This window comes from Juglans microcarpa x Juglans regia, chromosome 6S (genome assembly GCF_004785595.1).
Source record: "Juglans microcarpa x Juglans regia isolate MS1-56 chromosome 6S, Jm3101_v1.0, whole genome shotgun sequence".
Lineage (NCBI taxonomy): Eukaryota > Viridiplantae > Streptophyta > Magnoliopsida > Fagales > Juglandaceae > Juglans > Juglans microcarpa x Juglans regia.
In genome coordinates this window covers 15,788,855-15,849,802 of record NC_054605.1, presented here as the reverse complement: position 1 = coordinate 15,849,802, position 60,948 = coordinate 15,788,855, and the positions used below count along the sequence as shown (strand labels likewise).

Genomic DNA, 60,948 nt, shown 5'->3' with positions numbered 1-60,948 from the left:
TACATTATATTCATTTTCTTAATCAATAAGTAAAAAAAATAAAAATAAAATTAAATATATGAACGATCAAAATGAAGAGATAAAATGATATGACATACTAGCATCATTCTTTATAAAAAAGATAATGAAACATGACAACATCTATCATTCGATCAAAAGAAAATAAAAGAAACACGCACAAACAATATGCTTTTTAAAGGATAAAAATATATGCACAAGACCACAAGAAAAAATCTATTCATCATCTATTTTTTCATCATCATCTCATCATCTCATAATATGGTATTAGATGATAAATTTACAAGTAAAATATAATAAATAGTCTTCAATCATCTAATACCATATCATAGAATAATGAGAAGATGATAAGAATTAAGATGATAATGAACATTACTCGAACCACAAAATGGGACTTATTTTCTTCTCCACATGCTTTTCTTTTGCGACTTGTTCCATAACATGAAAGGAAGAGAACTCATAATTTTTACAAGAAATTCCACTTTAGAGAGTTTGAGAGCTTCCGAGTTCCGAGTTGTAACTCATTCATTTTTATGGTAGATTTTGCACATTCAATCAGCATATAGACATAGGCCTAATTGTCACCAATAATTGTCTCATTTATGTTCTTGTATTCGCCCTCTATTTTCAGTCATTTACAATAAACCTATTTCCGATCGTCCTCAAGTCTATGAGGCATCCAGAATCATTTCCGACGTATATGCTTACACGAATGCCCTGTAAGCTGCCAAGTTGCATGAGCGCCAAGCTTGGGTGTTCAAGTCACCATCAACTTTGGAAAATATCTGTGGTTTCCCATAACTACGAATGGAAAGGGTACCAAAGCTTATGATTTCGTCGTTGAATGGTAATTTGACAGCCACAATCGCACAAATTTTACTGGTTCTTTCTTAATGGCAGCACCACTGAACATAAAGAAGACAGTCAGCTCATCAAGTAAGTTTCTTAGTACTCGCTAACATTCCTACTTGTTTTCATGGCAATTCTTGTCTCCATTGTTGGTCCAAGCTAGCTTCAATCAAGAAGCAACATAAAATAGAAAGGGTGGTGTTTTGTCTTGATGCTGCACTAAAATGCAAGACGTGATAAAGATATATACAAACAGATATTTACCTCATACCCTTTTCATTTCCAGTGTAAATGACTTCAGTTCTTGAGTGGAACTCAGAATCGCAGCTTATCAACAACCTTTCAATATATGCTTCTTGTTGATCAAACATGAGACCTGGTTCAGGAGGATCCTCTTGGCTTTTTCCTTGCAATGCCTTCAACCTTTGAGGCTTTGAGTTAGTTTGCTCTTTACTGGTACAGTGCGCATGTAAGCAAAGACCTTGGTTAGGTAGAATTTTGTGAGATATCCAACTTTAACATTTTTACCTGCAAGAAGCAAGCAACTTCATTCAGTTATAATTTAATAGATATGGATCTTATCATATCGGGAAATAAATCACCTGTCATGTTCCTTTAATTGATCTGAGCGTGTAGATGCACATGCATTGCTCATTTATAAGTGCATGTGTACTTATGCCTGGGAACAAGAAGAATGCAACTTTGATTGTTCAGCATCAACAAAATGACTGAATACACCCCCTCCCCTCGTTCTGTTTAATCTGAAGATTGTGGTTTTTGCCGAGTGAAGACCAGTGGCCTTGGCTGTACTCTAGGATTTCAGCAGCAATATGATAAAGGAATACCATATATAGTTCATGCTTAATCATATTTATCCAATAATGTATTAAGAGAATAAAATAGAAAAATAGAAAATAATTCCAGGTATGTTGATCCAAGAGTAGGGTTTATCATGCAATTACAAAAAAAAAAAAAAAAAAAAAGGAAAGATTTTTTTTTTTTCCCAATGCAAACATAATAAATAAAAAACGTATAAAAGGTGTAAAACAATATGTCTTTTTATAGTGCTATGGCTATTGAAATTATGCTTAATATTTGTCATACTCAAATTGGTAGCTTCAATTATCCAAGAGAGCTTGCTCCTATTTTTTTAAGCATTTTTCTTCCTGAAAGGCAAGTGATAACTTCTTATCTTTTACTCTTACGTATTTTTTAATGTAAACCAATCCTGGGTCAGCATAATTATCTTCAAGAACTTTTTTTTTTTTTTTTTTATGTAAACCAGTAAAATAGTTTGAAAGTCTTAGCTTTTAGATTTAATGGGAGTGAATGGATAATTCAATAATTCACATATATAAATTGGTGTAATGTTGTGAATCTTGAGGAAGTTCAATGACCTAACTTCACAACTATAGTATGGAGGGACGAGATACTACTTGGTGCAAGAACCCTTGGCATTTTCACCACCCCCCAAAATTTTTTCATACATCTAATTCACCTGCCAATTTTTTCAGCAGCCTGAATTTATTTATTTTTTGATCGGTAAACAACAGCCTGAATTTATTACAATTTGTATACAAAGCAACAGCACATCAAACCATTCCAAGAGAAAGAACCATAGTTTTCTGCAAAGAATATAACTTGCACAATCATAGCTCATACGATGATTTGGCTTTCATTTAGCAGAAGAAAAATCCATCCATACTAATGAATCAAAAGCATTTGGTACATCACAATGTTTTGGCCAAATATAAAGCAAAAGTGTAATTCACACATGCGTATTTGGCTTTCAAGATGATATGCAAGTAATTTTTGTCATGCATGCATATTATATATTAAAAAAATAAGCAGATTAATAAGATGAGAAGAAGTAGATGCTTGCAAAAAATAAATTCAAAATTATTAGAAAACTTCTAAATGAGATGGTCTTCCTAGAGTCCTCACCCAATGTGGCTTTTGCAATGTTATTCGACAACATGACCAATCTGATAGTACCCTCATTAAGTGGAATTAACCAGTAATCAATCCGTCTTCAATCACCAAAACAGCTAGAATCATCAGCATTTATCTGTTTCATGATTCTGTGACAGTCAGTGAAAGAAATAGGTTCCACCAGTGTTCATTGGATAACTCTATTTCAAGAACAAGTAAACTACCTAAACAAGTACCGTGAAGGAAACCACAGGCATAAGTGCAGAGATGCTTTGAAACTATGTACTTCATGTTTCTAATTTCAGATTCAACAGTAAGCCCCCCAAATAAAAAAAGTACGGCAAAACAAAAAGTCACAGGTTCCCTTTCTTGGATGTAAATGATATGTCACCAAAATTCTGGATCTTAAGCCAATTGTGCATCTACCAGTATGTGAGCAGAGGAATTGCTTATGGCATATACTATATGTTTTCAAAAATGTAGATGAAGTGATGAAATCGGGATGTAGTAAGCTTCACAAGAAAGCTTTATGTATCAAACCAGTATATAAAGTTGGAAATACCAAACTACATAGAGAAAAGAGATCAGTAGTATACCATCTGGTCCTCATAACTCTATTCCCCAGCTTCCTAGCCTTTGGAAACTGCACCAGCTTTAAGCCCCAGCGCAAAGCAGTATCATCAGGAATAATACCACTTGACTTCATTTCATCAAATAACTCACGTGCTCTCTCAATATTTCCAAGTCTATGGTATCCAATGATGAGAACAGTGTAAGTTACCACATCTGGAGTCACTTTGTTTCTCTTCATTTCATCAACCAACAAGTCGGCCATATCCATGCGGCTCACCTTGCAGAACCCATCAATTAAACAGGTATAAGTAACGACACTGGGCATGTGGCCTTTATTCAACATTTCATTGAGTAATGCCCAAGCCTTGTTCATGTCATTAGTTCTGCTAAATCCAGCTATCAAAGATGTGTAAGAAATCTTATCTGGAACCAAACCATTTTTGATCATTTCCTTGAAAAAATGATATGCTTCATTCATTTTGTTCCTACGGCAATATATGTTAACAAGAATGGTATATGTAACTGTGTTAGGCATGACCCCAATTTTTAGCATTATTGTATACAACGTCAAAGCCTTCTTAAAATCTGACTGCTTGGTAAAACCATCCATCAGCGTACTATAATTAACAACTCCAGGGGGTGCATTTCTCTTAAGCATTTGAGGAAAAAGTTCCCAAGCTTTTTCTGTTTTTCTTTCCTTGCACAGCCTGTTAATAACTGCATTATAGGTGTATGTGTTAAGAAAGATCCCTAGGTCTTGCATTTCAGCCATAAGTTTCAAGGCTTCCTCCAAGTGCCCTTGCTTGCAATACCCATCAATTATAACATTGTAAGTGACAGTATTAGGCAAGACACCATGATGTAGCATGATATTGAAAACCTCCATGGCCTTATCTAAGAACCCTAACTTGCAGAAACCATGAATCAGACTGTGAAAATTGAAAGCATCAGGCACCAAATTATTGCTGATCATCTCCTCCAAAAGTTTATAGGCATAATGCATATCATCTTGCCTACATAATCCATTAATTAATATTTCATAAGCAATATGATCATAACTATAACCCGCATCCCCAAGATTATGGAACATATCTAGTGAGATGTTCGTCAGTCCGCTCTTACATAGACCATAGAAGAGTGAACTATAGGTAACTAGGGATGGTCTCAAATCAGAAAGATGCATTTCCTCAATCAAAGTAAGACCTTTCTCAACATCCCCCTTCTTGCAAAACCCATCAATCAAAATGCTGTAACTGTAAACATCTGGTGGTATTCCATAGCTCTTCATTTCTTCCAAAACCTTCAAAGCTTCATATACATCACCTTTTTGGGAAAATCCATAAATAATAGGATTATAACAATAGTTGTTGAGAGGCTGGTTTCTACATCTCAAATTCCGAGTAAATTCAAAGGCAAACTCAACACAACCAACTTTACAAAGGCCATGGATATAGGTGCTGTATGTCACAACAGTTGGGTTTTCCCCACACCTCTCCATTTCTTCTAGAATCTCAGTTGCTCGTCCAATATTCACATCCTGACCAAGATGTCCTTTACAGTAAAAGCTCATGATAATTGTGTATGTGTAAACATTAGGCGATGGCCCAGATTGTTTTAGATCTTCATAAAAACTTGTAACAAATTCCACTTTATTTGCTTCCACCAAACACTTCAACAAGAAATTACAAGAAAAAATATCTGGTTTAAGCCCAATACTCTTAGTCCGCACATACACATCCACAGCATTCTCAAGCATTGAATTGGCTGCAAATACTTTTATAAGTACATCATATACCACAGCTGATCTCACCACGTGCTGAGATGAATCCAGCAAAGTTGGGAACAACTCAAATACATCACGATCACCTTCTTTATAATATCCAATGATATCTCTAAGCAAAGCATGTACCTCCATCCGCAGCCCAGCTAATGCAAATATATGAATAATAGTTCTGAATGCATTGACTGAATGGGGAAATCCATACTTTCTCACAGCCATTGAAAATCTTATTTCCCTTGTAACCATCCAATTCAAAGACTTGAACACTCTGCCAACTAAAGGAAATAGCTTGCGCCTTTTTTGGATGCTTGAGCTACTTCTCGGAACATTAGCGTTATCAACTGTCTTATTTTCAAATTTAGGACTTTCATCAAACGAATGGTCTTCTAATAACAATGCCGAGGAAGCAGCATAATAAGCCCTAACAAGGCGTTTCAGGCCAAAAATGAGTTCCTTTTGAAGTAAACCAAACTTAGGTATACATATTCTTGGACATGAACACATACCCATTAACAGCCAATGCAAGTTTCTTCAAGCAATACCACGAGCAGCCTCATAACGACTCTTTGGGGTCAGCGAAACCAACAGTATTCCAATCTTGAAACTTCTGAAAAACAAATATTTTTAGTTCAAAACGAAAATTATATACTACCCAGAACACCATTCTCGATGAAGACAACATTATGCTAGAGAAAGACCCAACTGAAAGCAATCTAGATATGAAAAATTTACAGGAAGATACAGCAAAAGTGGCTGGAAATCATAAAAGTACCTCTATTGAGGCTTCTGTAATTATCACAGAGAGAGAGGGAAAAGCAGGAAAATAGATGGGCAGTAGTCTCTCAGAAATTGTCTGTGCCCGAATGTATTATAGAGAAGCATCGCTCTCCATAGCATAGGCTTATGTTTAGAGCATTGGCATCGAATTAGCTAAAAAAATGGCCAAATTTGGCTAACAATGGTCACTGTTTTGACTATGGCTAAGCTATATATCTTACTCTTCACATTGAGTAGCTTCTTTTTGCATTGTACAATTAAAATACTAATTTTTTTCTTTTATGATTTATCTTTACCAACGGCTGTCAAGAGCAAGCCCAGAACCAGAGTTCTTCAACCCTTTGCTCCAGGAAAGCAAAAAATGAAGAAGAATTCAACAATTGAAAAAGAAGCAGCTAACTGCTGGATTTATTTTGTTGGCAACAACGGAGACAAGCGACGGATGGGACAAAAGGAAAGAAGAAGGAGATGCAGATAAAGATGGGGGGCTCTCCGTCTCTGTGGTGCGGGCGAAACAGAGAAGAAAAAAAAGGATAATAATTCAAGCTTGGAATTAAGAAAAGGTAAGTTTTTGAGTGAGAGAGATGGACCTCGACATGGGCAGAGGGCGAGGGTTGGTTGAAATTGTCGGAGAAGGAGGCCATGGCGCACATGAGTACGAAGATGGTCACCACGAAGGTTAGCAAAGCGTTGGCTCTGTACTCAAAGGATGCATTTTGCTTATGTTGCTGTGGGTTTTGGGTCTTTTGAGGTTTCTTTCTCTGTTGGTTCCCGAAAGTTCTTGAAATTGTTTTGAACATATACGGGGCGACGGCGAGGGAGAGGAAGAGGGTTTCGGGAGAGGACTTGTAGGAGGCGTGGGGGAGAGAAAAAGTGAGTGCACATTGACAAAAATTCTATTTTTCATTTCTACGCTTGCATATGATTTTTTATTTTTATTTTTATTTTTTTCTCGATGATTAGTAGAAATTTTTTTTAAATTTAATAAAAATAAAAATAAAAATAAAAATAAAATATGATGTGTGGTGTAAAAATGACTTAATAAAAAAAATATCCAAACCAAAGAGAAAAAATGCAAGAGAATTATCCTTTCCTTCTTCTTCTGTTTCAGAAGAGTGAAAAAGCCCTAAGAGCAGCCAAGGAAACTGTGAATCGAATGGTCTTTTGATGAAAATGCCAAGGAAGCAACATAATAAGCAATGTTTTGAATACCGTACCGGAAGTCGTACCGGTCAAGGCACTGGAACCAAACATTTTGGTACCGGTACCGTTTCGTATACCGTTTTGAGATAGTCGATATATGAATAAATTATATATATAAATTATATTCCAAAATAATAGTCTATATATGAATAAATTATATATATACATATATATATATATAAATTATAAATATCAGTCGATACCGGCCGGTACGAAACGTATAGGGTACCTGTACCAGCCCAGTAGCCAGTACGGAAAATTTTGACTGTACCGACCGGTATGGTACGAAATTCAAAACAGTGATAACAAGGCATTTTGGGCAAAAAATGAGTTTGTTTCGAAGTAAACCAAACTTAGGTATACATATTATTGGGCACCAACGCATACCCATTAACAACCAAAGCAAGTTTCTTCAAGCAATACCACAACTAGCCTCATAGCAACTTTTTGGGGTCAGCGAAACCAATGGTATTCCAATATTGAAACTTCTCAAAAACAAATCTTTTTAGTTCAAAACTTCTCAAGAACACCATTCTCGATGAAGACGAGATTATACCAGAGAAAGACGGTCTCGTTTGCATTCAAAATTCATCTCAACTCATCTCATCTCATCATTACAACTTTCTTAAATTTCCATACAAAATATAATAAACTATTCAACTTTTTCAAATCCCAAAATAATTTTTTCAAATTCCCACACAAAATATAATAAATAATTCAACTTTTATTCTACTATTCACAAATTATCTCAACTCATCTCAATCCATTTCAATTGAAAATAATCTAGATATGAAAAAATTACAGTACATACAACAAAAGTGGTCGAAAATCATAAAAGTACCCCTATGTAAGAATTCTGTCATGTACAGTCGAGTACGTGCAGTCCCCCATACGTGCAGTCATTGCGGACTAATATGACGTGGCGTAATGCCACATTAGCGTATGTTTAAAAAAAAAAGATGCGAGAAAGAAAACACAGACCTTGACTCCTTTTTCCTCCCTTCCGGTTACGATTTTGGCATATTAAGAGCACTAGCATTGGACTCATCAATGAGTCTAATGTTTAAAATTTGATGACTTTTGCTCAAAACACACGGCATTGGATTCACCTTTTACTTAAATATGAAGCTTTTAGCTACAGTGAAGTCTCATTTATCTTTAAACTTGGTGAACTACTATTCAACGTCTATCGGGATATTTTATTATGAAAATACTCTTTCGCACGCAAAGCAGTTCTTTCTTCCCTCTCTATTCTGGTTTCTTCCTCTACCCCAAAATCCTGAAATCCCGAAATCCCTTCTCGACTCCTCTCCCTTTCTTTCTTCCTCTCCTCTCGATTTCTTTCTTCTCGAATCTGGCAAAGCTATTCTTTCTTCCCTCTCTTCTCTACTTTCTTCCTCTACCCTGAAATCCCGAAATCCTGAAATCCCTTTTCGACTCTTCCTCTCCCTTTCTTTCTTCCTCGCCTCTCCCTTTCTTTCTTCCTGAATCTGGGATTTCATTCTTTCTTCCCTCTATTCTTTGCTTTCTTCTCTACCCCGAAATCCCCAAATCCATTTTCGATTATTCCTCTCCCTTTCTTCCCTCCATTTCTTCTCCTGTTTTTCGCGAAGCTTGTATCATATCCTTTGCCAAGAAAGTGACCAGTTCATCTTCGTGAAGTAGATGTTGAAGTTCGTACGAGGTGTTTCAGGTGATACAGGACCTCCATCACCTCCATAGGCGCACCGTTGCTGCTCCTTTCTCCCTCTGCTCCGAAAGTTTTCCATCTCCGTGAGTTCACTCTCTCATATATATATATATATATATATATATATTAATCATATATACATGTATGAGAAATTTTGCACTATATTTATATGATTTTAGATGAGACGTAAATACCTAGGATCCACAAAGCTAAACCCCAATTAACCTGTATTGCAGCTTGGTTAAGTCGTATAAGTACTTTAATTTTGTATGGCTTTTGAGGCATACAATGTCAGCATGGTGGATAAAGACGATATCTAACTATGACCCAGAAAATATGTTTCAAGAAGATTGTCTACTTGTTTATAGCTGAAATGATTTTGAATACCATTGGTTTATAGCTACGAATAACAACAATAATATTAAAGGAAGATTTAATTCAATTTCTTTATAACAAAATTTAGAGACTTGAATCAACTTGGGGATGCCACACAAGGAACCTCTGATAATATCCTGCAATGTCGCCTGTTAATGTTATGGGACTCTTGCGTTGTGTGATTGAAGTCCAAACTGTTTTCAAGAACTGTTATTCTTGATTTTAAAATTCTGATAGTACTTATAATTGTGATCGATCGATTTTTTATTTGATTGCTTTTTAGTTCTTATTTTCTATTCTGTTATTATATTTGCCTTGAATAATCATAAGATGTTTGAAATTTAATTAATAAATTTGCTTATAACAGGTAAATGTTCTTGCTCTGATAGATCATAACACAATCTCAGGCATCCCGAGTCTCTAGAAGCTGCTCGAAAATTTGGAATCAAGATAATTCTAGGTGTTGAAATCAGTACAATATTCTCTCCAAGGTAAATTTATGAAGTTTTGGCTTTGGAAGACTTATACATGCAAACAAGTGTGTTCCTGTAGTTGCTTGGAGTGTTTAATTTTAGTTTCCCCTTACATTAGAGTGCAGTTGCCTAAAACCATTATTGTGATTGGAAATGGCAAGAATTGTGAGAACCTAGTTTTCAGGATTTATCCTCATCCATTCCTTATATATGTCTTTGATGTTTGGACATTGATATTAGTGCTGAGTCTGATAATCCGATATCTTAATTCTGACTTTTTGTGGGCTGTTGTGGTTGAAACATTCAAAGTATTATCCCATTGTCATGAAGTTGCTTTGGACATTTTTTTTGATAATGTATACTGCTATATTCAATGTTGAATTTTTTTTTGGGTACTGCTAATTGTAATGACGTGTAAATGAATTTGCTGTGTAACTATTAGCACTTAACGGTTTAATCAAAATGAATTTTGGAATACCAACATGTAGCATGGTTTGATATTTTTTTAAAATGTGCTCCCTTGTATCTATTTTTTTGTGTTGCCTGGTATCTATTTTATTGTACTGCATTGTATCTATTTTCTTGTACTTATTGTGCTGCCTTGTATCTATTGTCTGATTCTTAAAGGATGGACACTCCATCTGAGGAAGACCCATTTTTCACCACTCTCTTACAAAGAGGAGGAGAAGGTTGCAGTCAACCATATGAGCAATATTCTAATGTTATGATCCAAACAAAAGTTCAAAGAGGTGCATCTTTCACTGTTGAGGATGATAACTTACTTATCTCCGGTTGGCTCAACATTAGCATTGATGCCATATGGGGTACCGATAAAAAATCTACTCAAATGTGGGACATAATTTCTGAGTTTTATCATGAGTATAAAAAACCAAATACTGTGAACCGTTCAGTAGGGTCATTGATCAATCGTTGGTCCATGATCCAAAAATGCACAAACAAGTTTTGCGCATTTCTAGCGCAGATAGAGTCATTGCACCCAAGTGGTGCGACCAAGCAAGACAAGGTATGTACCATTTTCTTTTAATAATGTATTTATTTATTTAAGATTTATTTTCTGACAATATTCCTTCACTTTTTCAGATTGAAAAGACAAAAATAATGTACAAAGAGATAGAAAATGGGAACTTCACACTGGAGCATTGTTGGTGTCTTTTGAGACACCAACCCAAATGGCAGCAACACATGATTTCACTGAATACGAGGAGAAGGCCACATGATAAACGTCCAGCTAATGAGCAGTCAAGTGAAATTGTCGACGACGTTGTTGAGGAGAACGTTGAAAGACCTCCAAGCAAAAAAGCTGAGAAAGATAACTTGAGGAAGCGGAAGGCCCAAGAATCATGTGATGCTGAGTTTAACATGGTGTTAGAAAAAATGACCGAGGATAGACGGTTGTTCATGGCAGAGAGGAGATCATGGGTGACGAAGGCAGATGACAATAGAGGTGCACAACTAGAACTTGATAAGAGAAAGTTCGAGGCGGAGATTATGAGCAAGGATCTTTCTGGCATGAATGCCATGCAGCAAGCCTACTTTCTAAATATTCAGAGGAAAATTTATGAGGAATCTTTAAATTGTTCCGAAGGTACATATGAGAAATCTCCATCCACACCTGATGAAGGTGTGTAACTGTTGGCTATGATTTTAGATTTCCAGCTTTTAGTGGTTGGGCAGCCACTATGAGATCTAAATTTTTTTATTTTGAAGTTGATATATAGCCTTTTTGTGTTTTCCATAGACTGAAATTGTATATGTGCCCCTGGACTTGATGTGTAACTGGAATTGCTGACTTGTTGTGTAACTAGAATTGCTGATGACAGCATTTTGTGTGATGATAGCAGTTTGTTCATATCTTGTATGTTACTTGATGATATTTACCTCACTATACTAGTTCATGTGAGGATGAATTATTTGTTCATATCTTGTATGATAGCAGCTTGTTCATAGCTTGTAGTGATTAAAACAAATTCAAAGTATTATGTGCATTTAATTGGAGCTACAATGGTCTATATACGGTGGTAGATGTCCGTCTATCCAAATCTTATAGCTTCTTTCTCAAGAATTTGCTTTGTAGTTAGCAGTTATATTGATGAACTAGCTTATAGCGAGTTTTCTTTCTTTCATGGTGAGATAAGATTCCCAGTTGATTTCTAATGTATTTTCTTGCATCTTGTGCTTATTACTTCTTGGTTGTATGTTGTATGTTTCTCCAATTCAAACACAAGTTTTGCTCTCTCTATCTTGCCAATTTAAATGGATGGATCATGGATGGATTTGGGAGATTTGGACTTGGGTCATTACAATTTAAATCCTTTGTGTAAAGTATATATTCAAGTGCAAATTTCGCGGCATCCTTAGCTAACATCTGTGCAGCGCCATTTGCTTGAATGGAGAACTGTCCATTATTGCCAAGTAGCGCCATTTGTAAAGCATTCTCTTCGAGAGTAATAACCCTTTTGCAGCTCCAAAGCTTATCATTTCAACTATTATAATGAGTCATTACAAAGCTTATAATGTAATACAAGTGTAAGGATCTCTAATGAACCATCCTCAATCCACACAAACTCCTCATTTTATAAGAATTAATGATTTTTCTAACTGATTTTCCATCTCAAGAAAAAATTAATTGAAAAAATGTGTTTGTTGGATAATCAAGTTGAGGAAAAAAATTAGTTGGGAAACAATAATTTAAGTATAAATTAAATTATTAATTAACATATGGTTAGTGTAGTTGCAAAAAATGAAAAAAAAATGAAAAATATTATTATTAAAAAAATAATATTATATTATTCTTTTGATGAATCAAATGACTAATCTAATGTGAGGTTTTGGATTTATGGAAAACATGTAATTTTCATCAAATTTTAAAGATGGCTTTGATGAAGCCAATGCCAATGCTCTAAGAGCACTGGTAAGTCCAACCTTTAAATTTTGATGAATTTCACTTTAAACACATGGCATTGGATTCATCTTTTATCCAAATGTGAAGCTGTCAGCTACAGTAGAATTTCATTTATCTTTAAATTTGAAGAACTACTATTCAATATCTATCAGATTATTTTATTACGAAAATCACTCTTTCGCACGCAATTTCGTTATTTCTTCCCTCTCTTCTTTGCTTTCTTTTCTACCCCAAAATCCCTTTTCGATTCTTCCTCTCCCTTTCTTTATTTCTCTTCCAGTTTTCCCGAGTCCTAGATTTCCCTTCTTCCTCTCCCTTTCGTCCTCTCTGTTTCTTTCCTCCGTTTCCTCTTTTTTTTTTTTTTTTTGCGAAGCTTGTATCATATCCTTTGCCAAAAAAGTGACCAATTCATCTTCGTGAAGCAGATGTTCAAGTTCGTACGAGGTGTTTCAGGTGAAAGAGGACCTCCATCACCTCCATAGGCGCACCGTTGCCGCTCCTTTCTTTTCTGCTCTAAACGTTCTCCATCTCCGTGAGTTCACTCTCTCATATATATATTAATCATATATGCATGTATGAGAAATTTTGCACTACATTTGTATGCTTATGTATGTATTTTTGCCCATGAAGAAATTTTTTACTCCATGTATGTATTTCAATCCGTCTATTGTTTGAAAGAAATAGTTGTTTTTTCAATCCTTTTTTGTGGGCTTTCTGTTGTTTCTTCACGGGCAAAATATAGATGCTTTTTTCAATTAATTTCATTTTCTTGGAGCTTTGTATTGAGTCGATAGCTTTTTTCAAAATATAGATGCTTTTTTCAATTAATTTCTAATGTATTGTGTGTGAAATTAAGAAATTTGAATTGCTGGTCGAGTAGAATTGGTACATGTTGTGGGGGTGAAATCAAGCCTGTAATTGATTAATTCAGGTTTTCATGGAATTGAATCTTGATTCTTTATTCTCTCAAGTGATAGAGAGAGCATAGGACTATGAACACAATATTTTTGCTTTGGTGTTAGCAGCTAGAGTAATTTTTATGCAATGTGCAGCAGGATCTTGAGAGAGTAGTCTTGGTTTTTTTTTCATCTTCTTGCGATCTTGGCATCGAGTTCCAAAGTTGAGTGTCGTGCCTTGATTATGGAACAAGGGAGAAATAGATTGAATAATGTTTTTGACACGGAGCGGTTATTAGGGGCGGGGATTATAAAACGTTTTTTGATGCGCGTGTTTCCAATTTATGTAGTTAAAAGTTGTTAAGTGGGTGTTGTGTCCCATATGCAAAATTAACTTTGTAAGCTTGCTATTCTAGGGTCTAAAAGTTTCATTTTGAGCAGAGACAATATGTCTCATGTTGCGGATGCATGCTTGCTTACATGCAAGCACAAGGCGCCAAGAGAAATTGCTTATTAATCTTATAGTAAAGTGCATCTAATGAAGTGAACTTAAAGCACAAAAGTGGGTGCTTCCTGTGAAAGCACTAGGAACAAATAACGTCTTCTTCACATTCCATTAATATATCTGTGATTACATTGAAAATTAATTGTGACTTTTTGTAATCTGAATTCTAACTTGAATTGTAATATTAATTGTGACTTTTTGTGGGCTGTTGTGATTGAAACATATTCCAAGTATTATCCCATTGTCATGAAGTTGCTTTGGACATTTTTTTTGATAATATATATTGTTCTAATTAATGCTGGAATTGATAAAACTCTGTTTTTGCAAAACAATGATAACATAGTTAAAATTCTGGAACTGATAAAATTCTGTTTTATCATGTGGAACAGTTTTTATTATTGTTTTTTAATTTGTGGTAATGAAATTAATAGAAATGATGAAGGAATTGTGAATTTGTTTGTGCTTTTTTCTACTGAATTCATGTGAATTTGGATGAAGAAATTGTTAAAATACATCCTCATTACTGCTAATTGTATAATTCCGAAGATACATTCGACACATCTCCATCCACACCTCATGGAGGTGTGTAACTATTGGCTGTGATAAAAAAGTTTTCAGGTTTTAGTAGCTGCCCAGCCACTATGATATCTGAATTTGTTTTGTTTTAAATAGATGAACGTATTTTTGAAAGGTTAATTTGAATTGTGACCTGATTTTGTTGAGGGGAATTGTGATCTAGACAACCACTTGTAATCTGAATTTTAGTCGATATTGTGTGGAATTGTGACTTGATTTTGGAAGAGGAACTGTGACTTGTAATTTGAATTGATCATTTGATGTTTTGTGGAATTGTGATATGATTTTGTTGAGGGGAACTGTGATCTGGGCAGCCATTTGTAATATGAATTTTAGTTGATGTTTTGTGGAATTATGACTTGATTTTGGAAAGGGAACTGTGACTTGTAATCTGAATTGTTCATTTCATGTTTTACTTTATCTGGGCAGCCTGTATGACTCCATGGTGTCAATTGTTGAGTTGTGTAGCCAATGTATTCATTCAAGCAGTGATTGTTAAAGTCAGGTTCGACTTTGTGACTATTATTATTATTATTTTGTATTTATACTCGATTATTATATGCTCTTGAGAATCAGTGTAGGCAATGTTTATAGTCTTATATATATATACTAGCAGTTGGACAATGTGCGAGGCACATTTGCCCGGTCGAATGAAAAAGAAGTTGTTTTGTAAAATATAAACATGCTTTGTGTTATAAAAAAAAAACGTAATCATAAGCAAAATAAGTGGTATATGGAGAATCTTTTATGAACTCAGTTTCTGCACCTAACAAGTGAAAAGAGATGCGGAGAATCTATGTGATGATGACAGTAATTCACTGCATAAATTGAAGCAATCCAACCGAAGAAAATAAAAAACGAGAAGTGGTAAAATGAAATTTAAAAATAGCAAAACCAAAGCATGGTCTTGGTAAGAGAATAGAAAATTCTGAATTAATTTTATTGGAGTGTAAAAGAATATGTATTAATAGAGAAAAACACATTATAGTTAGGAAACGAAAAAGAACCCAATCGTAAAATTCCGAGTCAATTCCTCCAAAGTAGCAGTCTATATATAAAGCCACAAAAACTCCTACGAAAATTGAAAAAATAAATGTTACAGTAATATGAAAATTAAAAGATTTTAGATATTCTAGTAATAGTTTTCTTAGCAAAATCTATGAATTGTAGAATTCAACCATACTACTCAATGACTTAGGGAGTACTAAAAAAATACAGTCTTTTATTTCTATATTATTCTCACATTTTTTCATCATTAAAGTAAGTCTCTTCTATTTTGAAAACTCCAAAAATATTACAATAGTAGAAAATCATTTTATTTAAATGATTTTAATTAATTTAGAATATTATGAAATTTAAATTATATTAAAAATTCTAATTATTTATATGATTTTATTTTTGTTTGACACTTTCTGAGCCGCTTATGCCCCTGTATGACTTGCTATAATTACGGTTATGCTCTCTTGGGTTCTGTTTTCTGGTTTTTTTTACACCATTTTCTCGCACTTTATGAAACCCAAATCTTCCTGTGTGTTAGTTTAAATAATATTTTATCTTAATTTTTTTCAATATTTTTAATTAAGTTAATGTTTACGTATTTTTAAATTAATATTTTAATTTTCTACCGTTAGATCGTTTTAAAGACTCCAAGACGAAGGGACTGGATTAAATACCCAGACCCTTTTCATTCTCCCTCACTTTTCCCTCCCCTCTCTCTCTCCTCCCTTAGCTCACGCGTACGTGGTACACTGCCCCTCTCCAAGCTGATTCTTCCTCTACCCAGCCCGGCGCCGCCGTGTGCCGGTGAGGCTCACCGCTCTTTCCACCGGCACCACCTCACTCCAGCGAGTCCCCCCACACCAGTCTCCCTCTCTCACACTCTCTCTTCCTCTCTCTCGGTTGTGCACAGCCCGAATGGGCTTGATGTTGCTGCGCCGCCGTGCGCCATCCTCCGGCGCCACCACCTCCACGGTAGCCTCCCCTCCCACCAGCCATCCCCATCCAGTGAGCTCGGCCTCCATCTCCCTGCCGTTTGCCCCCACGAAGTCCACCTCCCTCACACAAGGGTTCTCACACTTCCACCTCCGTGCGCCGCCACCTACGGTGTCCAGCCACCGTCATGAGCCTCCTCTGGCCACCATCGACCTACCCCAACCACCCATGGCCTCGATCTACCCCTCATGCATGCCCATTCTCTCTCACTCTCTCACGGACTCTCCCTCCTTTCCAAGCTCCAGCCGAAGATCCTGATTTGTGATTTGTATGAAATGTGTATGTTGATTTGGTGATTTGTGTGGTGATTTTTTGATTTTGTGGTATTTTTGTAGTGATTTTACTGTGATTTTGCTATAAGGAGGGACACGGAAGGAGAGAGGGACGCAAGGTGTAAAAAGAAAAGCTTAAAACACGAATCACTGTTCATGTTACTATTCACATTTATAGCGGCTTTTAAGTATAATGATATATATATATATATATATATATATATATATATTTAAAGCATGTCTTTGAATTTGCGTCTCTTGATAGACAGAGTTTAATAAATTTTATATATGATTATTGGGTAGAAGAAGGGTTGTTAAAATATGTTTGTTGGATAATTAAGTTGAGAAAAAAAATTAATTGAGAAACAATAATTTAAGTATCAAATTAAATTATTAATTAACATATGATTAGTATAATTGCAAAATATGAAAAAAAATTATTATTAAAAAAATAATATTAAAATAATATTTTGATGAATCCAATAGCTAATCCAATATAGAATTATAGATAAAGAGGTTTTAGATATATAGAAAACACATACTTTTCATTAAAATTTGAAGATAAATTTGATGAATCTAGTGCTAATGCTCGGTAAATTTTTTTAAAATATTAAATTTACATCCTCTAGAAGTTGTTTATCACTCTATCGCATTTTGATTTTGAGCATGCCTTCATCATTTTGTAACAATGACGAAGATGTCATTGGGGGGGGGGGGGAGAGGGCTTTGAAGGTGTAATTCGTAAAATTTATAGTCTACCATTATAGGATCGGCTCTCACTCTGTATCGCATTTTGATTTTGAGCATGCCTTCATCATTTTGTAACGATGACGAAGATGTCATTCGAGCCGGGGTGGTGTGCTCCCTGTTGTTTCTCGGAGAAGCTTGAAGGTGTAATTCGTAAAATTTATAGTCACCATTATAGGAAGCCGATCGAGCTCGCTAGGGAGAAGACAAATGATTACATCTTTTCGCTATGAACATGTTTGACGAATTTAATAAGTTCAAAAGTTCCATACATTCAGGAAAATGAGTTGTTGTGAACATGTTTGATGAACATCTTTTTCCAGCAAATAAATTCTATATCCTTCTCCCCTCTCTGTGTTTTCTTTCTCGCTTCTGCATCCTTTTTGTAAACATACACTGACGTGGCATGATGTCAGATTAGCCCCTACGACTGCACGTACTCGACTCTACGTAGCAGAATTCTTAGCTGATTGAACCGATCCACGTTGGATTAGTGCACAACGACTGCATAAATAAGAATGCATCCAGAGTTTTTCTTTTCGTAATAATAGAAAAATTTAATTGTGAGTAATTCTATGCACTAATATGTACACTCATTCAATATAATTAGTCAGAAAGTAGATTTTATTAAAAACAGTACTAATTTGAATTTAGAATATGAATGCAACAACATTAATACGCAGATTGGTATGCAAACTTGCTTATGTATAGAGCTTGTATAATGGGTTGAACCTGAATCAACTTGACTCCGTCTATGTGCCAACCAAACCATACTATAAAGTTGGACGAAGAATATCCACTCTCTCTCTCTCTCGTCTCTCTTTCACCTCTTTCATGGAGTAATCAACCATTTACCTAAACAAAAAACAACCTAGGACCACTTAGAACAGTTCTCCACTTATGGAAATGGATCTACTAATCCAACAAACAGAAGCTCTATCCTGGAAAGATCTCAACCTATCATCAGTTACAGAAACAACAAAGAAAACCACAGAGCTTGCATTGGCTGGACGAATTGTGGCTGCTCGTCCATTGAACAAAACTGCACTACATGCAAGCATCAAAGCAGCATGGAATTTCATAAAAATTTTCACATTAAAGATTTAGAAGTTAATCTCTTCCTCTTCACATTTCAGTCAGTCCATGATAAACAAAGGATCCTTAACCAAGCTCCATGGAACTTTAAGGGGCATTTGCTCATTCTTAAATCGTGGCCTCCAGGATCTACATGGCATGAGATAAGTTTAAATTCTTCAGTCTTTCATGTGCAAATACACGGGCTTACATTGGACCATATGACTAGAAAATGCTACAAACATTGGCAAAGCTATGGGAAACTTATTGGAGGTGGAAGTAGATCTACAGTTTGGAATAGCTTGCAGAAAATTCGTAAGGATAAAGGTCGAAATAGACATTACAAAACCACTAAAACAAGGTTTTTGGCTTCTCAGAGATTACAACATAAACACATGGGTTTCATTCAAATACGAGAGATTGTCTGATTTTTGCTATGCTTGTGGGAGGATAGGTCACTCACAGATATTCTACACATTCTTAAAAACCATCCCTCCCCATCTGCCTTTCGGTTCTTGGCTAAGAGCTGACCTCCACAACTCAGCAACAAGTCAACCTCCACAGCAAGCCCAAGCCATCGCACAGACAAACCCACAGTTGGACAAGCCAGTAAAAGGGAAATTTTACAGACAAACACTCAACTGAAATCTATATTATGAAAGAGCAGCAAAGCCCAAACCAGTTCAAAGAGATCTATTCCACAGTGCAAAGAGCGAGAAAAAATGGGAGAAATTATAAATGCAGAAAAGGAAATGTTTGTAGAGATTCCTTCAGCACTCACCAGCGGCTTCGTCGGCGCAGGTACTCTCCAAAAATGGCAACCACCAAGCATGGAGCTTCCTCTCACCACTGAAACACATCCTCAAAGTTCGGCGTCAACACTGCCCCTCAACCAGTGAGCTCTCCAACCTAGCGCAGACCTCATGGTCGAATGGCTCTCAACTCCCAAGTTTGGCGTCAGCGAAGAAATTCCCTTCGAGCCTCCAAGATCTGCAAGCCTCGTGGAACAACATCCATCCATCTACAACAGACATTGAATCCTCCTCGCCAATCACCTAAAAAACAATCAGAGCTGGAAATTTGTACTTAATAGATCCCTTCCCATCAGCCAATCCAAGTTTTTAGACTTCTCAAATGGGGGCAGATCACATGTCGTACAACACACTGCCTGATTTGGCGCTACAGAGATTTTCATATCCCTCTGTACAAAACAAAAGCGTATGGACTATGGCGCTCTCAATGGAAGCAGATGCAAGCTGCAGTGGTTGGCCCATGTAAGTGAGCCCACTATTGCCTATCCAGATCAGCCATCCCAAGGTTTCTTTTTTAAAGATCAGGCCCAATTATTCAACTATAGCCCAGAAACCTCTAACACTCTGAGCCCACTGAAGACACAAACCAAAGGCCCCATAGTGGATGAACAACCCACGGGCAGTCCACTTAAACCTATTGAAGTTCCTAAAGCTAAGAATATTTTCAAGAGGAATACCCCTCTTGTGCACGAAGAAAGTCGGCCACTGAAAAAAAAGATTCGAAAAGGTTTTTACACAAAGTCCCTCCATCTCCTACACCGATTGGTGATACTAACCAAAATCCTACCAACGAGAAGGAAAATCTGGCAAATATACTTCTTGAAATGCACTCTATTACTGCTGGGAAAATCACAAAATCAAAGGAGCATATTCGAACAAAACCATATCATAGGACAACACTACATGCAACAACCAGGAAATCCAAAACAGTTGACGAGGCAGACTCAATCATGTCTCCACCTACTCCATGAAGACAATGGTATGGAATTGCAGGGGACTAGCCCGTCCCAAGGTAATAAGAAGTTTAAGGACTAATATTAGAAAATATAACATAGACATCATATTTTTGTTAGAGACCATGGTGATATCTGAACGCACCCTAACTATTATGAATAGTCTAGATTTCCACCATTTTATAAACTTCCCAACCTCGAGAATAAGGAGGCCTTTTGCTATTATGGCGTCCGGGTGTAGATGTTGAACCTGTACATATTAATATGAATGTGATATCTATTTTAATTTACTCTGATCCTCCTAATCGTCATTGGCTTGCAACATATGTTTATGCCCAAGCACACTGGCATCAAAAAACAAGCTTTTGGAACTTAGACTCAACCTTCAAATCATTCTCGAGTCCATGGGTTTGCATAAGATATTTCAATGATCTATTAAACCAATCAGAAAAATTTGGAGGGCGACCTATTACATCTTCTTCAATTGGTGGATTAAAAGATTTGATGGGCACATACGACTTAATTGACATCAGCTTCACTGGTTCCACTTTTACTTGGACCAACGATAGACAAAGAAATGCTTTGATCAGAGAAAGATTAGACCGTGGAATGGCAAATCCTCGGTGGAGATTATTATTCTCCGATGCTACTTTGCAGCAGCATCTAACCTCTTCAGCATCAGACCACCATCCGCTTCTACACAATACAACAATGCACTTTCGACGTGCTTCATCATTCAATTTCGAAGAATTCTAGATCCATGAGCCATTAAGTCAGATAATAATTCATGAAGTCTGGTGCAAGCATTTTATTGGGAACCCAGCATTTATACTTTGCAGGAAAATCAAGCCCACCAAAAAGGCTCTCAAATACCAGAATAAAGTTCACTTTGAAAAAATCCAAGTCAATATCCAACAAATAGAAAACAAGTTTCTTGATATTCAGTGCAACCCTCCAAATCCACATAACCTATCAAGAGAGAAGTAACTCTAACAAAACCTCCAAGAACATTTGAAGCATGAAGAAACTTTGTGGCGTCAAAAATCTCGACTCACTTGGCTAACTACTTCGGACCTAAATATTAAATTCTACAATCTTTCAACTACCATAAGAAGATCTTAAAAATATGGATATCAAAAAATCAGTCTACAATTCAGGTCATTACAAAAGCCTCTTCAGCCCTTCTCGCTATAAAGATGGCATAACACTTGCAAAAGGGTCCCATTATCCTGGAAGGAAATGCCTAGTTGGTAATATCAACCATAAATGACGATGCTCAAATATGGTAGATAACTCCAATTATTGAAGACATTGGTCATGCATTACAAAATCAGTATGATTGGAGCGTTAAAAAAATTCATCAATCTCAAAATTGATGTGTACACTCTGTGGCACAGTGGGCAACAACCAACTTAGTTTTTTGTCACGTACCCTTAGATAATCTACTTAGTTGTATTTTGTATATTGATAGTGGCAAGGACCCTCTCTTTATATCTTTGTAATATTTTATATCTATGATAAGCATGCTTGATTAGGAAAAAATAAATAAATAAATAAAAATTGGACGAAGAAGTAGATGCAAACAATTATACATGTCTTCAAAATTGGTGTTTAAAATATACGTGTGGTTCTTAAAAAAACACAGATTAGTCCAAACAGTTGGATTGTGTATGCCTAGATGTCGTTGGATGATGAGAACAAAGAACAATCATCATAGCTTTAATTTACTAAGCATAGTTTATATATGCCGTTTAAGGGGATAGATTTTCATGCTCATTGTTATATTTACAGGCTAATTAGAAAGTACGGATAATGTATTACTCCCAGTTTATGATAATCAAAATAGCTTAATAATCACTAATTATTAATATTATGAGAATGTTTTCGTATTCCGAGACACTGCTCGCTGCACAACAGCTCACTGTATAAACACGCAACAAAGGAGAAGTCACACCCAACATCACCGAAAAGAAAAGAATGTGATCTCAAAAACATATACGTTACAACACCCTGGGGAAAATTGTATGGTCGAGATGTCTCAGTTTAATCAGGAATGAGGCAAACGAGAATAGAAGAACCTTCCACTGGAACTTGATACAAATCACCACAAGAGCCAAGCGGCTTAATCCATTTCATCCTAATGCATCAACACTTAACTGTTATGACAGGCTGCTCGGTTTGCTCATTCGAATAGGCCAAGTGCACCCGAGTGTTCAATGATAGTTCCGGATGCTACCCAACCGTGTGCTGTTTGCAACCCCGGGGTCCGTAATGCTGAGAGCTACGCCTCACAATCTTTTTGCAAAGATAGCAATAATGAACTTGGCACGCCCAGCAAAATATATGATTGTTGTTGCCAATCTGTTAGTATAGCCAAGAAAAGCAAAAAACAGAAAGCCATATCAATCAAACTAGTGCAGTCTGTAGTTCAAACGAACAGAGAGACATTAAAATGCCTGTCAACAGAATTGATCAAGAAACCAATGAAGGAGAAACAGTTTCTAGTCCAGTATTTTGTCAGATTCGATTTGTATACAATAGACATGCTTCTTGGCCCAGGCGACATTCGACTCAGGCCTCGTATGGCTGGATTTCTTAGGTCAGTATCATGAAATATATCTTCACTTCAATTGGGAAACACAACTAATATGTCAGTAACAACGTGGGCCATCTCTTTCCTCTTTTGGTCTTATTATTGACTCTTAAAGCATGAAGGTTTGGGCATCATTGCTATGTATGTCAATAATTGTCTTCTTATAAACAATAAATGTGGTGATTCACCAATAAAAGAAAAACTTAATAATCAAGAGGATTTCAATTCGCTAAAACCTTTTATCCACTTGATTGTTTCAGCGAGCCTTTCTTCCTCAATTCCCTTTTTTTTTTTTGTTTATATATATATATGTAAGTAATTCATTTCAATGATCTCATATCACTTGTAATAAATTTACTAGCGTGTTTGAAAATACAATGTGTAAGATGTACCAATAAATTTTCATAAACTCTAAATCAAAGAAAATAATTTATAGGTGACAGCCTATAAAAGCAAGTTGGACGTAACTATGGGTCTTGATATCCAAACTTTTGAGACACACAATTTTAACTCACCTTTGCATTGAATTGACCACAATTAGGGCATGCCTGACCATTTGCGGCAAAGAGACCCAACACTTGGCGAGGATTAATGCGCTCTTCCCACTCCTGAATTACTTCTTGTGGGTTCAAATCGCATGTCCCACTCCTTGAACAAGTAATTAAGTTGATAGAAATTCATTAATCATACATTCAAGCAGAACAAAAAAGAGCATAGTTAGTAAAATCTAAACTACATGTAAATTAAATACCCGAAATGATCATATCCATCAATTGCCTGGTTACAGCGGTAGCAGAAATACTGCCCACAGTTATCACACACCATCTTGTTGCAACCTTCAGTTCTGGAAATTGCCATCTTACACGATGGACATTGCTTAGCATCACGAAGTATTTCCTTGACACTAAGAATCTCATTGATCATCTCACGTTCTCTACGCTTTTGCTCCTCCTTTAGTTGGGATGAATTCTGGCGTTCCTGCAGTCAAAAAGCAAAGAACCTAAGTTTCTAGTAATATGGAAGTTTACTACAATATGGTGGAAGTTGATTAGAAAGGCAAGGAAATGCTTAAAAGAAACTTAAAAGGAGGTAAGAAAGAAAACCTAAATGCAGAAGATATCATTATGGAATAGCGAGATTGACATAATATCAAGAGACAAGCCCCAATTACAGTGTACAATCCTTTTTATAAATAAGTAAATTAAAAAAAGAAGGTCCAGAACATTATGGGACGCCTTTTCACTGAGGAAAAATATCTGAGACATCATGAGGTTTCTTACACACTGGACCATTTGGAGATCTTGAATGTGAAATAACAACAAAGTACACTTACTCTGTCATACAGGACATGGTTAAAAACAATGCTATGAAACTCACAGATTAATTGGACAGTATAATGCCATGGTACCATGTGGGTTGAATCCTACTCTAAATATTGATGTATTGGACTCTTCAGTAAAACTCACTCTGAAGCTATCATGAAAGAGTTCAATTAACTGAAACTACACAAATTAATGGATCATAAAGAACATGTATGTGTATCTTTTAATTTTTTCCTTGTTGGGTGTGGGGCATCCTGCTAGATATGTGTAGATCCTCTGCTTAAGAGTGAAGCTACTGAGCTATGTTTTGCTGAAATGAAAAATGTAAACAACCTAAGCGAGACTTCAAACTCAAAAGTGAAAGCAAAAAACCAGAATCCAAGGGTTGGCCATACACAGGGCCAAGTCATTGAATCACATTTGGAATAGATTTCTTATCTTTGTATACCACCACCCACATACAAGGTATGTGACTATATTTCCACCAAAAAGGAGTTGACAGACCCAAGTATTCTCAATCAATGGAAATGATACGCAGTAATACAGAAGGAACCCAAAAATAGCAAAAAAAGAGATGCCAAAGAGGAATATAAAAAATTTACCTGCAAAATAAGAAGCTTCAGTTCTGGTGTCATACAGGCTATGCCTACATGGCGCCGCTCCCTGCACAGTGTACAAAAGCTAAACAAGCACTTTGAGCATTGAGCATGCTGGTCCTCATCTTCTATGCAAGGTGTTTCACATCTTGGGCAATAAGCAACATCAGACATCGAATCAAGTGTTTTTTGTAACATCAAGGACTCCCACCGTTCATACTCCTCATCACCAAGCAATCCTTTTAACAAAGCAGGAGGGACCATACCTCCACATTTTGTATCAGGACATTGAAGCTTGCTTATGGTGCCTTCCTTGATATGCATGTCAGAATAAGTCCTCATACATTTGCAGCAGAAGAAATGCTGGCATGGCAATCTGATGAACTCAGTACCTAATACGTTTTAAAAGGTGAAAATAGGGTCATAAGAATTGGATTTTTAGTTGATGAAAATTCACTGATGGAAGATTGTTAAATCCACACAGATACAGCAAACTAAAGAAATCAGTTCAGACAAGAAATCAAGGCGATCAAGAAACCCTATCCTGGAACATGCTACAGTTCAGACAAGAAATCAATGCGATCAAGAAACCCTATCCTGGAACATGCTACAGAATGCAAATCCTGACACAGGATTCAAGGGAAATATAAAATTATGCCTAAATCACTGCACGGTGTGATAACAATAATAATAATGATGCGAGATATGTACTTTGAAAAATGATAACTCACTGTAGCTTGTCACATAAAGGTTGAAAATTACCTGCATACTCACTAAAACAGATGCAGCATTCATGCAAGTTTGTGCGGAAGTTCTCAAGGTGTCTCTCATCATTGTAACTTTTTATTAAAGGAATATCCACATCTGGGGAAGAAATTCCAGAAACTGCACGTCTATCTCCTGTAAGTCTTTGTCTATAAGTACCAAGCATAATTTCTTTATCAAACCCAAGGTGAGAAAGAGAAGAACTTTGTAGCCATTCCACCCACTGGTATATGACTTCCTGCCCTAGCTGTTCCCTCCATATTGAGTCCAGCTTAGAGCAAAGATTGGAAATCTTACTTGAATCCAACCACCGGACAGAGATAGCAAAATAAGGCGGTAGGTGGCTAGGGTATGGTTTAGGTAATAAACAAGTCAACAAAATTGGTGGAAGATATTCGACTCTGAAAGAGTAAGAGAAATCATCTGAACTGTCAATTTTGGTATGAAGTTCATCAGATGAATTTAGCATTGCAGTAATAGCAATTCCACTTGGTGCTTCAATGCGTATATGAATCTGCAAAAGAAAAATTTTCATTCAATTCTCTATTGATGATCAAATTTGATTTTTAGTTACTGGTTTATTGCAAAACCTGAAAAGATCTTAAGCCATCGTGCCTGTCAAGGATGAAAACATTGTCTCCATAAATGGATTCCATAGCAAGTAACTGCAAAAGAAAAACACAAATGATTGAAGGTAATACAAAGCGGTCATAAATTTCCTACCTTGCACGTTTTAATTTCAAGCTCGATCTCTCTTCAAATCCTCATATGTGTTCTACTTTTGAAATGATATGATTGCTTGGCACCTCAAAGTGTCAACCATCTCTCAAAAAAAGTATTATCTAGTTCAACAAAATCCTGGTAAAGAGTCTTAAAGTTGTCAAGTCCTATACCAATTTCAACCAGATTTTAATTTGAAAGACGATAACACTCGTATAGATGGATGAGTGCACTCCAAATAGGCCATAACACTTGCATGGATGGAATCCCGACAAAGGGTAAGATATAATCGCTGAACTTTATGACAGTAAGGAAACCTCTCGACTAAATTGAGCTGCACTACTTATAAAGGCATCTCAGAAAACCTGAAAGACCTTTATAGAGGAAATAGATAACCAATGCTAAAAGTGTGCCAGTTCCAACATGTGTACTGTCTATAGCATCTACTACTAAAAATCTACCCAGCACCGGAGGCTAAAAGAAAGTAATTGAGTGTGATTCATAGTTTTGGATATTAATGTTTATAAAATATGTACGAAATATTACCTATCAAAAAATATGTACGATATATAGGTAAGCCATCATATCCAAATGTGACAATCAATCAATTGTCTTTGAGATGCATAGTTTGAAAACCAAACCTGCTGCAGCATGTAACACTATAACATTCCTATAACAAATAGTTCTCTAGTTCATGTACTTTTTCCAGGCAATTTCACTGGCCCACCTAAAATACTATCCTAATCATAGAAGTTTAGAACTATTTTCACAATTTTTTTGCTGATTGCACTTTGGCCAGACATCCAATAAATCTAAAATATTAAATCTAAAAATTGATATCCAATAAAGCTTAACTTAATTAAAAAAAAAAAAAGGTAAACATACTAAACTTAAAGTCTGGGAAGCGTTCTAAGGTTGTAACACATTCAAAGAACTCTATTCAGAAAATGGCCAAAGCAACATATAAGCCATCATCAATCACCAAAATCAGCCAAGTATTAAGGAGCACATGGTACAATATTATGAACATCTCCTATCCGAACAACAACCTTGGAGACCGTCAATAGATGGGCTGACTTTCTCAGCTTTAGATCAACAGTGTGCAGGGTGGTTGGAGAGGTCCCTTGAAGAAGAAGTTATGCAAAGTTGTTCATGGCATGGCTAGTGATAAGGCCCCTGGCCCTAATGGTTTTACCATGGGTGTCTTCCAAACCTATTGAGAAGTGATCAAGGGTGATCTTATGCGGGTTTTTCAAGAGTTCCATTATTATGCTAGCTTCAAAAAAATCCTCAATGCCACCCTCTTAGCACTCATACCAAAAAAGGTGGGCTTAGTGGATGTTCGTGACTATCGTCCTATTAGCCTTGTGACAGGGGTCTATAAGATTCTGTCTGAAGTGCTAGCAAACCGATTGAGTATGGTGATGGAGAAGTTAATCTCGAAACCACAAAACACATTTGTCAAAGGTAGACAAATTCTAGACTTGGTTCTAATTGCAAATGAAGTGCTAGACGGACGTCTCAAATCTCGGGAACCTAGATTAATTTGCAAATTAGACATGAAAAGAGCCTATGATCACGTTAACTGGAAATTTCTGCTCTATTTACTTGCAAGATGCGGTTTTGGAGAGAGATTGATGAAATGGATAGAGTTTTGTATCTAAACAGTTCGATTCTCTATCTTGGTGAATGGTTCTCTAGCGGGATTCTTTGACTCCTCTCGTGGATTGAGACAGAGAGATCCGTTATCTCCATTACTTTTCCTATTCGTCATGGAAGCCCTCAGTAAGATGATTGTAGGTCTTATGGAAGGTGGTTTTCTCTATGGCTTCTCGGTGGGGAATGGTAACTTCGATTCTCTTAATATTTCTCATTGTTGTTTGCTGATGACACTCGTATATTCTATGGAGCAAACCTCGGGCATGTCCAATTTTTGAGGGCCCTACTTCTTTGTTTTGAAGCCGTTTCGGGTTTGAAAGTTAATATGTCAAAGTCTGAGATGGTGCTAGTGGGGAATGTTTCTGAAGTGGTGGCCCTCTCTATTGGGATGTAAGGTACTTTCTTTACCTCTTCAGTATCTTGGATTCCCATTGGGTGTCTCCTTCAAATCAAAACAAATTTGGAACCTGTGATTGAAAAGGTGGAGCGTAGGCTGGCATCTTGGAAGATGTTGTATTTATCAAAAGGTGGTAGGCTTACATTGATTAAAAGTACTCTCTCTAACCTTCCCATCTATTTTTTGTCTTTGTTCCCACTCCCAGCAAAGATTGCCAAGCGTATTGAGAAGTTACAACATGATTTCTTGTGGAGTGGTTTGAGAGATGAGTTCAAGTTCTATCTAGTCAATTGGAACACTGTGCTTTCCAGTTTTTGGGGGTGGATTGGGTATTCATAACTTGATGAAGTTCAACCAAGCTTTATTAGGTAAATGGTTGTGGCGGTACCAACAAGAAAGGGGGGATTTGTGGAAGTCTGTCATTGATGCACAGGTTGGGGAAGCATGGGGTGGTTGGTGCTTGAATGAGGTACGTGGCTCACATGGGGTAAGTTTGTGGAAAAAAATTAGGAAGGGTTGGGAGACTTTCAAGAGATATATACATATTATTGTGGGCGATGGCTCTCGCATCAGATTTTGGCATGATAAATGATGTGGTGAAAGTTGTCTCAAAGACACCTTCCCCGCCATATTTGAGTTGGCACAAGTAAAGAATGTAGCAATAGCGGACCTTTTGGCTTTTTCTAGTGGCTTCCCTTAATGGAATGTGGACTTCACTATAGTAGCCCAAGATTGGGAGATGGAGGTTATTTTAGATTTCTATGCGGCTCTATATTTTGTACGTATGACCGAGGGTATGATGGATATGATGTTTTGGAGCCTTTCCAAAAAAGGTAAATTCACGGTCAGATCATTTCACAGAATTTTATCGAACCCTGGCCGGCTCTCATTCCCATGGAAGAGCATCTAGCAGACCAAAGCTCATTCAAAAGCAGCTTTTTTTATTTGGACAGCAGCTTTGGACAAAATTCTCACCACAAATAATCTAAAGAGACGTCGATTAATGGTATTGGACTGGTGTTATATGTGTAAGAAAGATGGCGAATCTGTTGATCATTTGTTTTTACATTGCGAGGTGGTCAGGACCCTGTGGGCTGATTTTTTTACAGGACTTGGTTTATCATGGGTAATGCTTGGCAGATTTGTGAACTTTCTGGTATGCTAGAGAGGCCTTCGAGGAAATACACAAGTCACAGCAATATGAAAAATGGTCCCTATATGTTGTTGGTGTATTTAGCAGGAGCGAAATAATAGAAGCTTCGAAAACCAAGAGAGAACAATGGACAAGCTGAAAGTTTTTTTCTTTAAAACATTGTTTTCTTGGGTGGGGGCTATTGTTTGTAATAGACTCAATGTACATCACTTTCTTCTTTCAGTTATAAATTATAGCCAGGTATTTCTCATGTACATTCCCTACTTGGCTTTGCCAATTATTATGAATAAAACTTATTGATTACTTAACATAAAAAAAATCAATCACCAAAAACCTCAAAACGCTAACACCGTACCATAGGCAAGCTCGCTAAATTAATTACCTCGTCCCCCTGCAGCTGATCGTTGATCCTCAGCTGCTCCTCCGACAACTCAGGCTCTTCCACGCCCAGCTGAAACTCTTCCAATCTACTGAAAATACTATCCACATCCTCAACTGATTCGGACACCTCAATTGTCTCTCTCCAATCTCTTTCCTGCCCTTCTCCTTCTTCTTCATCCCCGCCTTTCTCTTGCTTCGTGTTGACTTTCTGCTCAATACTCAACGACCCTATGTCAGAATCCAAAGAATTTAGAGAACCCACTTCATTATTCGGAGAACCCAGTTCAGACCTTTTCACAAACTTGGGTTTGACTGCATGGGCATGCCGATTCTTAGACACCCACTTGGAGTTTTGACGGGTTCTAGGGATGCGATTTGAGACGAGTAAACTGACGGTAATTGGTTCGATTCTGCTTTCTGTTGCGGAAGAAGCGGAAGGGGAGGAAGGCGGTGAGAGATCGGTTTGAATAAGATTGGGTTCCTCATCAACAGGGGGCCTAAGGACCCAGTTCTCATCGATTTCATTAAGACGGCTGTGATGGTGGCGCTGGTCCTGTCTTCCTCCAGTTTTGCCGGTCTTCCTCATGGCGGTTTCAAAGATCTTTGGACCCGAACGTCCCTCTAATAATAACAATAATAATAATAATAAACCAATTACTTTTAAAATTAATTTGATTCATTAAAATACAACATTTATCTACGGCCAAGAAAGTTTGCGTAGAGATTATGCGGGAAAGAATATTTTATTCCATGTCAACTATAATTAAAAAAAAGATAGTGCTACAATTCTCGCTCAATCTTCTCGATTGAGCTTTCCGCTGTACGTGGCATGCCACGTCGTTTAAAATTTGTTTCCAAATCATTCTATTAAAAAACAAAAAAAAATTTATCTCCCGTCCAACCCACCCACCCCCCTCTCCCTCACTCCCTCCCCTCCCCTCCCCTGCTTTCACGTTTAGAAGTGAAACCTAAACCCGACCTTGTTTCTTTCTCTGAGTTAGACGTCCGACCCCGACCTTGTTTAAAACCAAGAAAGGTAGCCGTTTTCTTTCCGGCACTATCTTCCGGTACATTTCCTAATTTTTTTCGTCGGTTTGAGATTTGTGATTGACTGAGGGCAAAATCACCAGAAGAGCCATGTAGAGTTATCATCAGTTTCAAAGAAAGAACTACCCACAGTGATGTTACGAGTAGTTTGAGCAATAGCAGAAATTGGAAAGAGTAGCAGCAGCAGGGAAAAGAAAAGAAAGTTGGAGGAAGAGCAGAAGCCATTACCAAAAGCAATATTTGGCTTCAGACAATCGGAAAAAGGTGGGCCAAGGTAGGTGTGACCGGTGGATGATGAGTAGCTTTTATTTTATAGTAATGCAAATGAAACTCTTAAATTTCATGGTCAACATGGACTGGTTAGAGTTCGGTGAACAATGGACAGGTGTCTTTTGCCTTTTTGAAGTTTCAGGCAAAGGCTTGTGTTTTTAATTTTTGCATTGGTTAGATATTAGAATCATGTCCTAATATGATTTGTGTAAAAGTCAAATTTGTTTATGCGAATTGGGAATGTTGTCATGGTCACTGGTGGAAGAAACAGGGGTTTTGCCTTCACTAGTGTAAAAGTCAAATTTGTTTATGCGAATTGGGAATGTTGATTGCAATACCTTTAATTTTGCAGTACCTGCTTTAGTTTAAAAGTTGCTAAACTATATATTAATGCATGATAGTTACTACCTAGCGTCATGTTTTTGATTTAGTTTTGCAGTACTTGGTTTTAGACAATTTTGAGTTGCAATACCTTTAATTTTGCAGTATATGCTTTAGTTTAAAAGCTGCTAAACTATATATTAATGCATGACAGTTACTATCTAGTCTCATGTTTTTTATTTAATTTTGCAGTACCGGGTTTTAGACAATTTTGAGTTGCAATACCTTTTATTTTGCAGTACCTGCTTTAGTTTAAAAGCTGCTAAACTATATATTAATGCATGATAGTTGCTACCTAGCCTCATGTTTTTTATTTAATTTTGCAGTACCGGGTTTTAGACAATTTTGAGTTGCAATACCTTTAATTTTGCAGTACATGCTTTAGTTTAAAAGCTGCTAAACTATATATTAATGCATGACAGTTACTACCTAGTCTCATGTTTTTTATTTAATTTTGCAGTACCGGGTTTTAGACAATTTTGAGTTGCAATACCTTTAATTTTGCAGTACATGCTTTAGTTTAAAAGCTGCTAAACTATATATTAATGCATGATAGTTACCACCTAGCGTCATGTTTTTTATTTAGTTTTGCAGTACTTGGTTTTAGACAATTTTGAGTTGCAATACCTTTAATTTTGTAGTACATGCTTTAGTTTAAAAGCTGCTAAACTATATATATTACATCATGACAGTTACTACCTAGCCTCATGTTTTTTATTTAATTTTGCAATACCGGGTTTTAGACAATTTTGAGTTGCAATACCTTTTATTTTGCAGTACCTGCTTTAGTTTAAAAGCTGCTAAACTATATATTAATGCATGATAGTTACTACCTAGCCTTTTCTAGAAGATAAACTTGTGTTGTCTTAAAGAAGCAATAATTGCTCTCACTTTAGAAAGTTTTACGGTGAATATCATTGTTGGTGAGCTATGATTATATATATATATATATATATATATATATATATATATATAGGAGGACCATAGAAGAATTTAACACCTCTTGGACATTTTCTGCAAGAAATACAAAGAAAACCAGATCGACAACACTATTGATCTTGTTCTTATTTTCCATCTTCTATTGCAAACAGCTATTAATGAGATATTCTCAATGCATGACAATTAAATTTGTACCCTTTACAAACATGCTTCTTAACTTCTTGAAACCCTTATCATTTATGGTTGTTTTTTATTTTATAATCGAATGGGGTCCTAACTTCTTGTTGTCGTTCTAGTTGTTATTAATAACAACTACAACAAGAAATATGAGAGAGATGGAAAATTATGATAAATAATTATTTTACGTTTGTTGCACATGTTCACATGTTTACATGAATTGATGTTATGACTAAACCCTTCTTCCACACATAGACACAGACACATGTATATATATATATATATATATATATATATATATAATTGCTTCAATCAATCGATATTAGTTGATTCAAACCGATTCTTGGCAAAATGACTTGCAAACTATATACAAAAATTGGATAGACTGTTTTTGACTTTTTAAAAGTAGATTGTATTTTAGATATAGATTTTTTCTCTGCAAATTTGTAACTCATATTAGACCAGTACTTGTTTTCTTTTATGGTTTATATAAGAAGTTAATTTTTGACACTATAGCTGTTTGTATCATTGTAGGCAATTCGAACGGATGTACAATGGATGCCAACACAGAACATTCAGACCGTGAGTGTGATGAGGTAGAAATTGATACAAACATTGAATGTGATGAAACTATTGAACAACCTATGGTTGGAATGAATTTTTTGTCTGTAGAAGAAGTTTGGTCTTATTATATGAAGTATGGTAAGGAGAAGGGCTTTGGAGTGACTAAAAGGAATTCTAGACAAGATGACGATGAGAATGTCAGATGGATTTGCTTGGCATGTGTGCGAGGAGGCATATCAAAGAGTAAGACTGCCAATGTTATGAAGCCAAGATAGACAGAGAAGATAGGGTGTATGGCTAGGATTAATGCGATATTGAATGATGAAGGTGGATATACCCTATCTAAAGTGATCTTGGATCACACACACGATTGTAGTCCGAGAAAGGCAAGGCATTTCAGATGCTTTAAGAAGGTTGATGCTCGTGTGACGAAGAGACTTGAAATAAATGACGAGACAGGAATAAGATTATCAAAAAATTTCAAGTCTGTGGTTGTTGAGGCGGGGGGTACGAGAATGTGCCATTTGGGGAGAAGGAGTGCCGAAACTACATTGACAAAGCTAGACAACTTCGCCTCGGGGTTGGAGGTTCAACATCTCTATATAAATATTTCCAAGATATGCAAAAAAGAAATCCAGATTTTTTTTTATAAGATAGATGTTGATGAAGACATGCGGTTAAATAATGTGTTTTAGGCATATGCCTGCAGTAAAGCTGCGTATGAATCATTTGGGGATGTCATTGTCTTTGACACAACATATCTAACTAATGTGTATAAGATGCCTTTTGCACCTTTTGTGGGTGTGAACCATCATGGACAATCAATTTTATTGGGGTGTGGATTGATATCAAATGAGGACGCTAATACATTCGAGTGGTTGTTTGAGTCATGGTTGAAGTGTATGAATGACCAATCACCAAATGCAATCATCACAGACTAAGAGAAGGCCATGAAAATTATAATTTCAAGGGTGTTTCCAACGTCTAGGCATCGCTTCTGCTTGTGGCATATAATGAAAAAGCTTCCTGAGAAGTTTGGATCACATTCTCAATATGAGGAAATCAAAAGTACTCTGCGTAGGTGCATTTATGACTCTTTCAGTGAGCTTGAATTCGAATCACAGTGGCGCGATATGCTCGATATCTATGATCTGCATGAGAATGCATGGTTGGTATCACTATATAGTGATCGCCGTTTTTGGGTGCTGACATATGTTAAAGACACATTTTGGACAGGTATGTCAACTACACAGCGAAGTGAAGGCATGAACGCATTTTTTGACGACTACGTTAACTCTAAAACAACTTTGAAACAATTTGTTGAGCAGTACGATTCAGCCCTTAAGAGGAAGGTAGAGAATGAAGCACTTGCTGATTTTAATTCATTTAACACGGAGATTCCGTGCATCACTCGCTATCCTCGTGAGAAACAATTTCAAAAATCGTATACAATTGCTAAATTCAAAGAAGTACAAGAGGAATTGCGATGATTTCTATATTTGACTACTTCATTATTGGGATGTGAGGGTGGTAGAAGTACATTCGTAGTTGCTGATGAGATTCAAGTTGGTGATGACTTGTTAAAACGTGCAACCTTCACTGTCAAAATTGATGAAGATCCCCTTGATGTTAAATGCAGTTGTAAGTTGTTTGAGTTTAGGGGCATATCATGTAGTCACGTTCTTCGTATCTTGACTCAGCTAGGCAAACATATAGTACCATCAAAATACATCTTAGATCGGTGGAGGAAGGATGTAAAGCGAAAATACACCTTCGTGAAAAGTAGTTACGACACTAGTAGCATCGATGATGCCCGAAGGTACGATAGAATCCAGAATTGCTTCTATGAACTGTGTTCCAATGCTTCAAAGTCCGAGAGCAGTTGTGTGAAATTGATTAATCATATAGAACAGTTGAAGGCACAGTACCCGGGTATCGCTGATCCAGCTACTTCCATGGGGGGCACGACAGTTGATCCAGATACTTCCATAGGGGGCACGACAGTTGATCCAGCTACGTCCATGGGAGGCACGACAGGTAGAGTTCTTAGTCCGTTGGTAGTTCGGAGTAAGGGAAGAGGACCGTCAAAGAGAAAAGTGCACCCTGTAGAGAAGAGTCTTAAAAAATCTAGTACGAGAAGACGATTACACCACGACGAAGCTGAGGTTTATTTTTTATTTTATGGTGTATATTAAATATTATATTTCTTATAATGATAAATTATTATCTTCATTCCAATGAACAGCGGAATAGTCACGCTCCAGATGAATGCACTGTCACTGGCACATAGCATGAGGCTCCTCAAACCCAGGTACTTTTTTTTCTTTTCACAATTTTCGATATAGATTTGTAATGAATATAAACAAGTCAAAAACAATGTACTTTTGATATATGATCAACAAAGTCAAGTTTGGACACATGCGCCGGATTTTTATGCTACTCCTTCGACTGCTACGAATTATTCTGGCATTGGCTGGACTGCTCATCCCTCACAGGTAATTCAAAGAACATTATGATGTAGAAATGTTAACACGATTAAATTAATAATTTTTTGCCACTCATAGTATACGCCTTATCAAGTATATGCGCCGGATTTTCTTGGTATTGGACATACTGTTCCTCCTTCACAGGTAATTCAAACTACATTATGATGAACACATTTTTAACACGGTTCATTTAACAATTTGATGCTATGACCAGTACACGCCTCATCAAATATACAGTACGGATTTTTTTGGTATTGGACAAACAGCTCCTCCCTCACAGGTAATTCACACTATGGATTATATTATTTTGGTATTATTTTTTTAAAAGTGTATTGCAACATTTTTTGCAATTTGATGGTCAAGTATACACTTGTGACTTTTTGTGACTCTAGGCACAATGGAAATGATTGCATGTCTCTGACCAGGATAATGATGCGAGAAATTAATCATACATGATGCAGATGTGGTGATTGGAAGACGCTATGCTTCTGGAAGATACCATACAGCTTTTGTATATTTTGTTATGTAACAGCAGATTTTCGGTTCCTTTATATTTTGTATATTTTGGAAGGGACCAATAGTATATTTTATATATTTTGGGAGGGAGCAATGGTATATTTTGGGAGGGAGCAATGATATATTTGCTCATATATTTTGTAATGAAGGTACAGTTTTCTGGTTGATTAATGAAGGGAGGGACAACATGGTCTAATTCTGGTTGATTAATGCGCCGTTGCTAATTTTGGTTTTTTTTTATTAATTTTGAAATGAGATACCATTTTCAGGAAAAAAAATTAGAAGTGCAAAATTTGTCCAATAAGGAACCAACCAAGCAGATTAACCATTTATACATATAAAAAAAATACATCTTTCGCTTTGTACCATTACAAAAAGTAACCAACCAACCAACCAAGCAGAGTTATATATTACATCTATGTACCAACCAACATTTTCTTTTTTAGAATTTCCCAAAAAGCATGCCTAAACAAAGTACCCACGACATTGAAATTGCTACAACTACACTAAACCTCTCAAACTTTCGATTGCGCCTTTCATTCTCTATTTCTAGTTGATGTCGAGTTGTTTGGATATCCATTGCAACTTGTATCTCTTGAATTTCAGTTTTTAAACGACTGATTCTCTTCTCGTCGTATGGTGGTATCTCCGGGTCATACCAACAAAAAAACCCGCAAGAATGTCCAGCCTGCAAAATCAACCAACACGTATTACCTTACAAGTGTATTCACACAATTGATTTTCCAAAAATAGCTAAAAGATGCAAGTAAAATAGATTTCCTCTCACAAAGATTTAAAAATAACTTCAAATAATTAAATAAAATACCTCAAAGTTTTGGCAACTGAAAAATCGGCGACCCTCATTATCCTCCGTATGTGCGGTTCGCTGACATGCTTTAATACCACAAAAGTATATTGGGTATTCATTCTGACAAGAGTTTCTTGAGCGTGACATATTGCTAGTGCTACTACGTGCTTCAGACATTGTGTCAATATTAACAGCCTCTATTTCTAGACTACCAAATGATTGATTAGTGGCCTCATATAAAATTATATATAAGAACATCTGCTAAATTTAAGAACCAACCAAGTAGTAAACATATGGGTATTGATTTAACAGTGGAAGTAAATAGGGAACATATATTGAAACCAACCACCTGCTCTTACCAAACTTGCTCTTACCATTTGATCCTTTTTCAAAGACACTCTCATAGAAGAAGAGTCCAAGATTGAAAAGAAGAGTCCAAGATTGCAACTACATATTACTTTTCGTTTTTAATAATTAAAGAAATCTATCAGCCATTTCTTTTTGTTTTGCTGGGCAAACAAAAATAAGATTGGAATATTTTACCCGCTTCCCATTAGTGTAGGCCACCCATGTCTCCCCTCACAACAGCTTAAAATTACCTTCAAATTTGTCCAAAATCAGGGGTAGTCACAAAAACCTCTCAAACATTAGACATATCAGCCTCCCATCTCCAAACTCTGGTTTTCCTTCCCTTCTAGACTGCCTTCTGCTCTCTTCAACCTTTACCTTTTTCTCTTACTTGTGTTCCAAAGCTTTCATATAAAATCAGAAGGAATACAAGAATCCAAACCCGTTCCATGTATATTCGCAAAACCAACTAAGAATTTCCAAAAGCCAATTCAACCATCTCTTCCACTCTCATTGTAAAATATAGAAAAACAGAGAAACTATAGAAGGAGAACACAATCAGTACTTCTCATTATTCATCAAGTTAATTAAAATGCTATACAATCAATTTGTTTAGATACAATGACTATTTACAACTTGCCATCAGGACCACTAATACTCATAGTTGGATAACTAACTTCACTACCAATTTCATGAACGTAAGCCTTTTGTTTATGTTTGGCTTCCAATGCTTTTAACTCTAGACCTTCTATATAGTTTTGTAAACTCCAACACTCATAGACATTGAACCACGCTTTTCTTTTTACATGTCAAAGCATATGGAGTTTATTTTATTTTTTTGAGAGTGCTGAAAACCCAATCGACAATCAACCAATTTAACCAAATTATACTAGGCAAATTGCTAACAATTAAACAAAGTTAACCAAATTATGCAGAGCATATGCTAACAATATTACAACCAAATATTGGAAGAGCAACTAAAAACTAAATTTACAACCAATATTGTAAAGCATTTCAAATATTGGTTACAAATATCAGAATGTCCTTACCAACACATAACGTGAAAATGGTGAGTCGACGGAAGCTTCAAGGGGAGGCGACAGAATGGCTTCGACGGAATGGTGGGTTTCTCGAACTGGGATGGAGGCTCTTTGGTCTTCGACTGCCTGGAGGCTTGAAGACGAAATGGCTTGAAGAGGAATAATGAGTTTCTCAGAAGGTTGAAGACAAAATGGGTTTATGGGTTTCTCGAGATGGGTTTGTCGGAAGGTTGAAGACGAAATGGCTTGAAGAAGAAATGGGTTTCTGGGTTTCTCGGGATGGTTTCTCGGAAGGTTGAAATCGAAATGACTTGAAGATGAAATGGGTTTCTCGGAAGGGAAGAGGAAATGGTGCAGGAAGGTTTAAAACTGCAATACCTTTTGCAGATGAAATGATTTTCTCGGAAGGGAAGAGGAAATTGTGCGGGAAGGTTGAAATCGAAATGGCTTGAAGATGAAGATGAAATGGGTTTCTCAGAAGGGAAGAGGAAATGGTGTGGGATGGGTTCGATCTAGGTGCGGGATGGGTTGAAGATGAAAGGAATGCCATGGTTCGTTTGGAGTCTTTGGACTGAAGACGAGAGAAGGTTGAAGATGTTCCAAATCGTTTGGACTGAAGACGAAGGAAGGTTGAAGATGGAACGAGAATTTTTAATTGTTAAACACTTACAACGTGGCATTCCACGTCAAGCGGGAAGATGGAACAGGAAGGGAGAGCGAGGCTTATAGCATTTTCCTTAAAAAAATAAAAAGAGAAAATAAAAAACAGAGGTTGAAATACGAATGAGATTGAGAGTGAAACGCACAAAACACAAACGGGTCTGAGAGTGAGAGTGAGAGTACTTCATCGTTCCCTACTTGTTCGTCTCCCTCATTCACATCGTCGGCATATCTAGTAGTATTTTTTTTTATTTTTTTTTGTTAATTTAAGATAAAATGCAGATTGTTTGATTTTTTTTTTTTTTTTTTGTATACTTTTTGAGTGGAAAGAGTAAAAGAGTGAAACATTATGAAAGCCGCTGAAGACAAATTAGAAGCTAGCCATGGATTTGATTTGATGTGTTGCAGATTTTTATAAAAAGTGAGGGAAGGACGTTCATGAATCTCGATTTTATAACATTGTATGTTTTTTGAGATATAATTCTTAAGTTTTTTTTTCTGTAAAAGGTAAAGTATCAGCTCATTTGATAACATTAACCGGAAAAACTCATTCCATCCATGAAATCCCAACAAATCAAATTTAAATCTCATTCTTCAACGATTTTTCTATGATTTTTCTATTTTCTCACTTCTGTAATCTTAACGATGAAAATTGGGCAATGTTCAGAAACCCATGGGAAATCTTCGGAGAGGAGAATGGTGGGTTTATTTCAAAAAACTGTGCGAGACCTGGGAAGCTTTCGGATAGGAACTGAGGCTGAGATGGAGGAGAAGCTTGCTGGAACGGAACTGAGGTTTGAGCGAAACACACCGTTTCCTTTGCCACGTAGACTGTTCGTGCGCATTCCCTACCCGAAATCTCTTGCATACATCATTTTTCAAAATATAATTCAGAGGAAAATGAATAATTATGTTGCGGTCATAAGAGCATTCACATTTGTTTTTCTATAAATTTTTCTATAATTTGGTTAAAAAACACACTTTCTAAAATTTTCTTCTTCTTTCAAAAATTTTCTACATCTCACTTTATATTCTTTCTCTATTCTATTAAAATAATTTTTTATTACTTTTTTTTTTATCCCACTTTCCTTTATATTCTTTCTTTATATTCTATTAAAATATAAGTTTGAAATGAAAAAAAAAAATCAAAAGAATGATTTAGGATGTTTACAGTTGCTCTCCAAATTTGGAAAACAACTATACAATCCTAAAATCAAAAGTTACTATAGGAAATTGGATGTAGCTCATTTTTCTTCATTTTTCATATTTTTTTCCTATAATTTAACTAAGGACCGCATATGAGGAAGCAGATGGGAATGCTCTAAGTAGTAGGCCTATGCATAAAAGCCCCTTGGCCCAATCCGTCAAGATATCCGACATGGCCCACCCGAACAAAGTCAAGTTCATTAGGTCTAACTCTAATATCGGGTTTAAACACCCCATTATCGGACGAAATCGATCACCAAAAACATTGAAGCTTAGCTCTCTTCTCCTCAAACCCTAGTCACCCTCTTAGTTCTTCGTTCGTCATTGCTGTTCTCCGTTGTCGTTCTCCATCAACCTTTTGTTGCTGCTCCCTCTATTGCTTCTCTACCTTGCGTCCAGATATGCACACTCTCACTTGGTGGTACTTCTCCATCTGCCCCACTCTCTCATACTCCGAGATCCATCACAGGTCTCTTACTTTCTCTCTCTTTTGCTTAACTCTTAATCTTTGGAGAGTCATTACTAAGTCGGTCATCATTTTGCACTGCTTTCGGGGTTCCATAGTTTTGGAAGTGAAGAACCTGAAACTTTACCTGTCTTATATATACTACTCTAGGGTCTAAACAAAGAAAAAGAAGAATGCTACATCGATATGCAACCTAGTTAATTTGACTTGGATTAGATTGTAATTATCCCTTAGCTAATTCGAGTTAGCTAATAGGCTCCTCTCTGCAACATTAAAGTGAATGCTTTTGTCTTCATTTCTTCATTCAAATTCATTGTTTTGGGTAGTCAGTATTTTGGGTTATTCCTCTTAAATTATCAAGCCAAATCCAGAGCAAAACATAGAAAGCAAAACCAATTTAAAAATCCTACCTGCTTTCCTTATAATCTGTAAGAAAAGGATAAATAAGAAAGAACAAAAAAAATAAAATAAAACTCGAAGAAAGTTCAGAATGGCTAATCAGAAAAAGCCCTATACAAAAAAAAAAAAAAAAAAAAGATTCAAATCCATCAGAGCATCATATTTTTTTTTCGCATTTCTATGAGGCAAAGTCATGCATGATCCATTTTCAAATGACGAATACGTGATGACAAGAAAAACTATAATTAACTTTAACAAGCATTTTAAATTAACCAAACATTTATGTTGTCCTAGTACCCATGCCAAAAGAAATATGCTCAGAAACAACGGGCTTAGCAAACATCCAACATTTGTGCTACTGCTTTATTTGTGTGTTATCCTGAAAGCATTTGGAGATCGATGAAGCTATATATAATCTGTTAACTGCTAATGGTCTACTAATTTTAGGTTCTCTTCCAATTTATACCAGTTTTATTGTTGTGTGTGTGTGTGGTTGGATGCATCTATGCATTACTAATATATTGATTTTTGTATGCTATACTATATGTCAATTTATATATGGATTGTTTCGAAAGTGACACTCATACAAATTTAAAAGATAATGAGACTGCTACTCCTTTGAAAAATCGATCACAAGTGACTTCAAACATTAACTTGTCTAGTGACACAAGTCTCCCTCCTCGTAAAAGGAGGGCAAATAAGGACCCCTCAGCAGTATGTGACCATTTCACTAAAATCGATGGATGCCCTTTAAATGACCCAAAAATGAGTGTAAGTATTGTCACAAAATTTACTCTTGTCATCCCAAAAGACATGGTACATCAAGTATGTTGTAGCATTTGCAGCATCTTGGTATTTGTAAACACCATCCTCATAGAATCGGACTTACGGATCAACAGACTATGAGTCGTGAGAGGGTTATTGAAGGAATTAGAGATAGTGATGTTAGTAACTCAGCAAATGCACTTAAGTTTGATTAAAAAAAAAATGTAGGAATGACAATTATTGAAATGATAATTTGTGATGAGCTTCCATTTAGGATAGTAGAAGTCCAGGGATTTAGGAAGGTATGTAGATGACTTGAACCAAGGTTCCAAGTACCATCTCGAACCATTGCAACGAGAGACTGTATTAAACTATTTAAAATAGAGGATGAGAAGTTAAGGAAAATATTTAAGACGGTTGAGCGGGTTAGTTTAAACTTTAACCACTAACATATGGACTTCAATTCAAAACTTAAATTATATGTGTCTTATTGCACACTTTATTGATTGTGAAAGGAAACTACACAAAAGAATTCTAAACTTTTGTATGATCTCTAATCACAAAGAAGAAACTATTGGAAAGTGTGTAGATTCATGTCTACAAGATTGGAGTATTGACCAGATCTTTACTGTTATAGTTGACAATGCTTTCTCAAATGATGTTGTCATCGAGTATTTGAGGAAATTCGTAGGAGGTCATTTGTTGGAAGGGAAATATATTCACATTAGGCGTTGTGCCCATATTATGAACCTCATTGTGAATGATGAGTTAAAATATTGTGATGATTCAATCACAAGGGTGCACAATGCAGTTCATACGATATCGTTTTGTCTATGGGGATTTTTTTAATATAATTATATATATATATATATATAGCGGGGTTGGGCCCCCTCTGTCCCCTAACTCCGTTGGGGGCTGTAGATGTGGGCATTTGCAGCGCGGATCCAAGTGGGGCGGGGTGAACAAGGCGGTGCAGCAGGGGGCAAGGCCCTGTTGCCCACCCTTTGTCTGAATTTCTATACTTACCCACAATCTCCACCATAGCTGAAGTAGACGGCGTGCGGCAGGTTGTTATTATTTTTCTGGTTTTCTTTATATTTCACCAAAAAGTAGATCCTGGGGTGAATTTGGTAGGTTCAAATTCCTAACAAGTGGTATCAGAGCCACTAGGTTCTTTTTGGTGGGTGGAGCTTTGGTGTGGTAGTGTGAATACGTACAGTCTAAGGAAGTTCTATCTAGGAGATTGGTATTTAAGTGGTCCAGTGTGACCCTCCAATCTTTCCTGGGAACCTTGAAGTTCTGTCTAGGAAAGAATTATCTTTCCTGGGAACTTACTTAGTGAGTACCATTCATTTCTACAGTAAAATTCATCGAGGCAATGTCAGGAAGTAAGGCTTCAAATTCTATCAGATATGAGGTGGAGAAATTTGATGGGAGAATCAATTTTGGCTTGTGGCAAGTTCAAGTCAAGGATATTTTGATTCAATCAGGATTACACAAGGCGTTGAAGGGCAGACCAATCCCTGAAGTCAGCAGTGATACTAGCGTGACTAATGAAACAAAGAGCAGATCTGTAATGAGCGATGAAGATTGGGAGGATCTGGATTTGATAGCAGCAAGTGCGATACGTCTGTGCTTGGCCAAGAATGTTCTTGCAAATATTCATGGAATATCTACGGCAAAAGAACTCTGGGAAAAGCTCGAAGAGTTGTATCAAACAAAGGGCGTCTCAAATCGGGTGTACCTGAAGGAGCAGTTTCATACACTGCAGATGAGTGAAGGTACGACTATTTCAGATCATTTAAGTGTTCTTAATGGCATTGTCTCTGAGCTAGAATTTATTGGAGTTAAAATTGATGATGAGGATCAAGCCTTGAGGCTCATCTGGTCTCTTCCATCTTCCTATGAGCATATGAAGCCTATTTTGATACATGGGAAGGAGAAAATAATTTTTTCAGAAGTTACCAGTAAACTCTTTTCTGAAGAGAGAAGACTAGGTGGTGGAAGAAATGGTTCACCTGAAAACTTAGCATTGGTAATAGCTGGTAATGGGAAGAGGAAGAACTCCATGAAGATGAAAGTAGTCTGTTGGGGGTGTGGACAATCTGGGCACGTCAAGAAAAATTGTCCAAGAGCAGGAGCAAGTTCGGCAAGTGGCTCCAAGTCAGTAAATGGAGATACTGGTAATGAAACTAACGTTGTGTCTCTCTCCATGGAAGACGATGTCTGTTAAAGGGACATGTACATCCTCATGGCATGCCGCTAATTCCCAAAGTTGCCATGATAGAGGATGTGTTAATGTTAGTGGGTCTACAAGTTTGCACACATGCATTGGTTTGGCATTAATGCAGGGTGTGGTGGAAATTTATGTCGATGGCTGATGAACTTCCAGGAAAGCCAAACTGGAAGTTGCACCATAATTTTTCAGCAAGGTTATTTTCGACATGGGCCAAAATTGAAATGCTTGGAATTGGTTTATTCTGAGTGGTTATGCTTTTATGGTGGAGCATGATAGCAGAAGTTATGAAGATCTTCATTGCGGTGGAGCGTGACTGTGGGATCGACCAAAGTCGCAAGGTGGAGATTGTTGGGTTTATGCTCCTTTGGAGTCCCACATCGGTGGGAGAAAAATAAGGAGGAGGCCCCATGGCCTATAAAAGGGAGGTTTAGCCTCCTAGTTAAATACACCAAGTCATAAGCTTAATTAGTAACTTGTGACTTTACGAAAAATCCTCTATTAGCTTTTTCTTGTAAAAAGAAAAGAGGTGAGAGTTAAAGTTTTATTAGTGGGAAAGTTTTGTGGGTGTCATTTGGGGTAAGGAGAAAAATTGTGTGATTGTAATAATTTTTTACATAGTGTATTTTCTTCTCTGGGTCTGGTGGTTTTTCTCCTGTTTTTGAGAGTTTTCACGTAAATTCTTGTGTTGTTATTATTTCTATGATTTTCTTCATATTTTATCAAAAAGTAGATCTTGAAGTGAATTTGATAGGTTCAAATTCTTAACAGGTTGATGGTGCGATTGGCTGGGGTAGTCTATTGAAATGTGACAACGGGACGACACTGCTGAAATGTGATGAGGATCGGGTGAGAAAAGCGGTCTCCAATTATATCTAGTGTAATGAGGTTCATTGTGTTTTAAGTAAATTTGCTAATGTGGCAAATTATCATTGACGGTTGTTAAAGCCCAAAGACCAGCCCGTCAGCTCCAAAGCAGTTCTCATAAAACTCTATTGATCGTTTTTGGAAAAAAAAAATGTTTTATTGGCCTCACAATGGATTGGATATTTGAGTTTGTGGTAGTTAGACAAGACAGTCATCGTATGCTCACAACCATATACTCACTCACAAGAACCATTTTGTCCACAACCGATTTAATGCTTATAAATTAATGGTTTCACAGCAATAATTGGTGGGATCCCTCCCATCCCATCTCCATCCCCATCTCCATCCCATCATGCATACCTAACAACAATTCAACTACAACAAATCGCCAAATCTTCAAGCCAGAAACTGTAAGTACTGCATTACCCAGCACATATATATGATCATTGCATCCCTTTCTAAAGTAGGAAAGATCATATTTAAAAAAAAAAAAAAACTTCTGCAGATATAAAGAGATTATATAAAAGTAAATCTATAAACTGATGTATCTTCATAAAATTTATTAGATCTATTTTACAATAAAAATAATTTTACTATCTGATGTGTCACATCAAATCACATAAGTTTGTTAGTCATTATATATGATCTTTGCATTCCATTCTAAAGTAAGAAAGATCCTCGTTTTTCAAAATGCTCTACACCTACTTCCTCATCTGCACCGGACTCAAGTTGCACTGATCTTGTCCAAGCAATCATGTTGAGACATTTTGGTCTGATGATTGGGACCCTTCAGCAATTAGGTCACCTGAATAATTAAGATGAAATAAGTTACTCCAGCTTCATTGTAAAGCTTGATTAACTGAGCTGCTTAGAGCAATAATGATCACTGTCACCATGGGTGGGATCTGTTTTAGTTGGAGTGTAACTTCATGGATTCATTTGCCACTAAAATAAGCAGTAGCAATGATGGGTTTGATGAATTATTCCAGCCATTGCTGTGTTTGTGGGCTTTTTCCAGAAGGATGGCCCTCAGACTCTCAGTTTCGGCAAGTGGTAGATTCCTTTTTGTTCTATATTAGCTCCAGCATTTGCATATACAAAAACCCATCATTTTCATGAATAAGAGAAGAGTCTTGCTATGTTGGGTTAGCATATTACTTATTTTAATACCTATAATTATGGTTAAAAGAAAAATTAAAACATTAATACTTTTTTTTATTGTTGTGAGACTGAGAGATGCTTCGGTCATAAAAGAATTTTACAAAAGTACACTTTTTTATTTTGAGGTATACAAAGTCACGCCTCATTGATGATATGCCAATGGTTTATCTTATGAATAATTCTATTTGAAGGTTTTTACACCACATACCATCTATGTGACATAATTTTATTTGAAAAGTAAATTTTAAAATTTGAATCTTACAAATCAAATTATGCTATATGAATAGTATGTGACGTAAAAATATTCAAATAACACTACTATTTATCTAATATATGTGATGTGGACGTATTATAAAAGTTTAAAGTCTAATAATAAAAGATATGTTGTAATTACGTACATAGTCTTCAGAATTACGGGTCATATAAAAGTAAACAACCTTATGACTCGCACTCCCATATTTTCATGCTCCTATTTTTAGGATACATAGACCATATAAGATTGGATACATGATATATCATCAATAAATTTTACTGATCATCATCTCCACATATACTGCATCACACTTATTTTATATTTTTATAATTTTTTGATTTTTTTAATTTTATTATTTATAAACTAATTAAATTCTTCTACTCATTATCTATACACCACATATTTGATAAGAAAAAAAATTAAAAATTAAAAAATTATATATAATATGTAATGTAAAAATGATGAGTAGAATTTTTCATTATCAATACATGCGCTAAAAGGCTGACTTGCATTGCCACACTATCCATTTGTTTAGTGGAGACAAAATTCTTTTAATTTCACTTAAATAGAGAATATTTATTTAAAATAAAATATAAAATAATTTAAATAATTTAACTTATTAATATAAAAAAAAGTATTATTGCTAAAAAAAATTTTAAAAAAATAAATTTATAAATTGACATAAATTTCTATTATATATTATATTTATTTTATAATAAAAATAATTTTATAATTGAACGTGCTGCATCAAAATATATAATTTATTTTATAATTAAATTATTTCTCTTAATATAATATATTAATAAAAATAATCATTATTTTATACCATGTAGATACTCGCTTATAATCTGCTTTGGTTGAGTTGGGCAGAGGCGGCCAGGAATTAAATACGAAGGACTAATAAAAAACTAACCGTAGTTAACACATTAATGTTGGAGTTTACTGTCTCTGTTCCTCGTTCCATCAGCCATCGCTGACCCTCAGACACTTGAAAAAACACGCACGCAGTCACTCTCAGGCTGTGAGAGGAGAGAGGGAGAGAGTCAGGGCGAGAATCAAGTTCTTCTTTGAATAAAGAAATCCCACCCCACTTATTGTCGGATATTATATAGAGAAAAAAAAATCACAAATAAACTTTGTACAAACTGGAAGTAAAAGAAAGGCCCTCTAATGCCATCGTCATTTGTCACGAAAGAGAGAGAGAGAGAGAGAGAGAGGGAGGGAAAGAATCTTTCTTCTTTTTTCTCAACCATCAACTCGGACGCACACTCTGTCTACCTTCGAGGGTAAGTTCATTGTCTTGTATACTACCAAAGCGCTTTATCTTTGCTGGTTCGTCTTTTACTTGTTGCTTGCCACTTTCTGCCACTTTTGCTCACTTTCCACTTGGTTTCGAGTATTGCTGCATCTTCTACAGCCTTGCGAAGTTGACTCTCTCTCCCCCCTATCCGCGTATAAAAACTTAGATTTTCATACATGGAGACTGACGTTCTCATGCATTTGAAGATTTTGAGCTATTTTGGTCCCGTTTGCTGTGTGTATAGACCATCTTAACATTGCTGTTTTCCCCGGATTGATGTGTGATTGGACGGTGGAGGTAATTTTGCCCCACTTAAATGATTTATTTATTTGTCGGAAATAACTTTGGTAGTCCCAAATTTCTTTTGTTAATTCCAATATCTCCAGATTTATTCTGCTGTTTACATAAATCTGTGTTCGGTGTCTGTTTAGTATGTATGTATTTGTTGAATAATTTCCATTTGAAACATTTAAAAGGTTTATTGCCCGAGGGCCTAGTTTTGAGATTAAATAAGTTTTTTTTCGTTTGAATATTCATACACAATAGGGATTTTATGCCTGTTTGGGATTTCAAAATTCTGAATCATGGGAAGAATCTGAGAGGTTAAGTTGGTTTTTCCTTGAAGTTATCGATATGCACTTGCTCGGGTAATGGGTGATTGGAGGATTTAGTATTTGATTTGCTTACACTCACCAGAGAAAAAAAAAAAGATTTGATTTGCTTAGAGATTTGGAGAATTTCTGGGTTTTTTTTGGTTGTCTTTTGAAAGTGTTTTTTGTTTTTTTATAGAACTTGATTGTGAGGAATTAACGAAGTTGTCGTTGTCCTCCCACTGGACTAAAAGTGCTTTGCCATCATCACCATGGTTTCGAGGTCTTATTCTAACTTATTGGATCTTGTGTCTGGTGGATCTCCAACTTTTGGTCGTGAGAGGAAGAGGCTCCCTCGGGTGGCAACCGTCGCGGGAGTGCTGTCTGAGCTAGATGATGAAAACAGCAATAGTGCTGGTTCTGATGCTCCCTCATCTATCTCTCAGGATCGGATGATCATTGTGGGAAACCAGCTTCCACTTAGGGCACATCGAAGTGACGATGGACAGTGGAACTTTAGCTGGGATGATGATTCTCTTCTTTTGCAACTTAAAGATGGCCTTGGAGAAGATATAGACGTAATCTATATTGGCTGTCTTAAAGAAGAGATTGACCTGAGTGAGCAAGATGATGTAGCTCAAACTTTGCTCGAGACATACAAGTGTGTACCAGCATTCATCCCTCCCGATCTTTTTAGTAAATTCTATCATGGATTCTGTAAGCAACATTTGTGGCCTTTATTTCACTACATGCTTCCTCTATCGCCAGATCTTGGTGGTAGGTTTGATCGGTCCCTTTGGCAAGCTTATGTATCTGTGAACAAGATATTTGCAGATAAAGTAATGGAAGTGATCAGTCCTGATGATGACTTTGTGTGGGTTCATGATTACCATTTGATGGTTTTGCCAACATTTTTGAGGAAGAGGTTCAATAGGGTAAAGCTTGGATTCTTCCTCCATAGCCCATTCCCTTCATCTGAGATCTACAGGACACTTCCTGTAAGAGATGAACTTCTGAGAGCTCTTTTAAACTCTGACCTCATTGGATTCCATACTTTTGATTATGCTAGGCACTTCCTCTCTTGTTGTGGTAGAATGCTTGGGCTTTCTTATCAATCTAAGCGTGGTTACATAGGGCTTGAATATTATGGTCGTACAGTAAGCATTAAAATTCTTCCTGTTGGGATTCATATAGGCCAGCTCCAATCTGTTTTGGATCTTCCTGAGACTGAATCTAAGGTTGCAGAGTTACGAGATCAGTTTAGGGGTCGTACGGTTTTGCTTGGGGTTGATGACATGGACATTTTTAAAGGAATCAGTTTGAAACTTTTGGCCATGGAACAACTGCTCACACAACATCCTGATAAGAGGGGTAAAGTTGTATTGGTTCAGATTGCAAATCCTGCAAGGGGCAGAGGTAAGGATGTGCAGGAGGTCCAATGTGAAACTACTGCTACAGTGAGCAGGATTAATGAGACATTTGGAAGGCAAGGATATAAGCCAGTGGTCTTGATTGATACTCCACTGCAGTTTTATGAAAGAATTGCTTATTACGTAATTGCAGAGTGTTGTCTTGTTACAGCAGTGAGGGATGGGATGAATCTTATTCCCTATGAATATATTATTTGCCGGCAAGGAAACGAGAAATTAGATGTGACCTTAGGGCTAAACACATTGACCCCAAAAAAGAGCATGCTGGTGGTATCTGAATTTGTCGGATGCTCCCCATCACTAAGTGGTGCAATTCGAGTTAATCCATGGAACATTGATTCTGTAGCCGAAGCTATGGAGTCAGCCCTAATAGTCTCTGAGGCAGAAAGACAGTTGAGGCATGAGAAGCACTATAGGTATGTCAGTACACATGATGTTGCGTACTGGGCACGCAGCTTTTTACAAGATCTTGAAAGGGCATGTAGGGATCATGTGAGGAGGAGGTGCTGGGGAATTGGTTTTGGTTTAGGGTTTCGAGTAATTGCTTTGGATCCAAATTTCAGAAAGCTCTCAGTTGATCATATCGTTTCAGCTTATAAGAGGACTAAGAGCCGAGCAATTCTTTTAGATTATGATGGTGCTATGATGCTGCCGGGTTCAATTTGTATCTCTGCCAATACTGAAGTTGTTGGAACCTTAAAGAGCTTGTGTAGAGACCCCAAAAATGTTGTCTTCATTGTTAGCGGGAAGGACAGAAAGACCCTAATGGAATGGTTTTCTTCTTGTGAAAAGCTTGGGATTGCAGCTGAGCATGGTTATTTTTTGAGGTATGCACTTTTTCCTTTTTTAAAAGGTGGATCTATGTGAAACTTGATGCTGCTGCTCTTCACACTTGAAGATGTGATTTTGATGATTTTTAACGTGGCTGACGTTTGTTTTTTCAATTAAATGAAGAGCCAAGGTATACTGTATCACAGTTTATTTGCCTATACTATGTCCTCAGCTTCATGCCGTATATTGGAAAATGCCAAGGAACTTGTAGGAACGATGAAAAATCGGATTTCAGAAAATGAATCGAGTGATAGTAGGGTATCATTTACATTTATTTTCTTGTATTACTCGAATTTGGATTTCAAAACATTGACCCCTAAGCATGTTTTCTTTATGGCTTATTGAGTCTTAAAATTTTATTCAGATATGGTTTAACACTCATCTGCATGCTGAAAACATTTAATGGTAGGGTCTTTAGCCTTAACCTGAAAAGGGTTTTTAGTGCTTTAAGTGAAGTACAAAACAAAACCAGACTAAATTTTATTTAATTTAATTATTTTCTAATTATGGGTTGATGGTCTGTGTCAAGTAGTAAATTATTACTGGCCAACGCAATTGTTTTAATTTTGGTGCAAAGTACCAGATCTACCTTGGCTTTAGGTATATGTTATAGAATGTTGCATTACTCTGTTTTTTTTTTTTTTTTTTTTTTTCGTGTGTGAGAGTTTGAGGATGTGGTTTTGCCTTTACTGCACTTCAAAGAAGAGTACGAGGATTTTGTTAATGAATAAAAAATCAGTTGTGTGTGTGACCCTTACATATTGGTTGTGTTCATTTTATAAAAATGTGCTTCCATTTTGCTTATTAAAATTATGCAAGGATGATGGTTCTAACATCTACCCCAACATAACCTCACCTATTACCACTTATAAAAAAATAAAAATTACCTCACCTATACCACCTGCACCAAAGTTCAAGGGTAAATTAAATTTATTATTATCATGATATGTAGAGATCACATATCTTTTAAGAGGATTCTTCTGTTTTGATTATAGCTTTTATTCCATTTCTTTCACCGATTAAAAGTGCATTATCCGCAGCAATTATTGGTACTGAAATCTCCTATTATCAGGTGCAATTCTCTTTTCACAAGATTCTGGGAACAGAAACATATGCCAAATCCCCATATTTTTGTGTTATACGAGTTGATTTTTTTTTTTTCCTTTTTTCAGGCCAAACCATGAGGTGGATTGGGAAACTTGTGTTTCAGTGCCAGATTTTGACTGGAAACAGATTGCTGAGCCAGTAATGCAATTATACACTGAAACTACTGATGGTTCTACCATAGAGACCAAAGAGAGTGCTCTTGTTTGGAATTACCAGTTTGCAGATCCAGATTTTGGCTCATGCCAGGCTAAGGAGCTTCTTGATCATCTGGAAAGTGTTCTTGCTAATGATCCAGTTTCAGTCAAGAGTGGCCAACATATAGTTGAGGTTAAACCTCAGGTTAGTGGTACAGTTCTGCTTTCCTCGAATCAATCTATAATTAGGTGTGCTGTGGTCTACTAGCAGGAGAATTGGTTGGAATCAACTTCCATAATTCTCAAAATCAGGAACGAAATTGGGATCTTTGGTGCTACTCATCCTAAAATACATTCACATTTACCTGTGATGTGGGCATTTTACATGTGTCTGAGTGTTAACCAAATAAAACCATGTTGCATTTGTACTGTCTCCGGTTTCTCACCATCAAAAAAGAAAAAGAAAAAAAAAAAAAAAACTGATTATTACAAAGTGAGTCATATTCTCAAAACACTTCCCCTTGTCTTTGTACTCAATGCAGGGTGTAAATAAAGGCATTATAGCAGAATATCTCCTCTCAACAATGAGACAGAGGGGAATGCTTCCGGATTTTGTTCTCTGTATTGGGGATGACAGGTCAGATGAGGACATGTTTGAGGTGATAATGAGTGCAAGGGCATCTCTCTCCCCAGTTGCCGAAGTATTTGCTTGCACTGTTGGCCAGAAACCCAGCAAGGCCAAGTACTACCTGGAAGACACAACTGAGATTTTGAGAATGTTACAGGGCCTAGCCAATGCTTCAGAGCAGGCTGCCAGAATTGCTCCCCAAGTTTCTCAGCGCGTGGTTATGTCAGATAGTAAATAGTCTTCTCTATAGGACCATATCACACTCGCTATGGGATTCTCTTGTGCTAAATTTCTCAACTGGCATGATTTTTCTGGTTGAATATTGAGGTGCAGGTCTTACTTCTCTACCAGATTGCAAAATTGCAAGGAGTTCTTACTCCGTAGTTAACTGGTAACCTATGATTTGTTGGTGATGTCTAGATACTGTGATTTTTATATGTTGTTCTTTGTGATTCTTTTGCCAGTAAGTGGTAAACGTGTCATAGACTAGCAATTGAATATCCTTGGATCTCTCTGGGGTGTAGGCCAGAGCCTGTGCAAAGAATTTCAACGGCTGAATCTGAGGAGCTAACAGATGATAAGGGTCAATATCTTAAGATATCTGCATTTGCTCTCAAACATCACCCATCTCATACTTCTATCATTGTGGGATCTATTTCAGTAATGTGTTTGAATGTGGAAAAAAAGGCTTGCAAATAATTTTTATTAATTTTTGGTCTGCAGTCATCTAAGTTTGCCAAATATCTTGAGGAAAAATAAATCAAATAAAATTATGTATAAAACAAAAATATAGAATAATTGTCGAGTTGACCAAACTAAAAAAATTACGTTTGATTGAGTTGTTGTTGTTGTTTTTTTTTTTTTTCTTTCAAATGACTTGTGTAGACTTTGCGCGTTCTGGACTTTGTATGGTTTGATTTATCAATAATAAAATTTACAAATAGTATTTTTCAAAAATCATAGTATGAAATTTAGACATATATATATATATATATATATTTTTATGGGAAATAGATTGTATTTATTCATAAAAGCGAAGTTACAACTATGACCGATACATATAGGGAAAAACTCAGATTACAAATCAACTATTTACTGTTGGAGCTCCACCAGTACACAAATTCTTTTTGTGACTGGTATGGTCTTAACTTTTAAAACTCTCTATAGACAAACCGTCTTAGAGACTACACTTTGCCTAAAACAGAAATTTCAAACCCCACCCTCTAGAGGAGGAAATGACCTTCACTTTATGAATAAAATGTCTAAGAGTATTTCTTTTTTATTATTAACTTCAAATAAAGGAAATAACAAAAAATGTAAATGATACATGAGAAAATAGTGAAATACAGCTTGAGAAGTTGTAAATCCGCATTTTCAACCTTAGAGAAAATAAAAAAAGCAAACACAGGGACTGTGATGGGGTGTGAGGGACATGCGCCCCTGGAAGTACGACGGACAGTCGAGTCTGTAGAAATCAATGGCCTTGGTTCCAGAAATGTTGCGCGTGGCAGCAGTAGAGCTCCCCTTGCGGTGGCGTGTGGATGTCATGTGCACACTTTGGACCGCGCGAGTGGCTGCTCCGTTTGACGAGATTCTTTGCCTATCTGAATGATTGACGCCTTGAGAATCTTGCGGTAGGGCTCGTGGTGATCGCGGGACTCCGGAGAATAACATATTGGCATTTCGCCCTACTTTGAAAGTAGATATACAAGAACTAAAAAAAATAAAAGAAAAAAACTAGAGAGAAGAGAGAGGATGGATGAAGGAAGAAGGAGCCGAAGCTTCAAACCCTCTCCTCTGGTCTGAGCTTTTCGAGGGGTGCTGCTCTAGAGAGAAAAGGGAGAGAGCGAGAGGTGTGCTAGAGTTTCCTGCTCATATGGGTCCCAAATTCTAGATATACATACATTTAAACATTAAAACATACGGATAAAAATGAAAAGAGAATTGCTACGGACTACAATAATATAAAGATTATATAAAAGTAATTTCATAAATTGATATGGTTTCATATGATTCGTTAGATTTATTTTATAATAAAGATAATTTTTTAATCTGACAAATCACATTAAATTATATTAGTTTATATAATTATTTTTATATGATTTTTTTTGTGTTTTATGTATTTTTCAAATGAAAAATCACGTGTTAATTAGACGGTGACGTTGTGTAAGCAAGGAAGAATAAATTAATTAGACGGTGACGTAATGCGAGCTATCGTTGTGTAAGAAGCGGCAGTTCACGAGAGTCTGTTAAACCTGTCGCACATATCCCCCCTTTCCGCCGCGCCGAACGCACACGATAGCTCTCTGCCGCTTCTAGCTGAACTCTATCTCACCGACCACCCTTGATGAGATAACGAGACCAACTAAGGTAAGACCTACGGCAATCTCATCGCGACCTGTTCTCTCTCTGAAATTCATGGCTTTGATTTGCAATGAAAAATGAAACAACCTCTTTTTTATTTTCGTTGTGCTACCTAATTGTTCTATACATTTATAAAATTCTTGAGGTTGCTCCAAGATATAGTACATGAGAAGTGTTTTTTCCTTTTGACAGATTACGACCAAAATAATAGTATTCGTATTCTCTCGCATTACGCTCTGTCATATGCTCAGTAGCTACTCCAAGTTACTTTTCGTATCTGAGGTTAAGGTCCAGTTTGGATGTTGAGCTAAGTTTTCTTTATAGAAAGTAGTGAATTGAAATGGTTGAGAGAGTTTTGTAGGGTTCACCTAAGATGAGTTTAGATGTATTTGAGATGAATTTATATATATTTATGCAAAATTGAAAAAAGTTATGAGTACCTCGTGTAAAGAGATTTTGAGTTGAGATACATTTAGTGATCTAAGATTTGAGTGTTTGAATGTTAGACTCACTTTAAATTTAGACAGTCTAAGTTCCAAACGGGGCTAGCTCTTCTTGATTCATATTGTTTTATCATTAGAAATTTTAAGTTTAATAACCCATCACGTTTGAAGTTAGATGGCTTTGAGAGGTGTTTGGCAACTACAAAAGATGATTGTGAGCTATTCTGATTGGGGTGGAAGTAGCAGGGGCATCAGGTATGCCTTCTACGCTAATCTTCTCATATGTATTTACTGATTGTTGAAAATTAGTAATAATTAAGAAAAACTGATTGAACTGCAAGACGATGATTGAGAATACCTTAGTTTTTGCAGTATAATCTGGACCATATTGTAGTTCTCTTATGATTGCTTTTTCAGCATATTTTTTTAAGGGTGGTGCTAGCGGGCTGCCCAGCACTTATGCTGGGTGTACCGCTAGCACAAATGTGTAGTTTGTTTTTATTTTTTATTTTTTATTTTGTAAATATTTTTTTAACATCCTTAACAATTAACAAAAAATTAAAAAAAATATACAATTTCACTAATAATCACTTCCTTAATCACTAAGTAAAATAATAAAAAAAATTAAAATATTCGAGCAGTAACTTTGAGCGGTAACATTGAGGGGACTAAGCAGATTTTCCTTCTTTTATTGGTTTGGTCTATTGCCTGTTTTTGTGAGTTATTAGACTGATATTTGGAGAGGAAGTTTATGGTGTGTACCTTGCTAATTGCTTTCTTGGAAGCCCCAAGTTCTTGACCTCAACGTGTTTTGACTATTGTACGTTAAAAATTTCTACTTGAAACAAGAGGAATTTCCCAAAAAAATGAAACAAATAGGAATTTCTGTGAAAAGTTCCTCCGGGTGATAGTGATGTGTACCCATCAAATGTGACTATGCTGGATAATGTGGAATTGGTCTGTTTTTGGTGTCGAACATTATTCAGAAAAATATATATAATGTGGAATTGGTCTGGATAATGTGCAATAGCAATGACAACTATCACTTTATATAGGCTTGTTTTCCTTTTTCTTTTTGGGTTTTTGGTTTTCGTATTGGAGTGATGATTGTCTAAGAGCAATGACAACTAAGGGCATGTTTAATGTATGCACATAATGGTAGCCTAGGGCATCAAATAGTTGGCCAAGGGAAATTCCTTAGACTTTGTAACCCTAAGCCTCTCTGTATATTCCTAGCAGATCAAAAGCTCATTTACTATGAAAGAGAAAGAAGCTAGCTTGGTCTCAGTCCTGAAAATGGTGTCTACCCATACATTTATTACATCCTGTAAGGATACTGGTTGTGTATGAAGTGTAATGGAATGATGTATGAATAGAAGATATAAGGATGGAAGAATATTGCAGACAAACTGTTTGATAAAAGGCACTGAGAAAATCAGTGAGCCATTAGGGTACTTCGAGGGATCCCTCAACCTCCAAAACAAGGACAATTGTTCAGACGTTTTTCCAGATGATTCCTATCATACCACTACGGATTACATACTCAGCAGCTTAACAAACTCATCACCTAAGCTGCTTACATGTGTCCTTTATTCTAACAAAAAGCAATAACAAAGCAAATGAAAAAGACAAATAAGGACAATAAACGGCACTGCTGCCCACATGCTAAATGGCAAGTCTCCTTCCCAAACGGTGCGCTCCACTCCTTCCCAAACGGTGCGTTCCACTCTTGTAGCAAACGGTGCGTATAGAGTTCTTCTAACTCACTTCCGCTTCACTTCGGTTCCTTGATTCCCGAAGCTTCTTCCCAGAGTCATCCCTTCGTTCTCCTCTATTCCTTCCTCAAGGAACCCTAACACATCCATCTTGAAAAAGTTGGTAATATGGGAGTGCCTGTCATTTTTGAAGCATCTAGCTCTAAGAACTTTAGAAGTGCCTGGAAAAGAGGTGTATAATTTGTTTTCAGGAAGTGGACTGGAAATCGTAATTGAATGAATTTTGTGTGCTATGAGTTTTCGTTCCATCTAGAGGACTGATTCTTCATTTATTTATTTATTTTTTTTCATTTGCTTGTTTTAATGGGCTCAGTTGGTCATGCAAATTCTGCAAAATTATACAACTATGTTATATAATTTTGCTTTCCTACTGTATCTGCTTTCTGAAGTAGGGTTATCTTTTTCTCTAACTACTTTGTTGTCAAAGTCTCTGGATGTTGCTACAAACAATTGAGAATGGTAGTAATACTGAGATGACTCATTTTAAAGATCTCTGAAGATAAGCTGGACGTTAATTCCTCAAAAGAAACTGGATTCTGAACCTATAAAATACTATAAAGTTTTCACTGAACAAAGTCAAACACCGCCCCCTACCTCCCCCTCTTCTGCATGGGGGGTTTGCCCTTGTTCCCAAGGGCTGATTAATCTTTTGTTTTTTGTCTTTTTCTGTTTATTGTGTAAATATTCATCCAAACTTGTCAAAATCGGTGTTCTTTTGTGAGCACTGGAATATTGTAAATCTAGTGATCCCCTTTCATTTTCATATTTAATGATTAACATTTAAGAAACCAATATGGCAGGGCATTAATGGACTCACATCTACCGGCATTTAGAGAGAAAAATCCTCGGTTAGAAGTTGTCACTGAACTCATTCGTGGTCAGCATCCGCATTTGAAAGGCTTTTACCGTAAGACTTCCCCACTCTTTCTCTCTCTCATTTGAATTTACTGCAAAACACGTTGTATGCTTTAAACAACAATTTCTTGAACCAAATACCCAGGGAACAAAAATGAGCGGGTGATATGTGTGAAGAATATGGATCCGGAAGACATCCTTCTACATGCAACCCGGTTAAGGAATGCATTGGGAAGAAAGGCAGTGAAATTGAAGACAAGACACGTAACCAAACACCCTAGTGTTCAGGGTACATGGACAACGGTCGTCAAATTACTTGGCTTCCTATTAATACGGTCACATAATATGTAACTCGAGCTCAGGTGTCCCATCTTATATCGAGGATGGAGGCGCAGCTAGTTTCCCCGGCTGGTTTCTGTGTTTGCCCAGATGGAGCCTATTAGGAGAAAAATGATAAACACACAATACATTTTATAATATTTTATACAAAAATATTTTAAAATGAGGAGTATTTTTATAAAATACCTTATAAAACTAATATCATTTTACAAAAATATTCTTATTTTATAATGTGTTATAAAAAGTGTTGTGTATTTTTTTTTTTTTTTTTTTGAGTGACATGAATAATGAATGTGTTAAAGACTAGATCTGCCGTTCTCCATATTTTTTAGTGCTTGGGGTGTTAGGTCCTCCTCAAGCACATCCTCTCTCTCTCTCTCTCACTCACTGTCAAGGCAGCCTTAAGTAGGTGGGCCACGTATGCTGCTATTCATTAATTTCTTTCGTAAATTACTCTATATTTAGATCTAGTTTGCTCATTTGATAAGTAGCAATATATCAGGCGTTTTTAGGATCGCAGAAAACCTAGTTCGATGATTAGGTTTATTATCTTAATTTTAAAAGTCGTGCTACACGGAAGTTTCACACTCTGAATACTATTTAAAAAATATATAATTTTATCTTTTTATCCTCATATTTTATATTAAAGTAAAATGATAAAATTATATATTTTTAAGTGATGTGAAGGACTGTAGAGTTTATATTTAGAATTTTTCTAGTTTTAAATGCTTCACCTGCTTTGGTCCGGCCATAAGAGTGAGATTCATTCACCCAAAGAAACCAATAGAACCACATGATGAGAACGAAAGTCTTACCCTGAAAGACAGCTAGAATATATATACGTGTGTGTTCCTTGTCAAATATCAAATTGGTCGTAGATCGATAATATTTTCATGAAATCGAATGGACAACATATCTACTAATAATTAATTCATACAACGAAGTTTCGCCGAAACTTCAGATTAGGAGGGTAAGAGATTCTATGAACTGTGAACTATCAACTCTTAACCCCAATGGTTGGATGGAGTGGTAAAAGCGTTTGGTTTTGATGGTATACTCCTCTAAGGTACAAAGTTCGAATTTCACTAAGTGCAAACAATCATTAGGAGCTATCGGATTAGAGAATTTTTCTTTTGTAACTTTATCGGATATGCATTTGCAAGAAACTTTTTGCAGGACCTATGCAAGCATCCCGAACACCCAGTGTTAATAAGAAAAATATCAACAGTTTTAATATTGAATGACAATTAATTTTTTTAATACGATAATTAAAACCATATTTTTGTTTTATTTCACTTTTTCAATAAAACTATTATTAAAAAAAAAAACCACTCAAAGAGCTTTACTGCATGGTGAAAATCCCATAAAATGCCACTATAAAGGGTGAGGGTAAAAGGGAAGAAAACATTCTCATTATGTCTCTCTTGATTCACTAGAGATAAGAAAAGAGCGACTAACTTAATTATGAAGTATCCTTGGTCCTTCAGGACCAGCAGGATGCGATAACAATTTTCTTGTTTTACAAGAGGTATTGAAGTTAAAGAAAACAATTTGTCAAACACCTGATATGCACCCAGAATAATGCATTTGGAAGAATTAAATCAGTGGACAAATGCACATCACTGATATGTGTGGCAGTGCTGGAAGTGCCATTTGGAAGCTTGATGGTTTGACGAATTGGAGTAGTATTGTGGGTGAAGAATTTGGGGCTACAGATCATATGATCTATAGCTTCGGTGTCAATAATCCAAGTGTTGGTGGTGTGTGAGATATGGTCGTGTGCGCGTGTAACATCGGAAAAGGAAATACCATACATTTGTTTTTTTTTTTGGCCAAAAGGAGGGCGACACCTCCGACACTTTATTAAAAATCCTCACTTGTGGCGGAGGGAAACCTTGGTTATAAAACAAACCAACTCCATAACTAATCCTCTAACAAACCCTTCCCCAAACATAAAAACTAAGCACTCATCCTCTACATCTAACATACACCATGCCCATTTTATTCAATCTATACAACCCTCTAATCACCCGAGGAAAGTGTAAACAATCAATAAATATGTTATTCTCGCCCATTGCGCCACATTTCGCCAATGCATCCGCTATTTGATTCCCTTCTCTAAATATATGAGAAATAGAGAAATCAAAATCTGCCAAAAGCATCAAAAGATCATTCCAATAATCCCAAAGATACCACACTGTATAAATTCGAGAACGTATCCACGAAACCACCAATAAAGAATCACACTCTATGTCTATACACCTTAACCCCCACTGCCGGCAAATTTTTATTCCCTCAATAACAGCCTGAAACTCCACTTCGTTATTAGAACAAGAATCAAAGAATTTTGAAAAGCCAGAAACCAAATTACCCCTATAATTCTGAAGCAACCCAACCCCCTGCAAGACTTGGATTCCCAACACAGCTGCCATCAAGATTTAACTTCAAACATCCCAATCTCGGTTTAACCCATCGCAAGACCTTTATCTGCACTCTAGACTTCTCAACTATCGGCACATTTAATATCCTCAGAATGTATTCATCCATGATTGACAGG

General features: G+C 36.4%; 7 protein-coding genes across 11 annotated transcripts in view; 4 read left to right on the top strand and 3 right to left on the bottom strand.

Annotated features, from left to right (window-relative positions):
- Positions 1-835: 835 nt before the first annotated feature.
- LOC121237117 (pentatricopeptide repeat-containing protein At3g22470, mitochondrial-like) lies at positions 836-6,855 on the bottom strand. The gene is given in 4 exon segments (XM_041133698.1): positions 836-1,380; positions 1,470-1,678; positions 3,396-5,665; positions 5,668-6,855. Coding segments are annotated over 3 exon segments (2,313 nt in total). The 5' UTR covers positions 5,710-6,855; the 3' UTR covers positions 836-1,380; positions 1,470-1,677.
- Positions 6,856-10,476: 3,621 nt separating this feature from the next.
- On the top strand, positions 10,477-11,411 carry LOC121237121 (glutathione S-transferase T3-like). Its single transcript, XM_041133705.1, has 2 exons — positions 10,477-10,694; positions 10,772-11,411. Exons 1-2 carry the CDS (start codon positions 10,518-10,520, stop codon positions 11,318-11,320), a joined length of 726 nt encoding a protein of 241 aa, XP_040989639.1. The 5' UTR covers positions 10,477-10,517; the 3' UTR covers positions 11,321-11,411.
- An 11,020-nt stretch (positions 11,412-22,431) lies between these two features.
- On the bottom strand, positions 22,432-30,621 carry LOC121237116 (E3 ubiquitin-protein ligase RNF14). The gene is made up of 7 exons (XM_041133697.1): positions 30,008-30,621; positions 26,287-26,361; positions 25,694-26,210; positions 24,938-25,323; positions 23,765-23,991; positions 23,529-23,661; positions 22,432-22,781 (listed from the first exon to the last, which is right to left on the bottom strand). The coding sequence occupies exons 1-7, from the start codon at positions 30,590-30,592 to the stop codon at positions 22,653-22,655; spliced, it is 2,052 nt and encodes a 683-aa protein (XP_040989631.1). The 5' UTR covers positions 30,593-30,621; the 3' UTR covers positions 22,432-22,652.
- A 2,753-nt stretch (positions 30,622-33,374) lies between these two features.
- Positions 33,375-36,277, top strand: LOC121236655 (protein FAR1-RELATED SEQUENCE 6-like). The gene is made up of 8 exons (XM_041133091.1): positions 33,375-33,627; positions 33,712-33,971; positions 34,080-34,261; positions 34,373-34,736; positions 34,911-35,549; positions 35,949-36,014; positions 36,085-36,150; positions 36,263-36,277. Exons 1-8 carry the CDS (start codon positions 33,375-33,377, stop codon positions 36,275-36,277), a joined length of 1,845 nt encoding a protein of 614 aa, XP_040989025.1.
- An 11,306-nt stretch (positions 36,278-47,583) lies between these two features.
- On the top strand, positions 47,584-53,052 carry LOC121237115 (alpha,alpha-trehalose-phosphate synthase [UDP-forming] 5-like). 4 transcript variants are annotated; one of them, XM_041133695.1, is made up of 4 exons: positions 47,584-47,881; positions 48,729-50,742; positions 51,919-52,192; positions 52,530-53,052. In XM_041133695.1, exons 2-4 carry the CDS (start codon positions 48,758-48,760, stop codon positions 52,851-52,853), a joined length of 2,583 nt encoding a protein of 860 aa, XP_040989629.1. In that variant the 5' UTR covers positions 47,584-47,881; positions 48,729-48,757; the 3' UTR covers positions 52,854-53,052. The 4 variants fall into 4 exon arrangements, with proteins under 4 accessions (XP_040989629.1, XP_040989627.1, XP_040989628.1 ...); XM_041133693.1 differs by having other exon boundaries at positions 48,685-50,742; XM_041133694.1 differs by lacking the exon at positions 47,584-47,881 and adding an exon at positions 47,905-48,192.
- Positions 53,053-54,844: 1,792 nt separating this feature from the next.
- On the top strand, positions 54,845-58,418 carry LOC121237113 (54S ribosomal protein L51, mitochondrial-like). Of its 2 annotated transcripts, none has more exons than XM_041133690.1 (5): positions 54,845-54,911; positions 54,961-54,985; positions 55,598-55,677; positions 57,998-58,104; positions 58,198-58,418. In XM_041133690.1, the coding sequence occupies exons 3-5, from the start codon at positions 55,598-55,600 to the stop codon at positions 58,401-58,403; spliced, it is 393 nt and encodes a 130-aa protein (XP_040989624.1). In that variant the 5' UTR covers positions 54,845-54,911; positions 54,961-54,985; the 3' UTR covers positions 58,404-58,418. The 2 variants fall into 2 exon arrangements, with proteins under 2 accessions (XP_040989624.1, XP_040989625.1); XM_041133691.1 differs by having other exon boundaries at positions 54,847-54,911; positions 55,594-55,677.
- A 2,346-nt stretch (positions 58,419-60,764) lies between these two features.
- Positions 60,765-60,948, bottom strand: part of LOC121236653 — a 666-nt gene continuing 482 nt past the window's right edge. The window contains exon 1 of the mRNA XM_041133090.1: positions 60,765-60,948. This exon is cut by the window's right edge and continues 482 nt beyond it. Coding sequence (XP_040989024.1) covers positions 60,765-60,948 — 184 coding nt within the window.

Bases quoted from the DNA above. Each gene is read 5' to 3' on its own strand.
- LOC121237121 (XM_041133705.1), top strand. From the start codon at position 10,518: ATGTGGGACATAATTTCTGAGTTTTATCATGAGTATAAAAAACCAAAT. The intron at 10,695-10,771 runs GTATGTACCATT...TCACTTTTTCAG, and splicing joins GTGCGACCAAGCAAGACAAG to ATTGAAAAGACAAAAATAAT.
- LOC121237116 (XM_041133697.1), bottom strand. From the start codon at position 30,592: ATGAGGAAGACCGGCAAAACTGGAGGAAGACAGGACCAGCGCCACCAT. The intron at 26,362-30,007 runs GTAATTAATTTA...TTTCTTTTGCAG, and splicing joins ATCAGCTGCAGGGGGACGAG to TTACTTGCTATGGAATCCAT. The intron at 23,662-23,764 runs GTATTTAATTTA...TACTTGTTCAAG, and splicing joins GATGGATATGATCATTTCGG to GAGTGGGACATGCGATTTGA.
- LOC121236655 (XM_041133091.1), top strand. From the start codon at position 33,375: ATGGATGCCAACACAGAACATTCAGACCGTGAGTGTGATGAGGTAGAA. The intron at 33,972-34,079 runs GTTCAACATCTC...AATGTGTTTTAG, and splicing joins ACTTCGCCTCGGGGTTGGAG to GCATATGCCTGCAGTAAAGC. The intron at 34,262-34,372 runs GTTGTTTGAGTC...TCCAACGTCTAG, and splicing joins GACGCTAATACATTCGAGTG to GCATCGCTTCTGCTTGTGGC.
- LOC121237115 (XM_041133695.1), top strand. From the start codon at position 48,758: ATGGTTTCGAGGTCTTATTCTAACTTATTGGATCTTGTGTCTGGTGGA. The intron at 50,743-51,918 runs GTATGCACTTTT...TCCTTTTTTCAG, and splicing joins GAGCATGGTTATTTTTTGAG to GCCAAACCATGAGGTGGATT. The intron at 52,193-52,529 runs GTTAGTGGTACA...TACTCAATGCAG, and splicing joins TAGTTGAGGTTAAACCTCAG to GGTGTAAATAAAGGCATTAT.
- LOC121237113 (XM_041133690.1), top strand. From the start codon at position 55,598: ATGGCTTTGAGAGGTGTTTGGCAACTACAAAAGATGATTGTGAGCTAT. The intron at 55,678-57,997 runs GTATGCCTTCTA...CCAATATGGCAG, and splicing joins GGAAGTAGCAGGGGCATCAG to GGCATTAATGGACTCACATC. The intron at 58,105-58,197 runs GTAAGACTTCCC...CCAAATACCCAG, and splicing joins GCATTTGAAAGGCTTTTACC to GGAACAAAAATGAGCGGGTG.